Source organism: Trichosurus vulpecula, chromosome 4 (genome assembly GCF_011100635.1).
Source record: "Trichosurus vulpecula isolate mTriVul1 chromosome 4, mTriVul1.pri, whole genome shotgun sequence".
Taxonomy (NCBI): Eukaryota; Metazoa; Chordata; class Mammalia; order Diprotodontia; family Phalangeridae; genus Trichosurus; species Trichosurus vulpecula.
The window spans coordinates 354,214,200-354,286,288 of NC_050576.1; the positions used below are offsets into that span (position 1 = coordinate 354,214,200).

At 36.5% G+C, this 72,089-nt stretch overlaps 1 protein-coding gene and 1 pseudogene across 1 annotated transcript; both read left to right on the forward strand.

The window, feature by feature from the left end:
* Positions 1–15,480: 15,480 nt before the first annotated feature.
* Positions 15,481–38,507, forward strand: LOC118847238 (annotated as a pseudogene).
* Positions 38,508–38,584: 77 nt separating this feature from the next.
* On the forward strand, positions 38,585–59,177 carry LOC118847239 (ribosomal oxygenase 2-like). Its single transcript, XM_036755764.1, is given in 3 exon segments — positions 38,585–38,660; positions 57,638–57,766; positions 57,769–59,177. Coding segments are annotated over 3 exon segments (1,614 nt in total).
* Positions 59,178–72,089: the final 12,912 nt, after the last annotated feature.

Genomic DNA, 72,089 nt, shown 5'->3' on the forward strand with positions numbered 1-72,089 from the left:
TTTTAACTTCTTCCCCAATTCTTTATTTTCATTGTGGGAAAATAGCCAAGTAAAAGGAAAAAAAAGCATGTGTCATAGAGGACTGAATTAAAACTTGGAAGAACACTCATTAGCCTACTTGCATTCCTTCCTTCTTTTTTAATATTTCTTATTCCACCACTTTTTTTTCCCCTCCACTTCAGGTCTCTAATTATCCTGGTGGTATGTTAATTATTTTAAAAAATATAATATTAGAAAAGAAAATTGCTATTTCAGTCTTAAAAGAATTATATCAATGTTAACAAATTAAATCTGCCTAAAACATGTAAGGTATAATTGGAAAAATGTTCCAAATGAGATTTTATAAGATATTTAAGGACACTTTAGTGTTAGTAGTTTAAAATTGTAATCCAGACTTCTGAATTTTTAAGGATATTAAAATCAGAGTGGAAGGACTTTTCTTTTCTTCCCCTTCTCCCCCTTCATTAATAGTCTCTGGAGGAACAGAGTGGTAGTGAACAGAAAAATTCATTTTTGCATTCAGGAAAACCTGGCTCCAGGCCTGCCCTGGAACATATAAGCTATGTAAACTTGGGCAAGTCACTTAACCTCTAATTACCTTTGCGGAATACTTTAAAGTAATAAATTTGTGAGGAAAGTTGTGAATTTGCATTTATGGAGGGGGTTTCCACATTAATTTCCTACATGTATTGAAAAGGTTCAAATCAAAACTATATATAATATACATAGATACATATGTATATATATACATACACACACACACACACACACACACACACACACACACATATATATATATATATATATATATATATATATATATATATATATATATATATACATATTTCTGGAATGCTGAGGTTATATTAAAGAGTAGAATTTGCTATATCCACTTTTTTTGAATGAATCAAATAATTAGCATGAATGAAATTCACTTATCTACTTTCTAAATATTTAGTGATCATACTGAACATTCTTTAGTCAAATATAAAAAATTGAATCTGAGAAGCTACATAACAGTCTACTAATCTAGTAAATGAAATAAATACATCTTTCTCCTCTCAGATCTATTCAACATATGAAGCTCTGAGGTGAGATTTTGCTTTGGGGGCTCATTCATTGGAAGAATGTATGATTTGGCTAGACAAGACTGTGGGTAGCTATTAAGGAGCCTTCATCTCCCTTTGAAAACCCAGATGTTGGTGCTTCTCTCTCTGGTAACTATGTATGTATTGCTGTAGTCAGACAGTTAGAAGCCCTGTCTGTTGATCTGCGCTATTTTCTCTGCTTCTAATTTCAGCTTGTAATCTCTGTTTGTATTTTCTTTGAAGTTCAGAGTGCTGACTTTTCCCTGAACTAAGTGAATTTTATATATGTGTATATGTGTGTATGTACGTGTGTGTGTGTGTGCTTAATTAAAGTAAGATTGTTGACCCCCTTAAAGTTGCTTTCATTTAGAAAAGCAGATCAAAGAACTCATGCTAACAGGCATCCCAGATGTGCCAGTGTAGTGGCTGTTACAGTTGTAATGTAATTATGCGTGTATATAGTTAGAAACCTATACTTTTTTCCCCTAATGTTTGCATCAAATAAGTGATAAACATCAGAGAACTAAGATACACTGTGTATATGTAAAATATAAACAGAGATCAGAAGCTCTTGTTCCCACATAATTTTCAATGGAGTAAGACTGATTTACTTCCACAAAGATTATGGTTGAAATAGTTTTCTTCATTTCATTTGTCACCTAAAGAAACAGTTTCACCATGCTGAAAAATTTTCAATATTGATTTACTGTTTACTTATTATTTGCTTATAAATCAATTCATTTATTTGTTAATTAATGAATTTAATTTTTACCTTACTTATTATTCATTTGTTTCTGTTGTTACAGGGAGAACCTCCTAATATAAATCAAACATAGAAGAATAAAGTTGCTGACTGGATGAGCTGAGCTTTCTTTTTTGGTCTGGACCTATGATTTCCTTGGTGTAGGAAATTTCTGGAGATGATGAGGCAATTTTCTAAATCAATTCAGATGAATAAAAATTCTTCAACTTATATTTTTAGAGATTCGCCTGGAGGCCTAAGGGGTTAAATGACTTTCCTCACTCTAAAGTGCTTCGCCAACTGTCGTTCTTTTTTTTAAATTTTTTAAAACTATATTATTATTTTGGCAGTATAGGTAGTTTAGGTAAGGTACTTCCTCTACTAATGTGGATTTATACCTCATCTTCAAATTATAGTCTTAAAGTTGCTTAGAGTTACCTGCAATCTCTCAGTTACCAAATCTACAGGCCTTTTTTCTATTCTCATTTGTTTTGACCTCTCTTCAGCTTTTGATACTGTTGATCACTCTCTTCTCTTTGATTTTCAATTCTCTCCAGATTTTCATGACACTGCTTCCATTTCTCCTTCTACCTTTGAGAACACTTGTTATGACTCACCTTTACTAGCTCTTGATCCAGGTTGCATCTCCAAGCCTTGGCTATCCCCCAAAGCTCTGTGCTGGGCCTTCTTCTCTTTACCCTATTTACTGTTTCTTGGTCATCTACTTAGTTCCTATGGATTCAGCACTATCTCTGTAAATGGTTCTAGATTTTTTTTGGTCTATCCCTAACATTTTTCTCCAGATCCTATTGGAAATCTGGAACTTGATGTCCCAAAGACATCTTAAATTCAACACATGTTCAAAACTAATCACATTTTCTGTCCTCTCAACCACTTTCATTCTAAGTTCTCTATTGCTGTTGAGGGTATTAACCCTTCCTACCAATAATGCAGATATCATCCTTGATTCCTAATTCTCTCTCACTACTTCCTATAACCAATCAGTTGCCAAGTTCTGTTATGGCTACCTTCATAACTTGTGTCTCAGATGCCCCCTTATCTCCTCTGACATACTACCGACCTGATATAGGATCTCATCACCTCATTCCTGGACTAACACAGCAGCCTTCTCCTTGGTCTCCTTACCTCATCTCTCCACTCTCCAGGTTTTCCTCCACTGAGCCACCAAAATGATAATCCTAAACTACAGATCTAACCATCTCACCTTCATATTCAATCAACTCCAATGGTTTCCTATGACTTCCAGGATCAAAAGTAAAATCCTCTTCTTGGCTTTCAAAGACTTTTATAATCTTGCCGCCTTTCAATCCTTCCTCTCCTCTGGGGGAGGAGTAATACATTACTCCTACCCATATACTTTTCAAAACAGTGACTCTAGACCCCTTTATATTCCTTTCATAAGCCTCTGTATCCTGACTTAGCATCAATGTTAGTGGAAATTCTAAGTCAGGATAGAAACAAGAATTCTATCCCTTCTCATATTCATCTGAAATCTCTGATTTTTTCAAGTCTCAGGTAAAGTCTCACTTACTGCAAGAAACCTTTCCCATTCTCCCTTGATGTTAGCAGCAAGTAAGTGTTGATTATTTCTAATTTATTCTGCATATATCTTCTTTTTGCATAGTTATTTGCATGCAGTCTCCCTCATTAGACTGTAAGCTGTAAGAAAGCAGAGACTGTGTTGCACTTCTTCAAACCGAAGTGGTTAGCACAATGCTTGGTTGGTGCTTTGAAAGCTTTGAATTGTTTTATTCAAATTTATTTGAATTGTTCACAGTGAAAGTTCCCTGGGGCTTTAAAATGTTAAGTAAATTGCCTTGGGCCACAAGACCAGGATTTATTAGAGGTTGGACTGAAACTCAGGACATCTTGGCGCTAAAGCCAGTACTCTATACACTATGTCAAGCTTCTCTATTTTTTTTCCATAGAATTAAAATAACTCATCTGGTCATCAGCTTAGAAATTGACCTGAATATAGCAGTGGAAGTTGACATTTAAATAGTGTAAATGACTGAAATAAGTACTGAATTTGGGCTTAAAAAGTCCAAGATTTGGGCCACAATTATATTTCCTAGTTTGTAAACTTTGTTCCCTTTCTCAGTCTTCATTTTCTCATTTATAAAAACACAACAAAATATTCTAATAATACCTGCTTGACTCATAGATTTATGTGACAATAGCCATGTGATGTTATACTGATGTAAATAAGATATTGTTATTGTTAGAAATGTATTTTGGTGTAACGAGCTTTTCATTCTCAACTCAAAACTTCTAACACAGTCCAAAATTGTAGTTAATATATTTAAAATTTTCTCTAATTTATGCTTTTGTAAAATCATTCTTTCAGTGGTACCTTGTTGAAACATACATATTTGCAAATGACTGAGATCCTCATTTAAAAAGACCTAATTATTTTTTAGTATTTATCAGCTCCCCAAATGTCAAATTATAAATGCCTTTTAAAAATTAATTCTGAAGCTGACAAGTGGAGAAGCCCAGAAAATGACTCTTTAAGTCTTTATGTAGATATCTCACTCTGATAAATATATCTTTCTTAAACTTTGAAGCATAATCTCAGTTTTTAGGCAATGATAATTACTGTAGTATTGGACACTGCTAGGACTCTAGCAATAATAGATACCTCATTATTATTATGCTAATTATTGGTGGTGTTGAAGAGGCTCTCCTTTATAACAAAAGGATAGAACCAGTACAAGTTGGATTTAAACATGTGTATGTGTAACAGGAGATTTTTATATTGAATACATTTTTAAGACCTATAAATGAAATAAGAATGTTTAGGGAAATGTGTTGTACTGTCATTAAATAATTTTTATTTTTTCAAAGTCTAGTGAATTCTTAAGTCATTATTAATTTTTAAATGTGAACATTATAAATATGTAGAAATAATTCATTCCGTGTGTGTGCCTTTATCGAAAAAATAAAATAAGATGGTGATTACCCAGTTTCTGAAATGATTTCATACTGTCAATACTTGGAATTGGATATAAAGTAGTATGTTTAGCCAAAATTATCAGTAAAGAAAGTCTACTTTGAAAATTTATTATTCAAGTCCTGTGAAATCTGAGCACTATAATAGGGCAAAAAATAGATTTTAAAAGAAAAATGTTATGTTGGTATATTTATTCACCCCGAAGCAAAATGTGTAGATTGAATGAGCAAAAGTGGTTCTAGTTCTAATCATTAGATTTTTTAATAAATACATAAGATCTTTATAATCAGTCATTTTACTTACCTAGAATTATTCTAGAATTATATAATAGGTAAAGTTAATATTTTTTATTTCTGCTACAAGGAATAATTTCATACACATATGTCATGGTCAAAATACATGAATAGCAGAGACTAAGAAGAGTACCATTGTTCTACCATCATTTAGTCAAAGTCATATAAAATACAAATTTCTTTAAGTGGTATTTTCAGAAACAATTATCACAACTTTGACAGTTTGTTTCAACCAAGAAAATATTGTTTGTACAGTCAGTTGGTTAGTCATAATGCATTTATTAAGTACTTACAAAGTGCTAGGCCTATGTCAATAAACATTGGGTATTTAGACAAAAGACAATCCCTGCAGTTAATGAGGTCACACAGGTATATGTAAATTCATATATACATATGCACATATCTATGCATATATATTTGTGTGTAGATATATGTATGCATACATATATTTACATACATATCCATATCATATCTATTACATATTGGAATAAATGAAAAGACAGAAGGCACTAGTAATAAAGTGAATTGGAAATGGCTTCCCATACTAGGTGGAATTTTTAGCTGGGAATTGAAGGAATCCAGAGAAGCCAGGAGGTATGTATGGTAAAGAAGGAAGAGAATACTAGGTGCAGGGAACCGCTAGAGAAAATACTCCCATTGATGATGTAGTTAGTAATTTATGAGAGGAATAGCAAGGAATTCAGTGTCACTGAATTGCAGAGTATGTGGGGAGGAGGTAGATTTGATGGCGTCTCTAAATGTATGATACTAGTACCAAAAAAGGAGGAGTGATTTGAACCCATGTCCTCTTAATTCTAAAGCTAGTGTTCTTGCTATCATGCCATACTGGTGTTCCTTATTGTTTTTGTTTAGATTTCACATTTGTATGCTGGAGCCAGCTTGTACTAGCTCGGTGCCAATCGTTAAATTTTCAGTGTGAGCATTTACACCTCAGAAATTGGAAAACACTATAAATCATGGAATGATATATTATTTTGTCAGTCATCTAGATTTAAGAAAGTGATGAAGAAAATGTTAATAATGAAGAATAATCATAAAAGTATGCTGCGTATGCATTTCTCCCCCTCACATAGTTAATTTTAAATATTTACCAGTACATCCTGGACAGGTAGGAAGGGGTCAGTTTGTGAAGGACTTGAATGCCAAATACAGACAGTTCTTGGCTTTACATAAGTTTGCATTATGCAAGACCTATAAAGGAAATAAGAACATTCAGGGGAATGTGTTATGTTTTCATTAAATACATAAAGAATTTTGAAAGAAATCTGTATTCAAATCTCCCTCCCTCCCTCTCTCCCTCTCTCCCTCCCTCTCTCTTTCTCTCCCTCTCTCACTCTCTCTCTCCCTCTCTCACTCTTTCTCTCCCTCTCCCTCTCTCTCCATCTCTTCTTCCCTCTCCCCATCCCTCCTCCTCCCTCTCCTTTTCCCTCTAGCACCAAGAGAAGAGACCTTTGCTTTTCTCTGCCCACCTGCTGTTGTATCTGGCCCCCATGTGTTTGTTTTCCCTCTGTCCCCACTTGGATCTGTCTAGGTGTGTCTGCCTATGGTCCCATGTGTTGCCTATCCTTTCCCATCTGTGTCTACATCCAGCCCCTATGTGTCTGCCCACTGTGTGATCTTCCTCTCAATTCTGGCCAGGCCCACACATGCTGGCCCTGGCCCCCTTGAGCTTTTCCTCCATCCCAGGCCACCACATGTCTTTGAACCCTGTGCCAGTACTCTCCCTCAACAGGTGTGTGTGTAGCTCCATTCCTACTTGCTTCTCTCCATTAGGCAAATTTGAATTCGTAAAAATCATTTTGGTAGAGAGCTGCTGAACAGTCCACTCATATAAAGGAAAAACTTCATGTGTACAATTTTAGATTTGATCATGGATGTGATAGGGAATAACTGGAGTTAACTGAATGGGGGGTGGGGGGCAGAGTGACATAGTCAGGCTTACACTTTAGATACACTTGAGATTACACTTTGATAGCTGAATCTCCAGAGGATGTATTGTTGTGGGAAGAGATCTGATGCAGGCATATTAGACAGCAGACTATTTTAATAGTCTAGGTGAAAGCTGATGAGGTCCTGTATCAGGACAGAAGCAGTGTCTGTCACTGGAGAGAATTGGGCTATAAATATAAGAGAGATGTCACAAAGGTATAAAGAAGAGGCCCTGGATTAGGATTTGTGATTGTGTGTGTGTGTGTGTGTGTGTGTGTGTGTGTGTGTGTGTATAATAAAGGAGAGATGAATCAAAGATGACCTCTAGGTAATAGGCTTAGGTGACTGGGAAGATGGCAGTGCCATTAATAGACTAGAGGAGATAGAGGGGATATTTAGAGGGAGAATGATTACATGGTCTGTTTTGAACATGTTGAGTTTAAGATGTCTGTAAGATGTCTAGTTCCAAAAGTCTAGAAAGCAGTTGAAAAAGTAAGTCTGCAGATGAGGAAAGAGATTAAGGTTTGAAAAGTAGATTTAGGAGTCATCAACATGTAGATGATAACTGAATCCTTGGGAGCTGATGAGATCAATAAGTGAAACAATATAGAAATAAAAGAGAAGAGGGCCCATGGCAAATCCTTGGGGGACACTAACCTCTAGGATGGGTGATTTGGATAAAAAATCTAGTGAAGGAGACTGGGAAGGAACATTCAGAGAGGGAAAAGAACCAGGGCAGATTAGTATCAAAGGAGCCTGGAGAAAAGAGAATATGAGCAAATGAGGATGATTGATAATGTCAGTTGCTGCAGAGAGATCAAGAAGGATGAGGACTGAGAAAAGGCCATTACATATGGCGACTGAAAGATATGAATGGTGATTTGGAAAAAGCAATTTCAGTTGAATAATGAGGTCAGAAACCAGCCTGTAGAGAGTTATAAGAGAACAAGAAGACAATGAAAGTATCGATTATTGACTTCCTTCTCAAGAACCTCGACCCCAATGGAAATAATGGATCATCACAAAAAATAAAGAATTAAAAATGACTCAAGGATAATGGGTACAACTACTTGTGGGAGTTATAATAGGATTAGACAAAATGAGTTTTTCTTGAAGAATGGGGAAAAAGGTTATACTATTGGAAAGAAAAAAAAAAGGAAGGTGGAGGGGAGTGGGTAAGAAAGAAGAATGGTACCTGCACAGAGGGAGTGTTTTACTGATACATATAAAACACTAATAGTCCTAGGAGAAGACATTTAGTATTCTGGATAGGGTCTATACTAAGTATTTTGGGGGCCATCTCCAGTTGTCCTGATCTATATCTTGTCACCAGACCCAGATGGCTTCAGAGGAGAAAGTGAGATTGGTGACTTTGCACAACCCTCCCTCACTTAAATCCAATTCACCTGCAAATCATGACATCTCCTTCTTGATGTCATGGTCCTCTGTGAGAATGAAGGAGAAATAACAACTTCTGAACAGTAGTAGCTGCCCCACTGGGGATCCAACTGGCCAGTTCCAGTTGGGCAATGCACCCACCTACCTACCTTCCTTCTTCCTTCCTTCCTTCCCTCCCTCCCCCCTTTCCCTCTATCCACATAAGGAATTCTACCCTCACCTATGGGTGCTCTGCTCAAAGGAATACACATTTTGATCACTAAAGCCTAGCAAGATATCTTGGGGTTTACTGGCTAGATTCAATTTTTTTTTAATTTAAATTTATTTATTTAACATATTTGGTTTTCAGCATTGATTTTCACAACAGTTTGAATTACAAATTTTCTCCCCATTTCTACCCTCCCCCCCAATCCAAGATGGCATATATTCTGGTTGCCCTGTTCCCCAGTCAGCCCTCCCCTCTATCACTCCCCTCCCCTCTCATCCCCTTTTCCCTTCCTTTCTTGTAGGGCAAGATAAATTTCTACACCCCATTGCCTGTGTATCTTATTTTTTAGTTGCATGCTAAAACTTCTTTTTTGAACATCTGATTTTAAAACTTTGAGTTCCAAATTCTCTCCCCTCTTCCCTTCCCATCCACCCTCCCTAAGAAGTCGAGCAATTCAACCTAGGCCACACATGTATCATTATGTATAACCCTTCCACAATACTCATGTTGTGAAAGGCTAACTACATTTTGCTCCTTCCCAACCCATCCCGCTTTATTGAATTTTCTCCATTGACCCTGTCCCCTTTCCAAAGTGTTGGTTTTTGATTACCTCCACCCCCATCTGCCCTCCCCTCCATCATCCCCCCCCCCTTTTATTTTTATTTTTTTTATCTTCCTCCCTCTTCTTTCCTGTGGGGTAAGATACCCAACTGAGTGTGTATGGTATTCCCCCTCAGGCCAAATCTGATGAGAGCAAGGTTCACTCATTCCCCCCTCACCTGCCCTCTCCCCTCCTCCCACAGAACTGCTTCCTCTTGCCACCTTTATGCGAGATAATCCACCCCATTCTATCTCTCCCTATCTCCCTCTCTCAGTATGTTGCTCTCTCATCCCTTAATTTCATTTTATTTCTTTTAGATATCTTCCCTTCATCTTAAATTCACCCTGTGTCTGCTCTCTCTCTTTTACATATATATATATACATATATATACATATATATATATACACATACATACACATACATACATATACACATAGATATATACATACATACACATTCACTTATATATACATAAACATATATTATATATATGCATATTCCCTTCAACTACCCTAATTCTGAGGTCTCATGAATCATACACATCATCTTTCCATGTAGGAATGTAAACAAAACCGTTCAACTTTAATAAGTCCCTTGCAATTTCCGTTTCTTGATTACCTTTTCATGCTTCTCTTGATTCTTGTGTTTGAAAGTCAAATTTTCTATTCAGTTCTGGTCTTTTCACTGGGAAAGCTTGAAAGTCCTCTATTTTATTGAAAATCCATATTTTGTCTTGGAACATGATACTCAGTTTTTCTGGGTAGGTGATTCTAGGTTTTAATCCTAGCTCCATTGACCTCCGGAATATCGCATTCCAAGCCCTTCGATCTCTTAATGTAGAAGCTGCCAGATCTTGGGTTATTCTGATTGGGTTTCCACAATACTCAAATTGTTTCTTTCTGGCTGCTTGCAGTATTTTCTCCTTCATCTGGGAGTTCTGGAATTTGGTGACAATATTCCTAGGAGATTTCTTTTTGGGATCTATTTGAGGAGGCGATTGATGGATTCTTTCAAGTTCTATTTTGCCCTGTGGCTCTAGAATATCAGGGCAGTTCTCCTTGATGATTTCTTGAAAGATGGTATCTAGGCTCTTTTTTTGATCATGGCTTTCAGGTAGTCCAATAATTTTTAAATTATCTCTCCTGGATCTATTTTCCAGGTCAGTGGTTTTTCCAAGGAGATATTTCACATTGTCTTCCATTTTTTCATTCCTTTGGTTCTGTTTTATAATATCCTGATTTCTCATAAAGTCACTAGCTTCCACTTGCTCCAATCTAATTTTTAAAGTAGTATTTTCTTCAGTGGTCTTTTGGACCTCCTTTTCCATTTGGCTAACTCTGCCTTTCAAGGCATTCTTCTTCTCATTGGCTTTTGGGAGCTCTTTTGACATTTGAGTTAGTCTGTTTTTTAAGGTGCTGTTTTCTTCAGTGTATTTTTCAGTATTTTTTTGGGTCTCCTTTAGCAAGTCATTGACTTGTTTGTCATGGTTTTCTCGCATCCTTCTCATTTCTCTTCCCAATTTTTCCTCTACTTGCTTTTCCAAATCCTTTTTGAGTTCTTCTATGGCCTGGGGCCAGTTCATGTTTTTCTTGGAGGCTTTGGTTGTAGGCTCTATGACTTTGTTGTCTTCTTTAGGCTGTATGTTTTGGTCTTCTTTGTCACCAAAGAAAGAATCCAAAGTCTAAGACTGAATCTGGGCGTGTTTTCGCTGCCTGACCATATTCCCAACCAACTAACTTGACCCTTGAGTTTTTCAGTGGGGTATGACTGCTTGTAGACTAACAAGCTCTATGTTCCACGTTTGGGGGGGAGGTGCCAGCTCTGTCAGACCCATACTACCCCTTCCCCAAGAACCCCCAGCCCGGGCTGGGCTTAGATCTTCAGCTGGCTTTTGCACTCCTGCTCTGATCCACCACTTAATTCCTCCCACCAGGTGGGCCTGGGGCCAGAAGCAGCAGCAACTGTAGCTGCCCCACCTCCACTGCCCCCGGGGCTGTAAGCTGAACCAGGAACTCCTTCCACTCCCGCAGCTTTTCCCACTAACCTTCTCCACAGTCTTTGGTGTTTGTAGGTCGAGGGGTCTGGTAACTGCCGCAGCTCACATATTCAGGGCGCTAGGGGCCCCATCGGCCCAACTCCAAGTTTGGTTGTTCCTCGCTGCCCAGGCTGGGCTCTGCTCCACTCCGTTCCCAGCTCCCAGCTCCGTGTGGGATAGACCTCACCCAGAGACCATCCAGGCTGTCCTGGGCTGGAGCCCTGCTTCCCTCTGCTGTTCTGTGGGTTCTGCCGTTCTAGAATTGGTTCAGAGCCATTTTTAATAGGTTTTTGGAGGGACTCCGTATGGAGCTCACAGTAGTCCCTGCTTACCAGCTGCCATCTTGGCTCTGCCCCCCGGCTAGATTCAATTTTTTATGGACCATACCTTAAACCCAAATCATTCTGGCTCTCATTGGCCAACAGAAGGCACCATCAAAGCCTCACTTGGTTATTGTTTGTATTCTAATGGCTCACTGAGTGTAAATAGCAATTGTTTCTGTTTTGGACAGAAATCCTGAGGGTCTTCTCTCCAAGATTTATTTTTTTGACTAGCTAAAGTAGGCCATTCTTTGCCTCATTTGTACCTAACCTTAATCACTGAATGAGTATTACCTCAGACAAACAGGGACTGGGTAAGACTTGTCCTGATCTATATCTTGCCACTGGACCTAGAAGGCTTTGCAGGAGAGAGTGAGGCTGGTGACTCTGCACAGCCCTCTCTCACTTGCAAATCATGACATCTCCTTCCTGAAGTCATGGTCTTCTTTGAGAAGAAAACAACAACAACAGCTGCAGCAGTCCAACCAGGGAAAACTGTGTCTTATTGCTACATTGGCAATGACCAAAGTCATATACATGAATGGGCATGATATTACTTTATACACTCAGGTTCATAATAAGAACTGCAATGATTCCTTTAAAAAAGGATGAAAATTCATTTAAATTCTATTCAATACCAAAAGAAAACAAAAACAATTAAAACCTACTGCATGCAAGCAGCATATTTGTTTGAATAATCAAAGTATATGTATACACACAAAGATAATGCAGAAATTAATATTCCAATAGTGCCAGCTGCCCTATTTTGCTTGTGGATTTAGCCATAAACACTCTTACATGCACGATGGTATTTTTTTAAATTCAACTGCATCTATATATACTTAGATATCTTAAAAAGCAATTAAAGGAAGCAAATAATTTACTATGATGTTTCATCCTTTTTAAAAAGATGTTATATGTTGTCTTTGGAACATTAATTGATAATCACTATGATTTTTTTGATGTTTGCAGAAACAGGTGGCATCTTACTCAACAGCTTGAATTTATTTTTAAAGCTCTCTTTCGTGACAATACAAAATGTTTTTCAGGTGATTTAATTTAAATCTGAGGGAGATTGCTCCTTGATAAATTCAGTTCTATTGGATACAACCATTAATAGTAAATTCCTATCAATAAAAGCAGTAACATGTAATTTTACAAAGACAATATGGGTAAACGATTGCTTTCTTACTAATTCTACCAGTGCATATTTAGAACAAAAGACAAGATAGTATCTATATCATATTTTGAAGTTCTATATTCATAGACAATTCACACTCATCCAGAGCCTGTTTTATTTTTAACATTTAACAGTATTTTATTTTTTCCAATTATATATCAAGATACTTTTCAACATTCATTTTTGTAAGTTTTTTGAATCCCAAATTTTCCCCTCTCCCTCCTTTCCTTCCGCCCCCCTCAGTTTTCTTGTTTGTAAAATAAGGTTAATATTTGCATCACCAATATCAGAAGGTAGTTCTAAGAAAAATGCTTTATAAAACTTCAAGTGTTATTAAAAGGGGACATATTATTACTGTTATCATTGTTTCTGTGATTATAACCAGTGACCCAAAATCAAAGTTATGGATTCATTTAACTGAGTTCCAACTTGAGACCATCTCACAGAAATGTTCCTTTGGCTCATGCTCCCACCCTGTGGACTCCCTAGGAACATCAGAATTCCACCTGGGTCAAAGTTTCAAAAGCAGAGGTTCTTAACCTTGTGTTTGTGAACTTAAAAAAGAATATAGACTTTGATACCTATATTCCAATATATAGCTGTCATGATTAATGCAAGTTTGAATAATGTGAAATATGATTTAGTTCAAATTTTAAGATACCAGGTTGCATTTAATTCAAGCTAAAATTTAAAGTATGAGCTAGGTGAGGTTTTTTAACACACCACTAGTTATTGATCTCCGCTTTCTATAATCAATGCATAGATCGCATGTACTTCCACGTATGATACTATCAACATTTGTGCTACCTTTTCAAAAAATATCCTTTTATAAACTGAACAAAATGAAGAGTATTTCAGGTAGAAAGACGCTAATGGGGGAAAAAGACTTCTGTTATTACATTAAAACAAAAAAAAATGATGCGACTGAATGGCTTTAAATTGGTCATACATCAGAAATAGTATGGGATCTTAGAATGCCTCCTTCTGTGGAATGAATTTTTTATAAAATATACAGGATTTCTTTTTAAATGGCAAAGAAAGTTACATCAGCTTTTCTTGGCTTGAAAACAACTACAAGAAATAGAAGTGTTACAGTGATAGAAATGGAGTCCCTTTTAGCTGTATGAGTTGAAGATTACAACGAAAAATGCCTTCTTCATAGAGAAGTCAATCAGGCAAAACTGTCAAGTATAAGACAGTGAAAGAAAATGAAAATGAAGTGGATAGTGAAGTGCTGGTTCATTTGATAGCTTTAAAAACTTAATTCAGGTGCACAGTATTAAAATTATTGGAAAGCTTGTGCAGATGAAGACAAACCAACTAAACATTCTGATGTTTTGAAGAAAATAATCAAAGGTGCATACACTGATCAACAAATTTTTAATGTGAAATGGGATTACTCTTGAAAAGGATAACTTCCAGAACATATATGTCAAAGAAAAAAAAATCTCTATTTAAAGTGTTTATGAATCTCCTAACACTTTCACTGCAGAAAAGATTTTTAAATTAAGTCAGTGCTTGTTTATCCAACTCAAAACTCTCACTCTGAGAAACTGCAACCATTAATTGTTTTCAGTGCTTTTGCAGTGAAAAAAGAAAGCACGGGTGATTAAAGCTGTTTTAGAAGACTGGCTTCCAAATCATTTTAGCCCAGCTGTTTAAAAGGGTTGCAAGAACAACAATAACATGTGCAAATTGTTACTGATTTTAAATAATGCCCTAAGTCCCTAAAGTATCTTGATTCATTGCATAAAAAATGTGAAGATGGAAATTCATTATGTAAATTTGTATTTGTATGTAGAGAGATTTAAACAAAGAGATGACATTTCAATCTATATTTTAAACTATAATAGTGATGATTTCATCAAATCATCAGTGTATGCTTACCTTTAGGTATGACAGTCAAGATTTTTTAAAATTTCACTTTCTATAATTATTCTATTGCAACAAATTCTTTAGTAACACTTGAATCAGCAATATATTTTATCTTTTGCCATTATATTACATTAATAAATAAAAACTTATTTTAAAATTTTTCATTGCATGTTTCCATTGGGCTGGAAATAATTGTCGTATTCTATACAGAATTGTAACTCAAATAATGCAAATTCAACTGATGTGACCCTTATGAGGATTTACCTGTGCTTTGCTACTTGAGGATACTAGTGATCAAGGGTGGCTATAGAACAGGTGAGTGAAAAATGGAATAAGAAATGTTAGATGCTAAATGCTTGTAGATGACATATACTCCTCAATAAGCATCAGGAGTATCATTTTTATATGAGACTTATGAGCTAGGAGACAGGATAAGCACTAAGTAATAATATAAAAATGAACTTAATTTTATACTGTTAAAGAATGAATATATTTTATATTTTAAATGTTTCTATTATGAAATCTGTTCCCTAAAGAGTCACATTTCTGGGGGAAGGATGGGTTATCTGAAGATTATTGAATATTGTCCTAAGTGGTTATAGATTGACAAGAAGCTTTGAGGAGCTAGAGTTAAGAGCAAGGAACAAAAAAAAAATGTTCACAATTCATTGGATCCATTATGTATTATCTCAGTTCTGGCTACAAAACTAAAAAACTGGGCATTGCTGATACAGGAGTATGAATTTGATAAGTAGGAAGTTGAGAGGAAATAGTATGTGGTCTTTGAAGCCTATTTCAGTTGGGCCCTGGGCCACATGGACTCTAAAGAATTGGAGACTCGGGTTTCAGTCTACAGTAACGTAGCTGGGATGATAAATGGACCATAATTGGTTAGATCAAGCCGTACCCCTACCACACCCCAGCGACCCCGCCCCAAGTCCAGCTGTCTGCTAGACTAAGTCCCAGGCTTCACTTCAGATTCCTACCCTCCTCTTCAGGTCCATGGGCCCCATAGGCACAGGCTGGCTCCCGTGTGCGCTGGGCTTTGCCTTGGGCCTGAGCTCCCCGAAGGGGTGCCCGGGCCCAGGATGCTGTGGCACCGGCCCAGCTGCCCAGGCTGTTGCCCCTGCTTGTGGCGCTACTGCAAGAAGCGACTGCGTCGGCTCTGCGCTCACTCGCGGGCGCCCCCTGCAGTACCTGCTGGAGCTGTACCAGCAGGGCGCCAACCCGCACGGGCGCCAGAGGAAGAAATTCATCCCCACTGTGAGGTTGGTGAGGCTGGCGGGTGCCGACGCGCCCGTCCCTACCCCACCCCTCCTCCGTCGTCCCAGTTTCTTGTATGTGCAAACTCTAGACTTCTCTCTTCAGCCAAACCAGGAGTGGACCAGCTAGTGAGGGTTACCGTTGCTTGCTTACTGCCTTCGCCTTCGCCTGTCTCACTCCCATCTCTCCTACCACCTGCAGTTCAGGGCCCACAACGATCGCCTGCGTTCAGGGAGGAGGCTCCTCGGCTTTGCTGTGCCCGAGGCTGGGGCAGGGATGGCTCTCACCAATTACATTCAGCAGCAAGTCTGACCTCAAAAAGGGGTCAAATCCAAGTCCGGTGTCAGCATCAAGAAAGGACAGAGATTGGACTTGGGTGGAAGCAGGCATTTGCTCCTGACACTGCTTTCCTAGTTCTGTATTTCAACAATATCTTTAAGAGTGCCACGAAGTGGGTTGCAAGAACTTCTGGTCAGGGACCTTGGGGGAGCCGTTCCCTTTTCCCTGGCCGTGGGAATCCATCCAGTGGGACCCATGAAATCTGAGGCACCTGGCCATTCACCCTAGCAGACCCAGAGTTCTCTCCACCCTTTGCAGGTTAGCTTCCGGCTGGACTGGGAGAACAGGGACATCACTTTCCGCCAGTACAGCTCCAACTTATGTAAGGGAGTCTGTCCACGGGTGCTACACTCCGGCCTCTGCTCATGAGCTTTTGGATGGAAGCATTTGCCGACCCTAGTGAGCCCCTTTCAAGTACACACCCATTAGTAGCCTGCTGATTGAGGACAGTGACAGCACCCTGTACAAAGAATATGAGGACATGATTGCCCATTCCCGTTACCTGCAGGTAAGCATGGAGGCCAGGGGGCTCCTACTTGCTGGATATTATTCCTCTCAAGGTGCAGCACACCTTTCCACCAGTCCCCAGATGCTTTACCTACCCCCATACCCCCACCTGACCAGGCATAGTTATTCTTTTTCTGATGCTCACCTCACTTTGTTCCCACAATTGTTTGGGCTAAAAAATTTTCTTCATAGAAACCACTCATAACAAAGAAGGTGGATCCAGAGTGAGAATGAATTTCTCAGGGCCAGAAACATTTCTTTTTCAACATTAATCAGGATTCTCCTATTGATTAACAAAAAAAAAAAAATGATTAACCACTTGCTGTGTGCCAGGCATTGAACTAAGTGATGGAGATAAAGAAAAAAAAAACCAGGCAAATCACAACTAGAAATTGGGAACTTGACCTAACACTTTCTTTTCCCTCCCCCTCTAGGGAGCAATATGATGATTCATAAGACATGGTTGGGACTTAGAAACGAAAATGGAGAAGTCAGAAAGATTGCTGTCCAGTTCCTTTTTCTACTTTATTTGAACATAGGACCAGGATTAACCGGTAATTTGTGAATGCACTCTTTTGTTAGGTCATTGACTTTGGTTTTTGGTCATTTTAGATGCCTGTATTTCTCCTGAGATGCAACATACTAGAAAGGTGACTTTGAAGTTAGGAAGTTCTGAGTTCAAGTACCACCTTTGATACAAGCTGACTGAAAATGGCTTAGTCATTTAACATTTCAGTTACCCAGGAAACTCTTTTAAGACTATAAATTATAATGAATGGTCAGTTCTGCATTTATAGTTACCTATAAGTAGCTCCATTCATTGATAAAATCACTGATTAGATTTAAAAAAAAAAGCTTTCCTGTAGTTTTGAGTAATAATACCTCCATCTGACACCTACATGAAGTAGAAACATCAAGTAGAAGGTGGAGGGAGAAAGAAAATGAAGAAACAGTGCATAAATACAAGTCTGTGCCCCCTCCTTCAGGGAGAATCAAAACCAGTTCAGAATGGAGAAGCAGGAAAAAAAAAACCAAGAAGTTGTCCTAGAATACAGTCCTGATATTTACTAGTATAAGCAAAATGAGGGTGACCTGATACAGCACGGCCCAGTCTGTATTAAAGTATCTTGGATTTTCTCCTATCTTTGTATTTTTCTGTCTTCTTATGCTTTATAGCTCTAAAGCCAGTTTTTGCTGCGTGTATAGATATTTGTGGAATCACATATGGATCAAAAGTATTCTCAGGTTGAACTGTGAGGTACCGTGCCACATGTCTTCTTGCCACATCAAAGTGAAATTGGCAAAAATGACAGGTTGCTATATAAGATAGAATGTTCAGTGATTTGCTTTCCCTCTACCAGGAGTCATAAAAACAGGTAGTCTTCATTCCTTCCAAACTCCCAACAGCTTTGCATGGGGAAGCATTTCCATCTAAATAAAACTCCCAGAGGTAGAATTTATTTTTAATAACTACCTTTCTAGGTTCATCATTACTTGACAACTTCAGAATCAGTAGCTTCCATGGAAAAGAATATTGATTCCCCTTGGTCCAGAGTCTTCAACCAGTTCCATTGCCATGAATATAAACTATCAGGAATTTGGTCATTGTGTTTCTGCCTTGCCCAGCTCAACCATCTTCATATCCTCTTTTAGGTCAAGCATCACAACTGAGTTTAAAAACATTCTTTGCCATCATGTGTGTACATGAATGTCTATATCTGTGCATACACATTGGTCTAGATCTGTGATTCATCTGCTTAGGGAATTCTCAATAGGAAAACTCTCTCATCAATGTAAATCAATAATTGTTAACCAATTTAGTCCTAGAGAATTTCTTGAATCATTAAGAGGTTGTGACATTGCCCTTATGTGTCAAAAGAAGAACTTGAACCCAGGACTTATGTACTCCTCACAGACATAGATACATATATACCCATATATATGTATATATGTGTATTTATACATATATGCATATGTGTGCATATATGTACATGGTTAAACATGGGTGTATATATGTCTATGTGAAGATATAATGTTGTAGCAACAATCTGGCTAGCAGCTTTTGTGGGGTGCAAGACCCAACAAGACCAACAACAAGAGCTGCTAACACAGGCTCTTTGATCTGCTTTACTAAGGAAAGTAACTTTAAGTGGTTAACAATCTCACTTTAATCAAACATACAAATATCATTCACTTAGTTCAGGACAAAAGCCAGCAACTTGAACTTCAGAGCAAATGCAAACAAATTATAAACATACATTATAAACAGACTAAATACAAACCCACATCTGGTTTAGCAAAGTGGGAGGGCAGTTAGAATGGCTTGTTCAGTCATGTATCACTCCTGCAGTGAGTGAGAGTCCCAAAGGAAAAATGTCAACCTCCAGGTTTATATATCTTGTTCAGGGTCAAAGGGCATCACAATATTCGATGCAAACAAATGGGACCTAAAAGCTTCTGGAGTCAGAAACATGTGACTCAAACCCATGTAAACTAGGCTTTTCCTTGAGGCAAGCAAGTCATCAAAGACTACTGATCCAATCAAAGAAACAAAGGCCAGACTCTTCAAGGGCCCTTGATTAAATAAGTGCTAAAAGAGAAAACAGTAAAAGAAAGTCCCACCTTAATTACCAATACAAATGTTAATAGAAAAGAAATATCTTCCCAGTCCAATAATAGGCCTATATGGCCATGTATGTCCCCTTTTTACCTAGAACCGGGGCCATGTTGCCAGGTTTAAAGGTACACGGGTATTTCAGTCTCGGATGTCTCTGGCTGAGTTCACAGCTATGATACATCTGGAGTCACATACAGCCTACTGGGGGAGGAGCTTGCCTAGGGGGAGGCTTGCTTGTAGGAATGCTTTTACACTTTTTGCTACTAAGCTAATTAGGCAAGCTAATTAGTCAAGAGGGTTGTGATGCCTTCTATCTCTGAGCCTATTAGTTAAAGTGATAATATATATTCTGAAGTTGGTATTTTGCTTTGGGGACTTGCTCCTGAGAAGGACCTTTTGATTCCCTGGGTGGGACTCTGAGTAGCCTTTTTCCCCGTCCCCCCATCCCCCAGGAGGCTATAGTATAATTTAGATATTTCTTGATATATACATACACATACAGATATATACATACACTCATACACATATACATGCGTGTATAGACATATGCTTTCCCAAACATAATCTACTCCTGATCTTTGTTTTTTATATTTGTAAATATCTTTTTTTCCTATCCTTCCTGCCTCTTCTACTTGACTTCTACCAGCTACATTGCCTTCCTATTACTTGTCTACCCCCTTCCTCCACCAACCACCCTGCCCTCTTATTACTTACCTTCCCCCCCTAAGGATCCCTCCCCTATTCCCCCATTACCATTAATCTAAACTTCCTTTACCTGTTCCCTCATTCTCTCCTCTAAAAATCCTTCCCTTGTCCTAATCCCTCCCTTGTCCTCTCCCCCCTCACTATGCTGCTACTATTTTATTTCTTCTAAATTTAGAAGACTTTTATACTCTTCTAAATATATATGTATTGTTCCCTCTTAAACACATTCCCAATGAAAGTAGGTTACCAGAACTACCAGCCCTCCTCCCCATCTAAATCCTCTGTATCCTTTCTTCTTCTTGCACCTCTCTTGTATAAAATAGTTCCTCTTTTTAGTTGTTTCTAAATGGTTTTACTTTTTAAATTCATATCATAGGTTTATCCCCCTCTTTCTTATAAGCTAGGCTATTTATAAGAAGATTGTTAGACATACATTTTATGTTATATGAAAGGTAAGCAGTCTGTTCTTTCAAATCCCTTATAGTCAGTCTTTGGTACATACACTATGTGTCTCTTAGTTCTTGTATGTCGAATATTCTATTAAGTTGAGGATTTTTTTTAACAAAGTCTTGAAAGTCTGGGGGTTTGTCAAATGTCCATTTTTTTTCATTTCAGATAATACTGAAATTTAAAGGGTATGATATTTTTGGTGGGAGCCTCAAGTCTTTTGCTCTTCGATATATTGTGTTCCAAGACCTGCAGTCCTTTAAGGTATCTGCTGCTAGGTCTTGTGTAATTCTAATTGTGGCACCATCATATTTAAATTGTTTCAATCTTGATGCTTTTAATATTTTTTCCTTGATCTGGGGATTTCAGAATTTGAGTGTGATATTCCTATGAGTTTTTCTCATAGGATCTCTTTTAAGTGGTGTTCAATGGATTTTTTTCTATTTCTACTTCCTTGCCTTGTTCTAATGCTTCAGGGCAATTTTCATTAATTATTTCTTATGTTATTGTATCAAGATTCTTTTTTTGATCATAAATTTCAGTTACTCTGATTATTTTTATGTTTACTATTCTTGATCTATTCTCCAAATCTGGTGTTTTTTTATGTTTCACTTTCTCTTCTATTTTTTTCATTATTCATGTTTTGTTTAATTATTTCTTGATCTCTTATAATTTCAGTGGCTTCACTTTGCCCAATTCTAATTTTCAAGATGTCATTTTCCTCCTTGAGATTCTGGATCTCCTTTTCTAATTGGTTGACTTTCCTTTCATAACCTTCTTGTTTTTCTTGGATTAATTTTTTTTTTTACTTTTTCCTCCATCTCTATCATTTGATTTTTAAAGTCTTTTTTAAGATCTTCTGTAACTTCTTTTTGTGCAAGTGACCATTTAGCGTTGCTGTTTGGGGATTTCTTTACTTCAATGTCCTCTGCTGAAGATGAACCCCAGTTATCTCTATTCCCATAATAGGTTTCTATGGTTGGATTCTTTCTCTTTTGCCTATGCATTTTTTTGTGGTAATAACTTGACTTTTATAATCACCTCTAGCCCTGGGGTATAGGAAATGATGCTTCTTGCCCCAGATCTTCAGTTCCCTCTAGCCTGGAGCCAATGCCAAACCTCTAACCTCCTGTAAGTGCCCACAGCCAGGGGCTTTCTGCCCGACTGCTTCTGCACTCACCGGGCATGTGTTGGTTCCTTCTCGCCCCCACTGCTCTTCACAGCATACCTGGGATTGGCATTCCTTGTCAGGAGAGGTTCCCCCAATCTTCCTGAGCTCAAACACATGACTCCCCTGACTATCCTGGGGTAAAAAGTTCCAGTGGCTGGGACTGAGGCAGCCTCTCAAACCAACTAACCCCAGGGTTCGCTGCTTGTTGTTAAACCAGAACCTAGCCTGGAGGTGGTTACTCCTTCTCGGGACCAAACACAGTCCTGGGGTTCTTCTTCAGATCTTCTCAGACTGTCCCTGGAAGATCCTGGTTGTGCCCCTATTCTTCTTTGCACCCCACTTTATTCACCCTAAGGTGTTATTTTAACTCTTTTGTGGGGGAAAATCTTGAGAGCTAGGAATTTTCTGACCTACTCTGCCATCTTCCCAGAATCCTCCCCCTGAGTAGCTGTGTGTTAGGAGGCAACCCCCCCCCCACCGCCCACTACTCAGACGTTGGTGCTCCCCTGATCCAGTGGTGTATGTAGGTGGTTGCCTTCCATTGTTCAGACAGTGGGAGCCCTGTCTGTTGAATCTCTGTGGTAATTTTTCTGCTTGTATTTTCTCCATGTTCATGCTGACCTTTCCCCTGAACTAATGAATGATTTATATATGTTTGATTAAAGTAAGATTTTTGACTTCCTTAAAGTTGTCTTTCCTTTAAGAAAAGCAGATCAAAGAACCTGCACTAGCAGGCCATCGTGAGTGTGCCAGGGTTCTTGCTGCTATAGAAGAGTACATATTCTTATATTCTCCTTGTCACATTCATCAAAAGTCAACTCAGTTGGCACTTCTTACTTGAAGTTCTACCTCATCTCCCCAGTGTCTAATGCCATATCCTTCCCCCTCCCCCAAATTACCTTGTACTTAGAAACAAGGATAGAGAGCAGACCTCTAATTTTATTGGTACAGAGAACTCCCAAATGAGGAAAATTCCTTTATCCATGCAGGTTGGCACTTCCTTACATTTAGTCCTAAGGTTTGCCAAGAGCACGGATAGGGAAGTGACTTGACTAGTATCACACAATCACTATGTATTAGAAACAGGAACTGAAATAAGATCTTCCTGATTTCAAGACTACTGCCATGTGGTTCTGTATATTTGGTATACATTTAGATATGCACATTTTTTTACCTATACTATATAAGTGACTTGTCCACAGGGATTGTTTCATTTTTGTGTTTTTATCTCCAATACCTGTCACAGTGCCATGGAACACAATAAATGCTTAATAAATGCTTGTCAATTTACTGCTTTGTGGAAGAAAATAATAGATTTGAGCAGTCACTTGGAAACAGAGTGGGTTTTTTTGTTTTGTTTTGTTGGTTTGTTTCCACATAATCTCAGAAGCATCGTGAAATCTTGTAAGTGAGTCTAACTTTGAGCCTGTGTAAATGGACTGTATTAGCTGCAACAGAGTAGATATTTATTCTTACTTGCAAAATAATCAATGGGCATTGCTATAAACTCAGTTTGGTTTCAGAGGTAGGTACCTATCTGGCATATGATTACAGTAAATAACTGAATTATACCACATTTTGATATCCCTACCATACACTGACATAATCACTGCTGCAAAAAGATTTCTCTGCTCTGTGTGTTCAGATGGAAACACTGTGCTTCCAAACTGACATCATGAATTAAATTCCATTTTTCCTATCACGTCCATATTTTTCTTTTTCAATTTTTTCGCTTTTTTCTTATTGTCATTTTGTAATTTTTTTCTTCTATCACTTCTACTTTTTATTATACCTCTAGTCTATTCATTCAGCCTCTAACTGTAAAGAGAAATATTGAAGAAATTGGAGTGATGAAATCTTGTGTCTTTTTCAATCCTTGCTTATTTGCACAGGGAGAATACAACAATCAGGATCTAAATAAAGTTAGAAAGTGTTCCATTTATAATAAACTATAACTCCTCAGGGAAACATTAAAACCTAATCTGTTTCCTTTTACAGTTTAGTAGAAGTTAATAATATTCCTTGGAAGGAGAAATAATGGCTTACTCTACTCCTCAACATCTCTAGCTCATGAAAAGCTGTTTGCAGATGAGAAATTTGAGGCCAGAGGGCCTTGGAGACATGAAGAACCTCGTTTATGCCCAGGTTTTAACATAAAAGGTCAGTTTGACTCTGGGATATAAAAGTAAGGAATTTTTTTTAACTACACATCAGATCCAACCATTCTGTAGAGCAATTTGGAACTATGCCGAAAAGGTTGTAAAAATGTGCATAACTTTTGACCCGGCAATACCACTTCTAGGGCTATATTCCAAAGAGATCATACAAATGGTAAAAGGAACCACATGGACAAACATATTTATAGAACCTCTTTTTGTGGTGTCAAAGAATTGGAAATTCAAGGAATGCCCATCAGTTGGGGAATGGCTGAACAAGTTGTGGTAAATGAATGTAAAGGAACATATTGTGCTATGAGAAATGAGGAGCAACTGGACATCAGAAAAACTTGGAAAGACTTATATGGACTGATGCTGAGTGAAGTGAGTAGATCCATGAGAATGTTGTACATATAACAGCCACATTGTTTGAGGACTGACTTTGATAGACTTAGCTCTTCTCAGAAATGCAAAGATCTAAGTCAACTCCAAAAGACTCATGATGGAAAATGCTGTCCACATCCAGAAAAAAAATATGGATTCTGAATGTAGATCAAAGCATGTTGTTTGTTCTCTCTCTCTCTCTCTCTCTCTCTCTCTCTCTCTCTCTTTTTTGTTTCTTCTTTCTCGTGGTTGCTCCCATTGGTTCTAATTCCTCTTTACATATTACTAGCCATCTTGGGGTAGGGGGAGGGGAGAGATAGGGAGAAAATTTGGAACTCAAAACCTTATGGAAGTGAATGTTGAAAGCTAAAAATAAATAATTTTTTTAAAAATTCTAGATTAGTGAGATCTGAATTCTGGTCCTTCAACACTCAACCACCTGTATGATGCTAGGCAAGTCATTCGAGCTCTTTGTTCCTCAATTTCCTCATCTATAAAAAAGGGGATAATAATAGAGCTTGCCTGCTAGGCTTGTTGTGTTGATAAAATGAGATAATATTTATAAATATCTTGCAAATATAAAATCTCTTGGCAAACTTTAAAAAAAAACTCCACATCAGAGACTGGCAAGGTGGCCAAGATCAGTACACCGATAGTTCCTTATATGATGATTCCCCGCCCCCAAAATATCTAGAGGTAAAGTATGGTGATTACTTAAATTCTAAGCTCTTCCCAGAATAATTTCAAAATTAGTTTGTTTCCCTCTAATTATTATACAAATACATATATATGCAATTATATATTCCCATGTGACAATGAAATAATTATATGCAACTGTACAAAGTATTGGGGATATAAAAAAGGGGAAAAGATGGTCCTTGCTCTCAAGGAACTCGCAGTCTAGTGGAAGAGATAATCAACAAAAGGAAAGAATTAGAAATAAGGGGGAATGGAGAAATGTTTCCTATAGAAATTGGGACTTTATTGGGACTTTGAAGAAAGCTAGGGAAGTAAGGAAATAGAAATGAGAAGGGTGAATTTTCCAGGCATGAAAGAAACCAATGAAAATATCATGGAGAAATTAAAAATGTCAGGACATGGAGTATCTTGTAGAGTGACAATAATTGCTAACAATTTCATGAAACCTATAATGTGACAGGCAATGAACTAAATGGTTTACAAATACTATCTTACTTTATCCTCAGAACAACCCTGGGTGGTAGGAGCCATTATTATCCCTATTTTGCAAATGAGAAAACTGAGGAAACAGAGATTAAGTGAGTTAACTCAGGGTTATCTTAGTAGTTAAGTATCTGAGGCACTAGTGTAAGGAACAACCAAGAGGCCAGTGTTACCGGATCATAGATTCCATGAATTGTAAAGACTGGAAATGAGGGACAGGGATGGTTATGAAGGGCTTTGAACACTACAGTATTTTATATTTGATCCTAGAGGGAGCAACTACGTTTGAATGGTAAGAGAGATGAGGGTATTTCAATAATCTAGGTCCGAAATGATAAGGACCTATGCCAGAGTGGTAGTAGTATCAGAAAGAAGGAGGCATTTGAGAAATATAGTACACAAGTAAAATCAGATATATATGTTATATTTTCCAAAACAAATGATGTTGAAATTTTTAAACATATTTTGATTTGGTTTCTGGAAACATTTTATGATTTCTTGTAATCCAAATCATATATTTATCTTTTGTGTTTCTCCCTAACTCCTTCTCAAGAACATGTTACGTTGAGTCATAGCTTTAAAAGGTATCTATACTTATTCTCTTTTTTATTTTTTAAATTATTAATATTCAGGTAGCATATCCAGTTTAAGTTTATAAGATGTAAAATATTGATTTAAAAATAATTCATGAAGTGAATTTCAAATCAGTACCTCAATTATATAGCCAAACACCACTGATAATGTTTTGTTTAATATTCTTGGGTAAAATGTGATTAAATGAAAAGATTCATAAAGTGTTTCACTGTATTTTCAAAAATATTTATAGTACATTTAATGTATATTAACATTTTAGAAATCAGATATAGGATCCACAGCATAATAGTCGTACTCCATAAACTTTCCAAGACAGTTATCTCATTCTATACTTTGAGAAATGAAGCTGGAGATACCGTAAATTGAAACAAAACAAGAATGCTTTAAACTGCACACTACTCCTTCATGCTAAGGCCTTGGAGTAATGAAAGGTCAAGACCGGTGATCATCTATCTCCATAATTTCACTAACAATTGGCAAACACAATTTAGAAACTGCCAAGAAGTGAAATTGATCTTGTTCTTTGAGAAAATTGTATCTATCTGTTTAGATTTCTCTACTCTTGTACAACAACAACACGATAAGGAATTCACTCACATCCATCACTGGTTCTATGAAACTACCACAGCTTACACATGACTGAACACCATTTGATTCATGATCAATTCAAAAATGACATTTAAATTATGTTATTTTGCTGGGAAAATGAGAATATAGCATCATATCCTGGCATTTACTAATACTGATACAGATATTTTAAAGAAAACTTAAATCTAAGTAAGAGTTGTATGACTCAGATCAGAATTAGATAACTTTAATTCCAATGGCAAAGTTTAGTTTCTATATAAATGAACATTACAAATTTCAGGAAGTAGGAACTGACTGCTTATTGCTTTCTAGGGGAATGTTTGGCTTTTTGATTCTAGAATCCTCATGTTTAATTCTTCACAGTAAATTAGTTGAAAAGAAAAATAGATGTGCATTTAAAATAACACTGAAGATGAAAAATTATGATATATTAACTCAGCTTATTGCCCTCCCCCCCAAAGATGGACCTACTCCTTATTCTGTTAATCCATACATGAATTAGAAAGTACAAAGGAACCTCAAAGGTAAACATTTATTACATCATCATCTATTTGACTTGGCAGATTATTGGTGGCAATTCCTGGAACATATTTAGAATTCATATTATAGATTACTAAACTAAGATTTTAATCCAGAAGAAAGGCACACATATAGTTGTCAAAACCAGTTTAAACAGATTTGCTTGACAATTGAATTCTGAGATAATAGGCCAAGATTGAAACACATTTACAAACTAAAACATCCCTTATCTAGAACAGTCAGGGAATGATTATTTTTGGTTACTAGAATTTTCTAGGATTTACCTTTTTAAGAATAAGTGGAGAGGTATTTAGGAGACTGGACAAGGAGTCCAATCCTTATGAGCTTGGACTGCATGCCATTCTGATGTAATGGTGACTTCAAACCTGTGGTGAAGAAGCAGACATCACTGATGGCTGTGCTGGAGCTAGAAGTGTGTTCAAAAAACACTAACCAGCCAAAGGTTTTCTTTTTCCAACATACCTGTCATTTAAACAAGGAGGATAAGCCACTGAAGACATCCAGGGGAGAGGCCTTGTATGTTCTCTTCCATGGAGATGACTTAAATCATAAAAGACAGAGGTGCGTAGATTCTTTGAGGTGTAGTAGAAGTTGTAGCCCCAGCCTCCTGATGACATCTTGCTATGTTTCTACTTGGGCCATAAGGTAGTTTGTGAATCTAGACCTCTCTCAGGGGAGCAAAGGTTCAGGCTGTTGATATAATTTCTTTGTTACCTCAGAATAAAATAGCCATAAGGAGTTCCAGGAATTCTTTGATGTTTTGCTGGCAGACCAAGGTGCACAAATCAGTCAGGGGAGATTTGCTGAGGCCGGTAAACTAGGGGTGCTCTCACTGAATACCCTTTTCCTACTATGCCTACATAGATATATTTTTGTTAATTATTGGATGACCTACAAGTGTTTCACATTGTTCCAGTATTAAACAGAAACTACCAGGGGACTGATCTGGGTCAGGCACAACACAGAATAGCATAATTCTCCAGCATTTTATTAAAAACAATTGGGCAAAATGTAATTTTTTTGAAGACTCAGTTTCATTATTATGAACTTCAATTGTAAATGTAGCTGTTGAATTTTCATGGAAAAGGACAGTCAAAAATTACTGAGTTTTATAACCTGGTTTGGCAGAATTTTGTGTGTGTGTGTGTGTGTGTGTGTGTGTGTGTGTGTGTGTGTGTCTGTTTGTGTATGTTGGTGTTTTTTTTTTGTTTGTTTTGTTTTGTTTTATTCCATACTGTTTTTTTACTAGGTTTTATTTCTTTCATCCTTTTCTGTGATGTTGGCACTAATTATTCTTACTAATTTACTGATTTGAGTGTGCCTTGAAAAAAATTCTCTTTCATTTTATCTAACTTGATGCTTTAATTTCTGGGTGGACTTAGGAAACAGTTTACCATATTTACTGGAATTAGGTTTAGGAAATTTCCTTTTAGTCATTTGCTTCCTCACTTTTTCAATCTCTACCATAACTTGGGATGGAAGGTAATAGAAGTGGCTATTGGTAGCTGCACAGATGCCTACCCTGATGTCCCCTGCCTGGTTAGTTGCCTTTTCTTTCCTCATTCCCATCTATCAAAGAGCATCTAAGAAATAATAGACTTCATCCCTGCAATTGCAGCCTTTCCTCTGCAGCACTCTGGGAAATGGGAGAATGGGAGCACCTAGCACATAGATGCTTGTAACTTCTTGTTGAATTTTCCGTAAAATTATTGTGGTTGAGTTATTTCAGTCATGTCCCACTCTTTGTGACTGCATTTGGAGTTTCTTGGCAAAGATACTGGAATAGCTTGCCATTTCCTTCTCCAGCTCATTTTATAGATGAGGAAACTGAGGCAAAGAGGGTTAAGTGACTTCCCAGGGTCACACAGCTAATAAGTATCTGAGACCAGATTTGAACTCACAAGGATGAGTCTTGCTGATTCCAAGCCCAGTGGACTATCCACTGTGATACCTAGATGCCCTTGACTATAAAATAAAAGTAAAAAATTTATGAGTGAGTACCCAAGCTGTACTCTATTATATTATAAAGTATATGAATTGTAATGGATATACTTTGTGACATTTATTTTGGATGCTCAAATTCCTTTGATTCTTTTTTCTCAGCTTATTTTCAGCTAGATCAGGAATTATGTATCTTATATACTTGCACACCCACCATAAATATTCATCTTAAGGTGTGTTTTCTGAATGTCAGAATTTTATTGAACTTTTTTTAAAGAGCTATAACCTAATGATACAAGCACATACATTGTTGTATAGGAAGGAATTTGGCTTACTCACTGTTTGTACCTCCAGACATAAGCACACATGCATATGTTGTGAGATTGTTAGATGAGATTATGCTGAGGTGTACAGGAAGTGCCCTGAGCACAAGATTTGACATCCCTGCTCTAAGCATCACTAGTGTAAGAAGCAGATGATGTAGTTACTAGGAAAATTGAATATAGATGCGGAAAAAGCTGCAAGCACAGCCACAAGTAGCAGACATGTCTGCATTTCACTTTAGCAATCAGTCACTGAAAAATCAAACAAACAAAACTAAAAACAAAGAAACAAACTAAAATTCTATAGTCAATAAAGCATGGTCATTTGGGAGAATAATGCTTTGATTGCAAGCTCCTCAAGGGCAATGACTGCCATTTACCTTTATTTCCCCAGAACTTAGAATAATGCCTGGCAAATAGTAGGCAAAATAGATGCTTATTGACTGCCTGATTTTTTTTTTTTGGTGGAAAGAGCAATGACAGAAAAATAGATATTTTTACATGCCGGTATTAGCTAGAAAATGGCAAGAAAGGATTACATCTAGGATCACAGATATAAAGCTAGAAGGTACAACACTCATTTTACAGATGAATAAACAGGCACAGTAAGGTTCAGTGACTTACCCAGAACCACACTAATTACAAGTGTCTGAGGTTTTATTTGAACTTAGGTGTTTCTGACTCAAAATCCAGTGACTCACCTATTAACAATGCTACTTTTCATATTTTAGTTTTATGACCCTATGAAATTTCTAGTGTCATAGGGAATCCAAACTTTTCCTCAGCTATGATGAGACAGAGTAAGTACCCTGATTATTCCAGACACAATGCTTTGGAGAATCCTATACTGCAATAAAGACAAATAGCTAGGAAGCAACTCAGGGAGGGAGTCAAACAATTTTTATTTTTATTTGTTGTTCATCTTTTAGGCTAAGTCTCTTATGTCTAATTATCTTCATTCTCTGCTCCCTTCAATCCACACTTTACATACCTGTGAGATTAATCTATCTTATGTATTATCTCATGTTGTTGGTCATTCATCTCTTTAAAAAAATAGTCTATCTTCCTCAAAGTAAAATGCAAACTTTTTAATTTACTTTCAAGATTCTCCACAATTTTCCAACCTTATCTCATACTACTATCCTCTACTTGTTCTACCAGAAAAAAACTGGATTGATTGCCTCCCTAGTACCTGCCAAGCACTTTTCCACTTACAACTTCCCTTTACATTGACAAAATGCACTATCCTCCCCTCCTCCTCCCCTCTTCTACCTCTGAAGAATCAGCTCAATTGACACCTCCTTCAGAAATCTCCTCAGTTCCCTCAACTGGAAGTGATCTTTCCTTTCTCTAATCTGATAGAACATTTTGTTCCTCTCTTCTCGTGTTATTTTCTGCACTAGAGTTAATGGAAATTCATGGGCTCGTGTTTGACCCTTTGTGGAGTATTTGCAGAAGAATATGAAGAAGAGGAACAAAGGATGAAAATGGCATGGATAGAATTTTACCTGAGTCATTTGAAGAAGTATTTACATCAATGAGATCATAGTGCCTTTAAAGTCTGGAATTATTTCATAATTTTATAAGCATTCTTTCCAGTCTGCTAAATTGTATAAGAGAGAATGTCTTGATTATCTTTGTATCTCTTCCATCATCTAGCACCATATTTTACTTATTGTAGATGCTAAAATAAATGGTCGTTGAATGAACTAAAGAAAGAATAATCCCTATCATCAATAAATCACAATCAATCCGTATATGTCAATCTGTAAAATACCTCATTATCACCCAGGTATAATTAGTAGAATGACTCCTTATCCTTTCCATATACAAGTCTCAGTCTGTACATTAAATTTTCATGGTTTCTTTTTTCCCCTTGAAAACCTTCTTTCAGCATCCATTTTAAACTGCATTCACCTGTTTAAAAGTAAAAATTAAAAACAAAACAAACAAGCATGGTTAGAACCTATTGTAATTTGTTTTGCACATTCTTTTGGATGGTCATCTAGCATTAGTACTTTTACTAAAGAACTATGCAATTAATACTCATGGGAGTAATTTTAAGTTTAGGTAGGTTTATTAGTGTGTATGAATATGATCAAAAATCATTAACAATCTTACCTTACTGTTTTGACTATATACTCTCAAAAGACATCTGTTTCATATTCTCCTGATTCACTACAAGAATTTCCCTGTGTTTACTCATTTCAGCAGGTTTACTTACCTCATCCATTTTTTTTTTCTCCTCAATGGGTGCACATATGGTGTTCTTCATTTTGGCAGTTGGATTATTTGATTCATACTGCAGATGCTTTTTCTGCTTCTTATTTATTTTCCACTTCTGCCAAAGGCAGAGTACTATCTTATTTCTTGTGAAAACACTTCATGTAGTGTCGTATACAACATTTCAATATAACTGAGTAATAGTTACAGAACTTGCTGTTTCAGATAGGAATAACTTTCTAATTTACACAAAATGGAAAGTATTTTTTCAGTGTATTTAAAAGGTTGGTTTTCCGATATGAAAGCTTTTAAAAAATGGGTATCAAGGATGCAAAATGTAGGTTTTCAGAGAAGAGTTATAAGCAATAACAACTCCTTAATAAGTCACTATCAACATATGGAAAAATACAAATTCTCTCTGCTTAGACTTCCATTGAATTTCAAATTACCTACCTGCAGTGTTGTATATTGCCTCCATTTAGATGCAAGAGGCTCCATTAACAACTGCTTGTCAACTTGGACAATTTAATACTGTATTTTCACATCTCAAATCTGTTTATTATATTGTAAGCCAAGATTTTAGCATTTCTTGTTCCACATAAGGTACCTTATTCTCCTAGGGAATGTGCATGTACCATGTTCTGAGGGAAAAGATCGCTGCTCTGCACTAATTCTTCCATTCATTCCTGGAGTTGACACTCAGTTTAGCCCTAAGGGAGAATTTTTCCTGCAACAGACAGCCTGTAGATTGTCACATATTTTAATACACAATTAGGTTGTCACTGGTAATCACATTGAATTTACTTGTATATATAGTTTGGGGGGAGAAGGGGGAGGAGGATTGGATTAGCCTGCAGAAGTGTCAAACTGGGGGACTACTGGTCTACAAGTGGCCAAAACAACTCCAGAGTGCAACCAACCAAAGCCGATTGTAATTTGGAAATGTTTATAAAAATAAATAAAAATTCAATGCAACATAGATAATGTCAATTACTTGTTTTCTAATTCAATATGTGGAGAGTAGAGTTCCATTTGTATTTGCTCTTGATATCACTGGATTAGAGAATGCTTGGGGATTAATCTGAAGGGACCACCAACTGGAGTATGCATTAAGCTCCCTGGCTCCTTCAGGCCAAAGAACTATGGTTCAATACTAATGGGCTAATCATTTTGTGATCATCTTATTGAGCTCTTGGTCCCTTGATGGCAACAAGGAATTTCTATATCAAGAGGCTTGGCCAAGAAAAGCTATCCAATCCATAGAAACTAAAAGGGTAGACAGCTTTTGTTCTCTAGTTCTTCCTTGTTATTTCTGGAACATGTGTGGAATGAAGCTTTCTCCATGGACTTCTCATGAAAGACCGGGAAGGAGTGCCTCACCACTCTGGCAGAAAAGGCAAATTATACCAGGAAGCTAATATGGGGGTTCGGCAAGATGGATTGGGTCTAAGCCAGAGGTAGGGAACCTGCAGCCTGAAGGTTTCATGTAGCCCTTTAGTTCCTCAAGTGTGGCCCTTTGACTGAATCCAAATTTCACAGAATAAATCCTTATTTTGTTGAACTTATGTAACATAAATTTATACTGACCTTTTTTTAAAAAAAATGATTTGCTCTGTGAAGTTTGGATTCAGTCAAAGGGACCTGCTTGAGGACCTAGAGGGCCACATGTGGTCTCCAGGATGCAGGTTCCCCATCCCTGATCTAAGCCATGGGTCCCTATCAGCATTTTCCACTTTGCAATTCTTTTGTTAGTGTTAGAGACTAAAGGTTGATCCTGGGATGGACAATTTCCACTCTTTAATGCTTCTTTGTGAACTCTGGCTCCTGGACTCTCCCTCACTCGAAGTTGACTGACAGCAGAATGATTTTTCATATCAGGGAGGGTGACTGTCAGCAAGAGAATGAGCTCAAGCGCTAACCTACCTTGCCAGAAATCATAGACCTCATCGCAGTTTTTTCAGATAGAAGAGATCCCATGTGAAAGTGAAACACTAATATAGCAGTGTCACAAAATGCTTTGTATTTGTTTGTTTTAAGCATCAATCTCTCAAATAAATATAAAAGAATTTCTAAGTTACTGTTGCTGAATTTTTATGCATTTTAATATGCTAAGAAGTTAGGAAACAGTTGTTTCCCAAGGACACTAGAACTGCTTCTAGATTAGTCCTTTCAGTGAGTCACTGAAGAGAGCAATACTTATAGAAAGAAAGCCTGCCATCCCTGCCACAACCAACACCAGCTGCTAATTAATTGCCATCAATGCACAAGTCAGAACATTAGTTGTGAGTAAAGCAGCATCCCCAGACTGCCAGCCCTTCTAACCTGGCTCTTCTTGCCATATTGCAGGGAAACAACTCTTGTGAAGATGTAACTTTACAACTTCCTTCCCAAATGCTACAGACCCTGCTTCCTTATCCGCCTTAGTCACTGAAGACTTGGTAAAAATAAATAAATTTAAGAAATTTTAAAAATGGTACCAAATTCCTTGTTAATATAAAATGGTTCAATATCATAAATTAATAATGGTTTTTTATTAATAAAATGGCATTATGGAAGAAATGTTATCTATTTTGCTTCTGTACCCTAGGCTTTTACCTATGATTTGCAAATGAAACTCTACATACACACACACACACAAAATCACATGTGTTTGTGTGTATATATATGTATGTATGTATGTATGTGTGGAGAGACAGACAGAGAGAGAGAGAGAGAGAGAGAGAGAGAGAGAGAGAGAGAGAGAGGTCTCCGATCCATTTACGATAGCAGTTCCTTAAAAGCAGGGGCAGACTTGGTTTTGGGGCATTTTTTTTGGTATCACTAGTGTTCTGCACATAGTAAGCACATAATACATAGGTTTTTCATTCATTTATCCAGATTAATATAAAGAAGTATAACCTTGTGATTAAATTAGTAGATGCAGAAAAAAAGGCAATCTGGTATAATTGATAAGAGAAGTGGCCTTGGAGGAACACCTATGCTCAAGATTTATTTCAAAATATACTGTCTGTGTGACTCTAAGTCATTTAATGTCTAAGTGTTACAATAATATCTCTCAAACTATAAATTTCAGAGAAGGTGTTGACCTGTACTGTTAAGGGAAGTGAATCACCTAAAATTTTCTGTGCCAAAGAAATAGCAGCCCTAATGAATACCATAGTTTTCTAATCTATGCAACACTCTGCTGAACTGGGACTCTTCCAGTTCTAAATTTGGATTATTTCTTTTTACAGGTATACCCTGTATTTCAATGCTGTTGCTTTTTTTTTAAATTTTGTCTTATTTAATCTATCTAATCATGCCAAAACATTTCTAATTAATAAGTAGAAGATAGAAATTGGGTTGGGTAATATTAAATTGGAGAGGAAGGCAGTGTATTTTTTTCATTTTCTAAAATATCTGTAGGATCTCATCTTATTACACATGATTACTCCAATGTTATTTTATGTTTTGCTCTTTCTCCCAGTAACTGTTAAAGTATCAGGTTTAATTTTTTGTTGAATATTGAGTTAATGTTTTGAGACAATTATAGCATAAGTTTTAGAGTCTCTGAGACATACATAAAAGAAATAATAAGTGCCACATTATCTCTTACTATAACCTACAAAATTAGAGTAAAGCATAAGACCTCCAAAAAATATATCAATTGGACACAATAGCCACAGAATAAGCCATATCACATGATAACAATTAACTAACTATACCCTAAGTGGAAATTAATATACTTAAGCTTTGCTTTCAATGAATAGGAAAGAAAAAAATAGAACTTGATAGGTCTACCCAAGTAATCCCAAACTTTCATTTTATATATCTTGGGGCTTTACTTTGCATATTCCCAGATCACCTAACACAAAGGCATCCACTTGGGAGAAACCAGGGACTAGATTCCCAGGGAAGATGTTTGCATTCATTCCAATGCCGTTTGGGTGGGAGTTGCCTCTTTTCATAGTTTGTGTAGCCAGAACAAATTGTGTCTCAAAATACTACCCATGTGGAACAGTCTCTCTCACTATGCATGTCCAACTGCATCCAGAGGGACTAATGGTCCTACTCATTTACAGCATGGGCACCATGAACTAACCCCAAGTGATAGGGAGGACTACCTTTCCCCTCTTTAGACTCCTTGACCCCAAGCAAAGGACTTGGGGGTTTATTCAATTCTGTTTTATTTTTCCTTCTCAGTTCTAGATGTAGCTGGTGGAATCCCCGCCAAACCTGGACTCAAGCTTTGGAGACTTTGGAGGCAGCATTCCAGGTCAGATGTGGAAATTAGTCCAGTAGGGAAGCTCTGAGAAGCCAGCATGCCTGGGCCTTAAGCCCATAAAGGACTTTGGACTTTGGAATTTGGTGGAACACTTACAAAGGAACTGTGTTAAGTTGGGAAAACAATACCCCTTTATCTCCCTAGATATTGGGTTGGGAGAGGGGGGAATTATGTTACCAGGTATTGGGAGGAGGGGGAGTGGAATATTTAAATGTTCATTTTTCCTGTACCTTTGAAGTAAGTGTCCCACAGTAAAAGCTAATCTGACTGTAAAATGACTACATGAAACTGAGGTACAAGGGACTTTTACAAATAGGGGAACAACATTAGCAGAATCTGAAGCCAATGGCAGAGACACTGGACACCCTCCAAATCCCCTTAAGGGAACTAGAGAATCCTGGGGAAAAGGTGAAAACACACCTGGCCTTCAAGTAGTGTGGGCCAAAGTAGTCACTGTTACATATGTGAGGAAACTGAAGCCCAGAGAAATGAAGTGATTTTACCAAAGATCATAGTGAGGTAATGGCAGAGCAAAGAAAATGCCCCAAGTCTTTTTACTTATAGCATCCTAGTCTATGTGTCCATCTGACACTGTGGACTAAGCCCAAATTTGGCCTAGTCTAGTATGTTCAAAGTTTAACTTGTTTAACATAGTCACTTACTAACTTTAAAATCCTATTAAAATTACTTTAATATTTAATATTTTAAAACCATATATTACAGAATAAAAATATACTCACCCTCTGAAATCAGTAACTGGAGTACAGAATTTGGAGAAAGTTCAAGCTGGGAGTGGGGTGGGAGGGGAAGGACTTGTTTTCAGCCCAGTCATTTTATAATTTAAACTGCCAGGTGTACCAGGTGCCAGTTGGGCAGAAGTCCAAAAATAGGACAGAAGATAGGCCAGAATAGCCCCAGGAGCCAACTCAAACTCTTGCTGCAATTGGAAACAAATATTTTGGTAAAGAATAAGTCCATAGTTAATTGTGAATACCAAAGTCAATCACCAGATCAACAGTTTTGTGATAAATAGAAGTCAGAGTAGGCAACTGTGATAATGATTAGTTTCAGGTCACTGTTCTATATCAGCTTTATGATGACTGAAATAATTAGACCTGACATGCTGCAGTCATTATCTTGTGAATATCAGACATTCCAGTATTTTAACTAGGGAATAATGTCTACCCCTGATTTCACCTTTGTTTTACTTTAGTTTAAAGATATTTGTCTGAGCAACTCCAGCAGACTGAAGTCTTCAGAGTGATTGTCAGTGGGTCAGATTTCTGCTTCCTCAAGTTACTTGTAGAAGAACAGCATGTCCACAAGATTTCTTTACTCCATATCTTTTGAAGACCAAACCTCTTGGCATCTTCTGAGGCACTGGCTGCCAATGAATCTGGCAATTCTTACCCTAAAGATATGAGACATAAAAGTGTATCTGAAAAGAGGATGGGAATGTGTTATCACTGAATATCTGTATGACACAAAGCTTTAAATGGAGCCAATAGACATGAACAGATGAGAAAAGTCCAACATTCCTGTTCTACCCATTTTTGTTGTTATTCGGTCATTTTAAGTCCAGCCTTTCAGGACCCCATTTGGGGTTTTCTTGGCAAAGATACTAGAGTGCTTTGTCATATCCTTTCTCAGCTAACGTTACAAATGAGGAAACTGAGACAAACAGGGTTAAATGACTTGCCCAGGGTCACATAGCTACTAAGTGCGTGAAGCCGAAATTTGAACTCAGGAAGATAAATCTTCCTGACTCCAAGCCCAGCACTCTATCCACTATGCCACCTAGCTGCCTGTTCCAACCATTAGAAAACAAGGAACAAAATGGAGCTTCTTATCTCTCAGGAGAGAGAGATAAATTATATTCTATGTGGTCTTCTTTTCTCCTTTGCCTGTATGACTACTGTGACTCATTTCATGATTCAACTATTATAACCCCACTTCATGGTTCAAGATGTTACTTATTTGTTCATTTCTTTCAACATAGATAAGACTAAGTAATATGAAAAGCTTTGCAGCTAATCCATTTATTCATTGAAATTGCAAGTTTAAATACGATTTTGGGAGACTCCTTTCCTAAGGTGAAGAAATATTTACATTAAGTATAGGTAGTTGTAATTCTTTTTGCTTGCAAGTTCAATTTACAGTTTTCTTTGGATTTGAGTGTTTCATTACTTCAATTTTTGCATGCTAAAAATCCTTGTTTTGTTTTTTGTAATTTTATTTTTCAAGATGCTGAGTGTCTTAACTTCCTAATTCAGATGATGACACCTTCCAAGATTGTTCTCAGGATAATTATTATTAGCTGAATATGATAGTTCTCCAGCATTGAGAAATCAATTGCACACAAATATTTCTAAAGGTGTATCATCCTTAAACTAATCCTGAGAAACTGCCAATTATAATCCTTTCCTCCATATATAACATCTATTTCAGGTTAGTGAGGCTCTCAAATGTGTGCCAAAGATAAATTGTCAGAAAGACCAACTGCCATTTTGGAAAAGTCTTCAAGAGGGCCTAGCCATGTGCATCCTGCCTGATGAGTGTTCCCAAACCACTGAGACTAATGAAGCAAAACATGGTTGATAAGTAAGTGTAAGAGATGGCCCATTCTTCTATAAATGAGCCAGAGCAACTTAGCTTCAAATTATAATCTGTCAAAGATGCACCTGCTGCTGAAAAGCTATCTGTCAAAAGAAGTCCTGAAGAGAACTCTGTTGTCTTCCTTCCACAGTGATGGTAATTGATATGCCATGAGGATAAACCAAGACTTCAAAAGAATGTCATAGGCAATCAGATTCCAACACATTCATCTTAAAACTTTGCAAACTATGCTATATTCTTTAGTAAACTGTACTTTGATACATAAGTTATATGTTAGCCTATCCATACCCCACCCACCCCCCAAGAATTACGAGATATAACCATCCATTTAGATAGCATTAAGAAGAAAGATTGATCATCTCTCCAACCCCTGAAAGTATTTCCTTGAATCTAGGCCAGAGTGAAAGGAAAGAGTCTCCTATTTTGTTGTCCAGGAAGAATGAGAAAGCAGAGCAGGGCCCCAAAGCTTCTGCTTTCCTAATTAATTACAAAGAAAAACATCAAGGTAGAGAACAAGAGAACTCAGAAGATTTGTGGTTTTAAGTCCACTCAACAATTTGTTTTCATTAAGTCACATGCACAGATTTAGCATGAGGTTAGTTCTGCCCACTTGAGAATTAGGCAACATCTGTGTTATACATTCTAATCTCTGCTAGATCTGAAGGTCAGTGAAAATGTCCCTTCTTTTCCTTGAACAAGTCAGTTTTTAATGAAAGAAGCTGAGTCCCATTAAAAAATAGAAATCTGCCTTCTCAATCTAGTTGACATGATTTGTTGAGTCTCACTTTCCTGCCTACTGCCAAGTGGGTGAAGGATGATATATTATGTCCCCCATTTCAAATGACTAGAAGGTTAATGGATGTTAGTTGAAAAATATTCTATTGACAAGAATGGCTAAGCAAGATATATTCTAATGAATTGAAATGAGAAAAAATATTTTGGGCTAATCAAAATTTTGTAGTTCTAAAATAACTTTTGTTTAGGCTGAGAATTATTATGCACAAAGGGCTGTCGCACACCTAGTGGGACCTGACCTATTGTACAAATGTCATTTAATAAGATGAAATATAAATGATATCCCAGTTTTAATCTTCTATTAGTAGGTGGTCAATATTTATGGGACCAAGCATCCAGACACCAAATACAGATTCTTATACATATATGTGTGTATGTATGTATGTCTTTAAAGTTTTTTCCAAGATAGTTTAAAAACTAGTAAAGAAAATTATTAAGTAGCAAATTTGTTCCTAAAGAAGGGCACAGTGGAGTCTCATTTGGAGCAGGAAAAGAAAAAACAAGAGCAGGGTTATCTGATCCTATTAAATATGTAAGCCAGTAGAAACAGAACAATGAAACTAATAATGCCTTGCCTGATAATAAGGGAGCAAGCTGAACGATGAATCAGATAGTATGGTGGATAGTAATCCTGAAAATGTTGGGACTGATAACAAATAAAAAAAGAGCAAAGAGCCTACAGGCTGAAAGGCAAACAAATGAAAAGAGTAGAAAATAATAATAGGGACAAGGATGGGGAATTAGGTAATGTAGACAAGCTTATCTTTAAGAGAAATGAAGGAATAATGAATTAGCTAAGTTTATTCAGAGGGAACATGCACTGAATTAGAAAAAGACATTAGCCCAAGCTTGTTGATACATTAAAAATCACAATCTGAAAGTTTTTGTTAACCAGTCTTAACAGAAAAACCAGTATTGAATGATTAATATTTTAGTACATGATATACACAATACATATATATATATATATACATATGTGTGTGTGTGTCTTTATATTCATATCTTTTCTATATGTGTATACATAAACATTTATAGAATCAGAAGTAGCCCTTGAGTTGATCATCTAGCCACCTCTCCTCTTTGTTGAATAGTCAAGGGTCAGTTATATATTACTTGTAGTCATTTAGGAGGAGAGGAAATTTCTATACCTGGGTTTAAAAAAAAGATTCAGAAGCTATCTAAACCAAAAATGAACACTAGAAAGCCATCTAATTATAGATAATTATTGCTAGCTATTCATGTATCAATATCACATTAGTTAATTTTTCTCAGTTAGATTTTAAGTATTCTTTTAAATGAATTTTGAAGCCTCAAAAATAACATTATGCTTACATAAAGTGGATTGACTCCCACCCAACTCTATTGGGGCCAGGTCTGTTACAATTCCATATGCTATAATTTGAGTGTGGTTGTGAATGTCTCTCCTCTGCCAATTAATTTGAGCCCCTACAGATTATATTCCCCCATTTTATGGGTCCAGTGATTAGTGATACAGTTCTACTTAACTACTTAACATTGGATTATCTTTTACAAAGGCACATTTCCTTCAAAGATATAGCCTGAATAAATATTTGAATATTTCTTCTAACACACTAGGGACATAAACACTAATTCCTCTACCTACCCTGCCACCATCCCTTCCTCAGTCTCTGGAAATGGGAGTGGGATTTGTATAACAGTTTAGCTTATTTCCTATAGATCATTAGTCCTACCAATTTCATGTTCAAAACCTTCTGGATTAGTGTCCTAGAGATCTAGACCTTTGGTACTCAAGGCTTAAATCCTGGGCTGGATACCTTGATTCTAGGACTCTCAGCTCCCTGTGGTTTGAACTCCCTGAAGACTCTACTCCCTGTACCTGCAATAAGAAATAATGAAGGTAAAGACCAAAACCCTGTTTCTATGAGACACATAGTATAAAGGAGAGATAAGGAGGCTATCCTTAGGCTCTCCCCCTCTTACCACCTGGAGTGAAGTGAAATAGCCCTTTACCTTCAGATAGAATGCATGAAAATCTCTCAACCCCCCCTTCGTTTTTTATGGCTAGGCAGATTTGAAGGTGCAGACAGTTTTGGATATGTATTCAAATGAAAAAGGCTGCAATCAACCACACTGCATACCAACACAGAATGTCTGTATATGCACCAGTCCTCCAATCTCCCAGAAGCATGGCCCTAAGTCACTTCCATATGGGTGACACCATCTTATATGATATAGCCATTTGTCAAACCCCCAGTTCAAATAAATTCAGAGACTTAATTACTATAATGAGTTCTTTATTTCTCTTTGTTGCATTATTTTTTATTTCTTTGCTTCTCCTTCCTTTCTTTCCTCTCTCCCTCTCTCCCTCCCTCCCTCCCTCCTTTCCTCCCCTTCTTCCTGCCTCCCTTCCTTTCTTCCTTTCTTCCTTCTCTCCATATCTCAGCCTGGAAATGAAGTGGCCACACACAAACCTGAACCCAATACTTTCTGATCAAAATGGCAGCTTTATCCTGCATTGTTTTTTTTTTTTTCATCCTGGGCCATTCCCACACCACTTCCTTCGTCTGGTGTTCCACTCCAAGGACCTCAGCATATAGGGTTCCAGACAATGAACACACCCCATCAACTGTAGCCTTATTATATCTCAGTACTTCTGAATCCTAGTTAGCCACCAACCTCAGACCCCCTAACTGCAGAGTCTGTAGGTATATACTACCATTCTCAGTGATTCATACCATTTTTCAAATCCTTGGGGATAAATTTGGATACTGTTTCTTTACTCCACTGAATTAACTGTCTTTCCTAGCTTGTGTTACCTGCCAATTTGATAAGTCTGTAATTTATGTCTTCATCCAACTCACTGATAAAAATATTGAACAGGACAGGATCTAGCTCTCAGCTCTAGGCAAACTACCAGAGACTTCTTTTTAAGCTGACATCAATCCATTAATCAAATGTGTAATTAACATCATTTCTCAAAATCCTGAAAATACCCTTTATTCCCCTGAGAATTATCATATGAAATTCACTTTTACACATTAGGACTTCAGTATATGTAGCTTTAATATTGTGCCTCCTAAAAAGATAAATATTATCTCTGTGATTCTGGAAACAAATAGAAAACAACCAGTCCAATTAATTAAAAAAACATACATTAGTTAATATTTCATGAGTAGTGAAGAATAAATGTTTATAAATTCCCAATTAAAAGAACTAAAATGATGCTATTTCTTTAATAAAAATTTATTTATTAATGTGTCAGTGACAGGTGATAATGCTTTGATAAATTGCATAGAGGTAAGAAAACTAATAAACCATTTACTCATAATACAGCATGAGTATCCCAAGAATCCCATGGTTCACCATTGCCATCTTTCCTAATCATTTGGCTTAATCTCTTGCTACTAACCGGAGCTGTTGAACTACTTAGCCTAGCCCAGTCTAGGTGTTCCTTACTATTGCTTGTCTACAGATTGCTGTCTGGACAAGACTGGTGTTTGGAACTTGACTCCAAACTACCTTATCCTTCCGTTCTTTGATTAGAATAGCCAGTAACACAAGGCACTCAGCTGGCTCTTGTGTGAATCAAAACTGAATAACATATAGTCAGTGTTCTCAAATGTCTGAGATTTAATAACACCTCTATTGTAAGCTGCTTGTGTCTGTACCATCTGTTTTATTGATGTGAAAACATACTCAAACACTTTATAAAAATTCACATCCATTAAAAGAGGCATAAGAATATATTTTTTCTATACTTATTGCAAATATGCTTTAAATTTTGTCTTTTACCGCTGTTTTCATGGAAACTTTTACCTCAACGTGGGAAGTTTTACCTCGCCTAAAATATAACTACAGATGATTTCTTTTTGTATTTTGCCTATGAAACATTTCTTCATAATGTCCAACAATAGTTAACATATTTTGACCCTATTTGCCCTGATATTATTTTTCTATGGTGGAGGTGAATATATGTAGATCACTGGTAGCACCTTAATTTTCTAGAATGAATCCTAATATGAATCCAATAGAGAGGTCTTTAGTGACATATTATATCCCACAAATATAAAGGTTTTGAGAAGATCACTTACAGGCGTGTAGACAAAAGAATGAGGCAAAAAAAAAAAAAAACAAACAATAAAAAAATACTTGTGGGAAGAGGCAAGTAGCCTTAGAGACATCATTTTGAAAATTTCCCAAATGACAACTCCCACAAAATGATATTAACTGGGATACAACTATACCTGAAGCAGTGTCTAGAATTTGTTGTTAAAATAAATTTTAGGAAATGAGGTGCTTTCTCCTCTGATCAATAAAAACCTTCTCTTTGCTTATATTGTTCCTGGAACCTGCCACAAACTGCTTTACAAACCCTCCCCCTCCCTTTTTTTCTGGATAGAAAGGCATGGATGTCAAGCTTGAAATTGCCAGTAGATAAAATTTTGTGTCATGTTTACCTGATTTCTGCATTATTTTTTTTACAGGTAAAATGAATTAAAGGTTAAATTAGTCCTATTTTCTTTGAGAGTGTTCATTTTGAGCTGAATTTAAAAGCTGAGATTCCCCAGAATTAATTCACTACTTTATACTGCATACTTTATATTAAATTTCATATATTACAGTAGATGATGGAGAAATTCCATTTGGATTTTTGAATTAAGTATTAAAATACATAAGAAATTAAGAACATTCTGTAAGTCACAACTATATTTTTATATTTCATAATTAAAATACTAAAATCTATATAGAAATGTTTTATTAAATAATTAAAAAGAATATATGCTGCAAAAAGAAAAAAATATAGTGAAATGTACATAGACATACAAATATAGTCAGTTCTGCTATAAAGTATTATGTATTTCTATTAAATCACTACTCTGCAAAGTCAATCAATAAAAACCACAGAGATTATGTGAAAAATGGAGTTAAGGGTACAACACTCAAAAACTTTGTCAGTGAAATAAAAATAAGATAGGAATCTAACAGCAATGGTAGTACATCTTTATACATCTTTAATGGGTTAAAAATACATAAATGCAACACAATAAAGGCAGTGTCAGGGGCTTAAACTTTTTCTGAGGCTGTCCCCCTGTTCCTATGAGGTCCTAGGCTGTCAAAGTTGATGGCTATGTAGAGAGAAGGTAGCCTTTGAGTGGCTATTCTGGGAAGAGGTGGGATTGATGGCTCAGAAGATGACACTTCACTTTGCAAAGGCCAGAACTGTGATTTATAGGAAAGTGGTATTGTCCAACCATGGACAATAAATAACATGGGCCATGAACTAAGTAAGGTAGCTGGTAGATGTTTGAAGGATCTCTCTCTCTCTCTCTCTCTCTCTCTCTCTTTCTCTCTCTTTCTCTCTTTTCATTTTGTTGACAGTTCAGCTGAGTGCAGTATGATGTTTCTTGTTAATAAAATCATACATAAGGAAATGGGAAATACATATTGTATTCATATTTTTTCCCCTAACATATCAATCACTTTTTAACATTCACATTTTCAGAACAAGCAGATTAACAGAAATAACTGTACACATTTTATAGAACTACATAATGTACCTAAATCTATCTTTCTTTTCTCTGTCTCTATCTGTATCTATGGTTCAAACTACATCTCTCTTTCCTCTAGCTCTAACTTTACATCCATTCCTATATTAATATGGATATTATATGAATAGAAATATATGTAAATTATATGTTTTATATGTAAATTATATGTGCATACGATATACATTTATATATGTACAGATTTTTATATGTGTATATATACATATACTTATCTATATCTACCTTATCAGATACTGAGGTTCAAAGTCATGTATGTGTATAATCCTTGTATATCAGAAGCTTTGTACATAGAAGGATCTTTTATGTTTTACAAGAACTCTCGTTTATTTAACTCAGGGCTGTCCAACCTTAGGTTTTTATTGAAATAATAAACAATATATTTTGACTTGCTATTTTAGTGAGAGCTCTGGGGCAGCTCAGCTTCCTTTACTAAAGCATTTATGTAAATTTCTATGCTTGTAGGCAGGCCGCATAAATCGCACTTGGGACTGCGGTTTGGACAGCCCTCCTCTCACCTGTTTCTCCCATCTAGATGATCTGGACACTTTAATATTTGACATAACACCTTCTCTGGGGGTAGTTATCAATTTCCCTCATGAGCATACACCCATTTAAGGCTTAATATTTCAGCAAACATTTATTAAGTACTTATTGTGAGTACATGGTAGGTGCTGAGGCTACAAAGATAAACAAAACAAAACGAACATTTTCTGCCATCTAGATAGTTATATTCTACCCATGGTTGTGTCAGAGCCAGTTTCTACCCCCTCCAAAGAACCACTCATTAAATTTTCAGTATGTACACTTACTGGCAAACCTACAAATCAAAGCTTTATCTATCTATCTATCTATCTATCTATCTATCTATCTATCTATCTAGAATTATTGATGATGTGGACTTTAAGGAGGTAGATCACCAATGTGATACCCACAGTGGCTGCTATGAATATGCAGGCATATTCCCAGGTTTGAATTGCAAAATATAACACACTCTCTTGCTGAAAATGAAACCAAGCCATTTGTTGAAACACTAGAAAACCAAATCCATCATAGTAACGAAGAAGTCTATACACATTACCAATGCAGGGAGCACCTCCATCGCCAAGCCTTTCCTCCATCAGGCCTCCCCACAAACAAGATCCCTCAAGCAAAATCACTCCCTCTCTCACTCATGCTAGCTGCTCTGTCTCTGTCTATGTTTGTCTCTGTCTCTGTCTCTCCCAGTTTTGACTGCTGTGTCTCGCCCACTCACTTCTGGCTCCACCCCTTCCTGCCATCTATTCAGCAATCTCCTCCTACCACAGACTCATGTGACTCAGGCTTCCATGTGACTCAAGGGGTTAAAGCAGGTCACATAGGCCTATTAATGAATGGGCAAGATCTTCCCATTGCTTTAACATTTCAGGGAGGTATGGACAAAGTGTTAAAAAACATATTAAACATAAAAGTTTGTTCTGAATACATTTTTCCTCATGGGAGTGCCCACTGTTATATATTACATCAGACTGCTGATTCTACTAAAACTGGAAACCTGAACAGATTTTTTTGTTTGTTTGTTTAAGGGATATATAGACACTGGCAAGATTATTGTTCTTGACTATAGAAAATAACATTATATATGAGTGAGCAAATCTGCCTTTAGAGGCCTGCATACTGTTAGCTATAATCCAGACCTTATTAGGATTCCACCAGAGCCTACAGGAGAATTGTTTGGCTTCTTTTATGGGCTTGAATCATTATGTCATTTCACTTCTTACTGACACCCTCAGATCCCAACAACTGGTGGTTGCTCATTACTAGTACTTTAATCTGTCTTCCATTGATTCACTGTTCTTTTCTCTGCCATTTCCTCCCCAGCACTTCTCAGATTCCAATAGAGGGTGCTTATTTGCTGAGCCATCACTAGCAATTTGGATATCCTGAACAACCAACACAGAATATACACTAAAATTAAAATTATTGATTAAAATAATACAAGAAATAATAAAAACACATTCAACTTAGCAGAAGTAATTACTATAATTGTTTATAGATGTAAGTTCTTGAAAATTACATTATGCTGGTTGTCCTACTTTATTCTTACTAACTAGGCAGTAAGTTCAGTTTTTTCGGATTAGTGCTTGTCTTCCTCCCTTCCTTTCTTCCTCCCTTCCTTTCTTCCTTCCTTCCTTCCTTCCTTCTTTTTCTTCTTCCTTCCTTCCTTCCTTCCTTCCTTCCTTGTTATGCACAAACCAATAGTGCTAGACCTGTCCAAACTTAGCGAGTTCGAACCTGAGATAACAAAAATACATGTTACCACTAAACTCTTGAAGTGTTTCCATTTTGAAATGACATGGTTGTTTGAGTTTAATGGCATAGCCTTTAACAAACCATGATTATTTCCATGTGATAAGGAGATGTATGAATAACAGTTTATTGTTAATCTTCTCTAAAGAATAATCTTAGAAAGATTCAAATGGACTTTTGGCAAGTAAAGATTATAAAATTATAAGGGAAAACCATATCACTCCATAATTATAGTAACTGGCATTTAAATTCATAGCACTTTAATGTTTACAAAGTACTTAACAAATATTATCTCATTTCACCCTCATAATAAGTAGTTAATATTATTATCCCCATTTTAAAGATGTAGAAATTGAAGTATATAGATGTAAGTTCATGTGTCCATGGTCACACAGCTTATAAGTATCTGAGTCACAATTTGAACTCAGATCTTTCTGATTCAATATCTAGCTTTCTAATTTTCTATGATAACTAGGTATTATCCTTCTAAGAATATTTCAACCATTTTTATACATTTTGATATAATAATGGATCCAATATTTCATCAGGGTATGTGTTATTTCTCTTGATAAAGATTGAAATTCATCATCACTTCCAAATTCATGATTTCAGTGGTAGTGATGGTAGTAAATCCTCCATAGATTTTCTATATATAGCCAAAGCAAGCCATATACCACATAGCTCTGCTGGATTCTTCATCTGTTTTCACATTTGTTCAGCATGTTGGTAGTTTGGTCTCATTGGTTCTATGGAAGTAAACTATCATTATACACAGACATGCATACATACATATATATATCTCACACATATATACACATATACATATGTGTGTTTGTGTGTGTATGTGTGTGCATATATATATATATATATATTATCAGGTTTCACACAGCCCTTTGCCATGGGATGGATTAATGTCTACTTGACTCATCCAGATTATTACAAAAAAATGTTTCAAATAATAAATGTTAAAAGTGAATATATATATATATATATATCACTTAATGTGTTAGATCTTTTCATAGCATAATAAAACACAAATGTTCAAGTTAAAAGATGTTCACCTTTTAAATAATACATATATTTGATTTGCCTGGGTTGATGAATCTCTAATGAATAACCATATACATTGATAAAAAGAACCCTACACCCCCAAAAGAATGCACTATGATCATCTTCTGTACAGAGTCAACATAGAAATGGCTCCAGGTAATTCATTACTGTAAGAGTAAATTATGTTATCTTTAGCATTACAGATGTCCTGCACATTTAAAAATGAAAAGCCTTTGCAATTTAAAAAAATGTTATTTTCTCAATGCAGTAAATGAATAGGTTCTTTTATTCAATCAATTGTCTCTTGAGCCTGATGGAGATGGACATGTCATAAAATCATCTCTCTAGACTATTGGGCTCCTGCTGTTGTTCTTTATTGGAAATAATAAACCACTTTCAAAATCTTAAAATAACATTAAGAAGTACTGGATGAAGTTGTATAATTCTAATTAGCTAGTATTTTACTCACATTAATTGTTACCCAAAATACTTTATAGATCTAAAATCTGAACTAATCTAAATCAGTAATTTAGAATGACCTAAAATTGGGAAAATTGAGAAGAAACAAAGGAAAAAAAAAAGAATTACACCTAAGGTCAATTACCCATATCCTTAATGAATATGGAATGACTAGAATTTAAGTATGTGTTTAAGATAGTTTATTTAAGTTGAACAATATAGTTTCATTCATTTGAATTTACTTCAGCTGTTTGTTTCCACGTGGTTGATATATCAATATAACAACAACAACAACTAAGATTTATATGGTACTATGTGCCAGGAATTGTGCTAAGGGCTTTACAATTATTATCTCATTTAAGCCTCACAACAATCCTGTATTGTCCTTATTTTATAAACGAGGAAACTGAGGCAAACAAAGGTTAAGTGGCTTGTCCAGGGTCATGCCCTAGTGTCTGAGACTGAATTTGAACTCAGGTCTTCCTGACTCCATCTGCAACATTCTATTAGCACTTTAGACAATTTAAAAACAATATAACAAATAAAATCGGCATTTTCTTGAAGAAAAAAATCAAATATAAAAAATGTAATTTATTACTAAATGAAGAAAAAGATCTATTTGTGCTAGTAAGATTTTCAACAAAACTCAATAATTTTAGGAACTAAAAGAAAGAACATCAAATTGCTATTAGCTTCTAATTGACATAACTAGTTTTGCAGGTCCAAATATTTTATAAAAATATGAGTGCAATCTTAAGTATTAAGAAATTATCTCTCCTCTTACCCTGGACAATTTTTCAGTGTTAATAGTGAGTTTTTTTGTTTGGTGTTTGGTTTGACTCTTTTTTCTTAGATAGGCAACATATTATAGTGGATAGGGAAGTGGTCTTGGGGCCAAGAAAACATGAGATAAAGCCATACTTCTGACAGTAGATATGTGATCGTGGGCAAGTTATTTGATCTTTCAGTGCCATATTCAAGAAAATGTTTGAGTTCGAATTGTCCACATTAAGGTTCAAACCCAAATAAACAAATCTATGAAAACAATAACAGTATTTTTTACTAGATACTTTTCTGGCCCTTCATTGGAAATACACATGTACATACACAAGAAACAGTGTTGCATGATGGATAGAGAACTGACCTCAGAGCCAGGAGAGTCATCAATTCCAGTCTGTTTCCTTAAATGGTTATAGAGTTTTCTCACAGCATAATTCCCTATTTGAATGACATCACAGATTTGGCCCCTAACCCTATCAATGCATATACCTTACTTTCCAATCTATAATTTTTTTTCCTATAAAGAGTCCTGACAATATCACTGCACTGTTCAAACTCTGGTGAATTCATAATATCTCTAAGATAAAATGTAAATATCTCTGTTTAGTATTTAAAGCCCATTACAACCTAGCTACAATGCCTCATTCTAGTTTTGTTATATATTATTTACATACACTCTGTGGTACATTCCAATTTATCTTCTTGCTGTTTACTGATATACTGTATTCCATATCCTCTCTCCACACTTTTACATCCATCCTCCATATCTTACATGCACCTGGCTTTCACCATTAAGGACCCTCAGTTTCATTTAAAGCTTTACTCAAGCAAACCTTCTAAAAAAGGCCATTCCTGATTCCCCTATAGCTTCCAGTGCTTTTCCCCTCACCAAATTATTTCACATTTATTTTGAGTATTTTTTAACTTATTTATAGTTTACATGTTGTTTGTCCTCATAGAACACAAACTCCTTCAAGATCATGGGTTCATTTTGTGTTTTCATCTTTGATCAGTAAAGGCTTAATAAGTACTCGGGAATGTATGGATTGATTGATAAGTCTGAATGTATTTTCTAAGTTGCGTTGGATTAATAAACATTCAACATGAAGTTTTAATTCTTGTGAATTCTTTCATGTTCAAAACAGGCAAGAACTGAGAAGCAAAGTAATTTCTGTCCTAAATAATGCCTCACTTTTCAAACTTAGAAATGTAGGAAAGTAATTCCCAATTGTAGACATTGTTGAGAACTGTTGACAATGGTCCTGAAATATATTCAGTTAATTATTTATTATACATATGCACTAAAGCCTTTTTTTTTGTTTCTAAATATGAGTTGCTATGAGAGATAGTCATTTTTTTTTCCTCTCTTCCTGTATCTTCTGTTAAAGTCCTGCTGTGATCTCTCATCGTGATAATTGGCTCCTTGAAGGCAAGCTCTGGTAGGACATTTTCCAAAAAGGAAAAGCACTGAATGTGGGTACAGAGCAGACTAGCTAAGTGGAAAGACAACAATTACCAGAAGTTTGGCATCCAAGTGCTAAATTTATATAGTCACAGCAAGTCTCCAAGACTGTCTAATAAAGTAAAGAGGCATTTCAATTTTTATCTATGAAGGTGAAAAGAGTACTTGTCCCAGTGAAATCACAGATCCTAGAAGAAATACAAAGACAAAGTTATGAGGGTAATAATTGTGAAAGACAACAATATTCTATAGTATATGGTATTCTAAAGTATAGAATATACTTTAAATCTGAATTTTGTACTATTGTGCTACCCTGTCATGTATGTTATTTCATCAGAAATTCACTTTAACTATTCTATTTTAAGTTAATATGGTTCATACTTGCATATCTTAAGTAATTGAATCTCTTTTCTAAAACTATGAAAGTAAATGTTATTTTTTCTCTACTTAACCTTTCTGAATTTAGCATGTGCAAAAACCATAAAAGTGAGAGAAATGTCAACAGCAACATTAAATGGAATAGAAGCAAAATACAGAATATTAGAAAGAACTTTGGTCAGCTGAGACCAGTTGAGCATTATAGACTTGAGAATTAATTTTAAGAACAGTATTTTTGGAAATAGCATAATGAAATTTTTCTGATGGGGGATTTTTAGAAAAAAAAAGACAACTACTTTCAGGCTTTTGAGATCTAATCCACTTGCTAATTCGTTAACATTCAACCTTAAAGTTAAATTAAGCAGGACAGAACACTCTTCTAAGATCATTTTGAGTAATTCAATTTAGTTCAACAAGAGTCTGTTGAATTCCTGGGTTTTATAGGAAGACATTAAGTGTCATGATGCTGAACATGTTTCATTCATTCATTTACTCATGCATTCATTAATTCATTCATTAAAGAATATGTATTACCTAAATGCCTCCAGTGCTGAAGAAAGTGCTCTGGACACAATACATTCTTAATGTACACATACTCAATTCAATCCACTCATTCATTCCACAAATCTTTATCCAGTACTTGTTATATATGTGAGGCACTCCATGAGGCATTTTAACAATGAAAAGCTATAAAATGGTCCCTGGTTTCAAGTGGTTTAAGTACCATGTGCATGATTCACAGAACCAGCTCTGCTTGGTTATTATCAAGCTTATGAGTAAAATGCTAAGCAGTTGATTTCTCTGTGTAGTTATGTGATGTATTGTTGGATGACAGGCCATCATTAGGGAAGGATACTGTGTATAAACTGGGAAAGGCATTTTAGGGTAGTATCTTTAGATCTCAGTTTTCATCTATAAAGGAAAATGAAAGAAAACAAAAGTAGAAATTATTTATTTTAAAGAGAGACAAGTGACATTGATACTCAAGATGAGAACAAGCACATCATAGCAAGGTGCTGTCTTGCCCTCAATAACCTACAATTTTTTTTCTTAAAATTAAGGCAAAGCAACATCAGTGAAAACATCTACATCATAGGAATACAATTTTTTATTTAATCGTGTGAAGACTTTTAACTCCATATGAGTGCAGGGAATGTTGCTTCTGAGACCTTAGGGAGGGCACAGTTTTAGTGGTGAATAGTTGAATGCACTGGTATATTATTTCACTATAGTGAAATAAGTGTGAAGAAATGTTCATAATATGAGAATCATTCTGAAAGCTCCTGGGCAGGGAATTAGGGCTTCCTGTGGTATTGTGTTCAAAGATTGGAAGATTACTAAGTTTGGAAAGAGATGATGAAATCTCCATGGTAATGATAACAGTTGAAATTCTCTGACATAATAGAAATGGAGTTCAGCTATTATTTACAAAGAATAATTAGTTGAAAAAGGAAGCTAGCAGAAGGCATACTTCTCCACTAAGTTGTCTTATTCCATTTTCTACCTCTTCTTGAATATTTTTAAATCATTTATTCTGGATGTCTGAATTTCTAGTTATTACGATTGCTTGGAATCTCATTCAAAAGAAAATAAACTACACCATAAAATATTTACAAAAATAATGATAATAGACATGCATTTAGCTTTTTCAGGTTTGCAAAATATGTTACATATTAAACCATTTGATCCTTACAGATTCCTGTGAGGTAGGTGATATTATTGTTCCTATTTTACAGATGAAAAAACTGATGCTGAAAGAGTTTGAGACTTTTCCAGGGTCACACAGATAATAAGTATCTAAGGAAGGAATTGAGGTCAGGTCTTTCCCAATCCAAGCTGAAGGCTCTGTCTCCCTATTGGGTTCTTCATCTATCTGTAATAGGAGTTAGAAAAGACCTCCTGAGATGAAAAGGATCATTAAATCTCTTTCTACCTGTATTTTTAGTTTTATATTTTTTGTTTTTGTGAATAAGATTTTTTCCGACACTAGTTTAATGGAAAACATAATGTAACTGAAAAGCACTAGAATCTTTTTGTTTCCAATTGTAATGATTATTTCTTTCTTCCCCCAAAGCCAAGAGTCACTTTCCTGCGTTAGCCATTACTTGATCATGAATGTAAGTATACCATTATTTGTTTGGATCTTGTAACCCTCAGAGTGATCACAAAACACAGTAGAGATATGTCTATAACAATCTAAGAGGTGTTTTAAAGTTATTGATTAAAATCTCTGGTATGAACATTATTTTCTGGTAATTTTTTTCAATTGTTCTAATAGTCAATGAAGGATTCATAGAATGAAGTTGATCGCGAAGGTGTTTTCAAAAACGAGAAGGGAAAATCTGAGTTCTTGGCTTCATGAATTTTTCATGAGTCCTAACATAGCATAGGAGAAAGGTTTGGAATAGAGATATACTGCTTTGGTAAGCATTTGAACATTAATGCTGCTATTTCAGGGAAACTCTGACATGACCCTCTCTGTTGTACTGAGATAAATGCTTCCTATTTTATCTGGAAAAAAGGGTGAAGAGATCAAGCTCCCTTTAGGAGCTACAAAGAATTATTAGTAACAAGACATAAAATTAAATTACAGAACTCATCCAAATTCTTATTTAGTACCAAGGAAGATGAACAAAATATCATTTATAAGGACATTTATAATAAAAACAAAAGTCACCAAATATCTTGGAATTAGTTCAACTAGAAATACACATGATCTGTATAATACCAACTTGGGAAATGATAGTGCCTTTTATAAATAGAGACCAAATAATTGCAGAATCATTCAATATTCTTTGATTGGTAAGATTAAAGTAGTAAAAATTTAAATAATCCCCAAATAATTTTACATATTTAATGAAATACCAATAAAATAACAATGAATTTCTTTAAATTTAGGGTTGAGAAAATGTATAATGACTTCTTTTTTAAAGTGGAAAAAAGTTTTCTCATAGACTATAAATAATATTGTTCAATAGTTATCCTTCAAACAATCAGATGCTGAGCAAAATATAGAGAAACTGATAAATAGATGATAATAGAGAAATCAGACATCTCAAATATGTTCCAAAGATTAGGGTTTGATGGGCGGAGGTGGAGCCAAGATGGCCGCATGAAGGCAGCTTCTTACTGGAGCTCTCTCACAAGGTCTGTCAGATTCCCACAAAAAAGTGAATTTGAGCAGATTTGAGAGAGTCAGAAACCGCGAGCAGTCTGTATGGGGCAAATTTGAGAGCCAGGAGAGTCTGAAAGGCCGAAGGCACGAATCTGTACACTCGGAGAGTGCTCAGCGCGGAGCTGCTGCAGACCAAAGCAGAATCGGCTGGCCGGGAAATCCACGTGGGAGACACGCTGGGAGAAAGCTGGGTGCCCAAAACCGGTGGAGATCCCCAGGCATCCCAACACAGGACGGCAGTCTGTGGAAGCCACGAGAGGCAGCACAACGCCAGTGGCCAGGAAATACCAACTTCTGACGCTTACAGCCCAGAAACTTGGCTTCTTGAACTTCCGTGAGACATAATGGCCAGGTAAATGGCTCTAATCCCTCCCCCCCTCACCCAGAGAATTCCTCAGGGGGGAAAAAATGGAACAGAGGAGAAATAAGTGGGGCTTCAGTGGACAAATAGTAGAAGTTCATTAGTCCCAGAAGGGCAGAGTTGGCAGGGGTCAACACCAGGATCCCAGATTTAATCTTGCTCGCCCAGGGGAAGAGCCAGAGATCAGCTCAATCAACAAACAGCTGATACCATTGCTGAAGAGAAAGTGCTGGAGAGCAACCATAGGGAGTGAGACTGAGACGCCAGGGAGCCAGAACCCTCCCCCACACCTCAGGAAACTGAAGGCTATAATTCTAGACTCACAATCCCCAGAATAAGAAATCTGGGACAGAGAGCCCTGAGCCCCATAGGCAGTTATTTGTTCTAAAGCCAGGAAAAGGCAAAACAACAAACATGAAGAAGAACACAAAAAGACTGAGGAAAATAGATTCTTTTTATGGAGACAGGCAGGATCAAAATACCAATATGGAAGAGGACAGTAATGACACGATAGACGTGTCTGATACCTCAAAAGATAATGTGAACTGGTCTCCAGCCCAAAAAGCATTGCTGGAAGAGCTAAAAGAGGATTTTAAAAACCAAATTAGGGAGCTAAAAGAAGATGAAATCAAGTCCCTAAAGAACAAGATTGGTGAAATGGCTATGGAGATTCAGAATCTAAAGAGAGAAAATGACACCCTGAGAGGTAAAATCAACCAATTGGAAAAGGAGACTCAAAAGCAAAATGAAAACACTAACTCATTAAAAATTAGAGTTGAGCAAGTGGAAGCTAATGAATCTATGAGGCACCAAGAAGTAGTAAAGCAAAACATTAAGAATGAAAAAAATAGAAAAAAAATGTGAAATACCTGATTGGGAAAACAACTGACCTGGAAAATAGATCCAGGAGAGACAATTTAAGAGTTATTGGTCTACCGGAAATCCACGATGAAAAAAGGAGCCTTGACAGTGTCTTCGAAGAAGTTATCAAAGACAACTGCCCAGAGGTCCTAGAACCAGAGGGCAAAATAGTCATTGAATGAATTCACCGATCACCCCCTGAAAGAGATCCCAAACTGAAAACACCAAGAAATATTATAGCCAAATTTCAGAACTATAAACTCAAGGAGAAAATACTGCAAGCAGCCAAAAAGAAGAAATTCACATATTGTGGAACTACAGTAAGGATCATGCAGGATATCTCAGCTTCCACATTAAAAGACAGGAGAAATTGGAATATGATATTCCGAAGGGCAAAGGAGCTGGGACTACAACCAAGGATCAACTACCCAGCAAAACTGAACATAATTTTTTCAGGCAAGGAGGTGGACATTCAATGAAATAAGGGAATTCCAGACCTTCCTGATGAAAAGGCCAGAACTCAATGGAAAATTTGATCTCCAAATACAAAACTCAAGAGAGACATAAAAAGGTAACCAGGGGGAAAACCCCACAAACCTTATTAACCAATAAGGGCACGTTGTTTGCATCTTTATGTGGGATTATATCATCTTATGTATGTTTTATATACATACATATACATATATATGTATGTATATGTGTATATATATATATACACATATATATATATGTCAGTCTTGAGAATGGTACTCGTATTTTGACAATTGAAAGGGATATACATAGGTTGTGAATGCCTGTGTAAATTAACTGATGTAAAGATAAAAAAAATATAAGTAAGAGATATAAAGGGAGGGCTATGAGAGAAGAGGTAAGGAGGTAGTAGAAAAGGGTAAATTACACCAAATGAAGTAGCACAAAAACATATTATAGTAGAGGAGAAGAAGGGAGGGAGAAGAGCAGTATTTGAGCTTTACTGTCATCTGATCTAGTTCAAGAAGGGAATAACCTACCCCGATAAGTTTAGAAATCTAACTTGTTCTACAGGAAGTAGGAGGGGAAGGGTGGAAAAGGTAGGGGGGTGGTCAGAAGGGAGGGGAGAAGTAGCAAGTGGGAAATGGTAAGATAAGGGAGGGGAATAAAGAGGGAGGGTAAACTGAGGAAGGCCATGGTCAAAAGCAAAATTTTGTTGAGGAGTAGAAGGGGAAAGGGAGAAATAAAAGCATAAACAGGGGGAACTAGGATGGAGAAAAAGACACAGATAGAAATTATAACTTCAAACGTGAAGGGGATGAACACTCTCATAAAACAGAAGCGGATAGCAGAATGGATTATAAACCATAATCCTACAATATGCTGTCTACAAGAAACGCATTTGAAACAGGGGGATACATGTAGGATCAAGGTAAAAGGCTGGAGTAAAATATATTGTGCCTCAGCTAAAGTAAAAAAAGGCAGGTGTAGCAATCCTCATCTCAGACAAAGCAAAAGTAAATATAGATTTAATTAAAAGAGATAAGGAAGGACATTATATCCTGCTAAAAGGCACCATAAACAATGAAGCAATATCATTGCTTAACATATATGCACCAAGTGGTAACACATACAAATTCTTAGAGGAGAGGTTAAGGGAGTTGCAGGAAGAAATAGACAGCAAAACTATAATATTGGGAGACCTCAACCTCCCCCTTTCTGAACTTGATACATCTAACCTCAAAATAAATAAGAAAAAAGTTAAGGAGGTAAACAGGATTTTAGAAAAGGCAGATATGATAGACCTCTGGAGAAAACTGAATGGGGATAAAAAGGAATATACTTTCTTCTCAGCGGTAGATGGCACATACTCAAAAATTGACCATGTACTAGGGCATAAAAACCTCACAATCCAGTGCAGAAAAGCAGAAGTAGTCAATGCATCCTTTTCAGATCATGATGCAATAAGAATCATTTTTAATAAAGAATCATGGAAAAAGGCCGCAGCACGCCACCCCCGAGCATGGCCACGCCATCTCCGCCCCGGGCCAGCGGCTGCTTCCGCCGCCTCTTCCTTCTGCACGTGGCATTTGGGGCCACATGCAATAGGCCCCGCCAGACCATGTCCAGGGATGGGACAAATGCAGATGTGGCCATGGAAGGAGGGCCTAGTCCTTGTAAGCATGTGAAGGTGGAGGCAGTTGTTCCTGCTTCACCTTTGAACTTTGACAGCCCTGATGCTCTCTTTGAGAGCTTGATATTTCCCATCAAGATAGAGACTTTTTTCAAGGAATACTGGGAGCAGAAGCCCCTTCTAATTCAGAGAGATGACCCTTTACTGGCTGCTTACTTTCAGTCCCTTTTCCAGTTAACAGATTTGAAGAATCTATGCAGACTGGGGATGTACTATGGAAGAGATATAAATGTGTGCCGATGTGTGAATGGCTGGAAGAAGGTGTTAAATAGGGGTAGCAAAGTACACTACCTCCAACTGAGAAAAGATTTTGATCAGAGAAGGGCAACTATCCAGTTCCACCAGCCTCAGAGATTTAAGGATGAGCTGTGGAAAATCCAGGAGAAGGTAGAATGTTTTTTTGGATCTCTGATTGGATCTAATGTTTACTTAACTCCCTCAGAGTCCCAGGGCTCGCCTCCTCATTATGATGATATTGAGGTGTTCATCTTGCAACTGGAAGGAAAGAAATGCTGGCGCCTGTACCAACCCACTGTGCCCCTTGCTCATGAGTACAATGTGGAGGCAGAAGACAGGATTGGGGCACCAACACATGAGTTCACATTAAAGCCAGGGGATTTGCTATATTTCGCCCGAGGGACCATCCATCAAGCTGACACTCCTCCTGGACTAGCCCATTCTACTCATGTGACCATCAGCACCTACCAGAACAATTCATGGGGAGATTTTCTTCTGGATGTGATTCCTGGGCTTCTCTTTGATACTGCAAAGAAAGAAGTAAAATTTCGGACTAGCATACCACGGCAACTACTTATGCAGGTGGATGACATAACTATTGCAACAAAGAGATTAAGTGGCTTTCTGAGGACTCTTGCAGACCAGTTGGAGGGTACCAGAGACCTGAGATCATCTGAAATGAAGAAGGATTTCATTAGGAGCAGATTGCCACCATACTATTTGGGTGATGGTTCCAATCTCTCCACCCCAGGTGGAAAGTTCCCAAGATTAAATGGCCAAGTAAGACTGCAATTTAAAGACCACATTGTTATGACAGTGGAGGCAGACAAGGATGTTTATGATGAGACTCAAGAACAAATGGTTTACATCTATCATTCTTTGAGGAATAAGCGGGAGACACACATGATGTTTGGAAATGACAAAGAAACAGCAGAGGCTCTTGGACTTCACTTCCCTTTATCTCATAAGTATGCCCTGAAACAACTTTGGAGTTCTGAAATTATTTCTGTTAAGGAACTGAAACGTAATACAGATGAAGAGAAAGAAAACTTGGTGTTAGCACTCTGGACTGAATGCCTAGTGGAAGTAATCTAGTGCCTTTGTCAAGTCAGCACTTCCTATAAAAGGGTAAAACAATTTTTCCACTTACTTAATAAAGAATCATTTGCTATCTTTGCTTAGGCCACAGGGGGGAAAAAAAAACAAAAAAAACCGAAACAAAGAAACAAAAAAAAAAGGACCATGGAAAAATAAGCTAAAAACTAATTGGAAACTAATCTAATTCTAAAGAATGAGTGGGCAAAAGAACAAATCAGAGAAACAATTAATAACTTCATTCAAGAGAATGACAATAATGAAACAAGAAACCAAAACTTATGGGATGCAGCAAAGGCACTTCTTAGGGGAAGTTGTATATCCCTAAATGCTTACATGAATAAAACAGGGGAAAAGGAGATCAATGATCTGGGCATACAGCTGAAAAAGCTAGAAAAGGAGCAAATTGAAAACTCCCAATTAAATACCAAATTAGAAATACTGAAAATCAAAGGAGAGATTAATAAAATTGAAACCAAGAAAACTATTGAATTAATAAATAAAACAAAGAGCCGGTTTTATGAAAAAACCAATAAAATTGATAAACCTTTGGCAAATTTGATTAAAAAAAAAGAAAGAAGAAAATCAAATTACCAGTATGAAAAATGAAAAGGGTGAGTTCACCTCTAATGAAGAGGAAATCAAAACAATAATTAGGAATTATTTTGCCCAACTGTATGCCCATAAATTTGACAACCTTAGACATATGGATGAATATCTACAAAAAAATAAACTGCCCAGGTTAACAGAAAAGGAAATAAAATTTCTAAATAGCCCCATCTCAGAAAAAGAAATTGAGCATGTCATCATTGAACTCCTTAGGAAAAAATCTCCAGGGCCAGATGGTTTTACATGTGAGTTCTATCAAACATTTAAAGAACAACTAATTCCAATTCCTGGTAGACTATTTGAGATAATAGGTGAAGAAGGAGTCCTACCAAATTCTTTTTATGACACATATATGGTTCTAATACCCAAACCAGGTAGAGTCAAAACAGAGAAAGAAAATTATAGACCAATTTCCCTAATGAATATTGACGCAAAAATTTTAAATAAAATAGTAGCAAAAAGATTGCAGCAAATCAGCACGAGAATAATACACTATGACCAGGTAGGATTTATTCCAGGAATGCAAGGCTGGTTCAATGTTAGGAAAACTATTAGCATAATTGACCATATCAACAACAAAACTAGCAGAAACCATATTATCATCTCAATAGACGCAGAAAAAGCCTTTGACAAAATACAACACCCATTCCTACTAAAAACAGTAGAAAGCATAGGAATAAATGGAACCTTCCTTAAAATTATAAATAGCATCTACCTAAAACCATCAACAAGCATTATTTGTAATGGGGATAAGCTAGATGCATTCCCAATAAGATCAGGGGTGAAACAAGGATGTCCATTATCACCCCTATTATTCAATTTGGTACTAGAAACCTTACCTGTAGCAATAAGAGAAGAAAAAGAAATTAGAGGAATTAGAATAGGAAAAGAAGAAACTAAATTATCACTTTTTGCAGATGATATGATGATTTATTTAGAGAGTCCTAGTGAATCAAGTAAAAAACTACTTGAAATAATAAACAACTTTAGCAAAGCTGCAGGATATAAAGTAAATCCACATAAATCTTTGGCATTTCTGTAGATTACTAACAAAGCCCAACAGCAAGAGATAGAAAAAGAAATTCCATTCAAAGTTACTGTAGACACTATAAAATATTTGGGAGTCAATTTGCCAAGACAAACCCAGTGCCTATATGAACATAACTATGACACACTTTTCACGCGAATAAAGGGAGATCTAAATAAATGGAAAAATATCAGTTGCTCATGGTGAGGCTGAGCTAATATAATAAAAATGTCAACTTTACCTAAATTAATCTATCTATTCAGTGCCATACCAATCGAACTACCAAAAAATTATTTTACTGAGCTGGACAAAATAATAACAAAATTCATCTGGAAAAACAAGAAGTCTAGCATATCTAGGGTATTAATGAAAAGAAATGCTAGAGAAGGTGGCCTAGCCATACCAGATATTAAACTGTACTACAGAGCAGCAGTCAGCAAAACTACCTGGTACTGGCTCAGAAACAGAGGTGTGGATCCGTGGAATAGGATAGGTACACAAGATGGAGAAGCAACAACAATAGCAATCTACTCTTTGATAAACCCAAAGAGGCCAGCTTCTGGTCTAAGAATTCACTATTTCACAAAAACTGCTGGGAAAATTGGAAAATGGTAGGGGAGAAAATGGGCATAGACCGATATCTTACACCATATACCAGAATAAAGTCAAAATGGGTTCATGATCTAGGAGTAAAAGCTGATACTATAAGTAATATGGGAGAGCAAGGAATGGTTTACTTATCAGATTTATGGAAAAGAAATGAATTCATAACCCAACAAGAGAGAGAGAGCATTACAAAATGCAAATTTTGACTATGTTAAATTGAAATGTTTTTGTACCAAAAAAGCCAATGCAACAAAAATTAGGAGAGAAGCAGAAAATTGGCAGAAAATCTTTGCAAATAGTACCTCTGATAAAGAACTCATTTCTAAAATATACAGGGAACTGAGCCAAATATGTAGGAATACAAGCCATTCCCCACTTGAGAAATGGTCAAAGGATATGAAAAAATGCTCGAAGTCACTATTGATTACAGAAATGCAAATCAAAATAACTCTTAGTTACCACAGATCTCCTGTCAGATTGGCTAAAATGACAAAACAAGAAAATGATAAATGCTGAAGAAGTTGTGGGGAAATTGGAACATTAATACATTGTTGGTGGAGTTGTAAACACATCCAGCCATTTTGGAGAGCAATTTGGAACTATGCCCAAAGGGCTGTAAAAATGTGTATGCCCTTTGACCCAGCCATACCACTCCTAGGGCTATATCCCAAAGACATCACACAAGTGGGAAAGGGAACTGTATGTACAAAAACATTTATAGCTGCTCTTTTTGTGGTGTTAAAGAAATGGAAATCAAGGGGATGCCCATCAATTGGGGAATGGCTGAACAAGTTGTGGTATATGAATGTAATGGAATACTATTGATCTATAAGAAATGGGGAAGATATGGACTTCGTAATAACCTGGAAAGACCTACATGATCTGATGCTGAGTGAGAGGAGAAGAACCATAACTGCCGTCATATTGCCTCTGTAATGACTTACTTTGATAGACTTGCCTCTCCTCAGCAACACAAGGCTCAAAGACAACTCCAAAGGACTCATGATGGAAAAAGCTAGCTACATCTAGAGAAAGAACTGTGGAATCTGATTGCAGATGGAAGCAAAATATTTTTTTTTCTTCTCATTTTTTGGTTTTGTTTCTTCTCTCTCATGATTCATTCCAATGGCCATAAATCTTTGCAACTTGACTATTGTGTAAACAAGTTAAATGTGAAGGTTTATGTAGAATGCATAGTGGACTGAATGCCATTTTGGGAGGAAGGGGGAGGGGAGGGAAGGGAAGAAAATTTGAAACTAGAGAACATGTAATACTAAGTGTTGTAAACTAAAAATAAAAAAGAATCTAATTAAAGAAATAGGAATGAAATGACAAAAAAGTGATGTATACTTGAAAGAAAGGACCAGAAAAGTGACATTTGGGGAGGTTGAAAAGTTGGATTTATTCATTCATTCATTCATTCATTCATTCATCCATTTATTTATTTATTTATTTAGTTATTTATTCATTTAGTAGATTACAGTTTTGAAGTGAATTACTTGCTTGTATTGATGTTTAGCATTATTCATAACATATCATTCTTCTTCTGCCTCCTTTTAAAAGAACTTCAGACACAGTGTCATAGAAGACATATTTGGCAGAAGAAAAATCAGACATAAAAGATATCACCAATTGGGAGACGTAGAGAAGGGTAAGAGGCGTGAAAGACTTCCTCACACTGTGAAGCATAAGATGCAAAGCCTGCTGGCAGATCTTACTTGTGAATGACCATAAGGCATTGAGGCTATTAATCTCTAAAGAAGGAGTTCTCATTGATGGATACTGATATTTTCCATTAGTTTCTTTAAAAAAATTGTTTCCTTTGATTTAAAATTAAACTTTTTTTCTTAGTTGAATGCTGTGAACTCTGAATTTTGCAAAGGAAATTGATGGCAAGTCCCTGGGGGGCAGTATGCAGTCAAATTCTCAGGTCTTCCAAGTTTGGCCATTGAATCAAGTAAGTGAAACTTGCCCTAAAATGTATTTGGGCTTTCACTCCACACATGGGCCTCTCATATAAGAGTTACACAAATGTTAGCTATAACTACTAAGGGGATTAAGTACACGAAAGCACAAATAGAAAATGCAATTATGTCTTGCAAAAAAAATTCTAGGTGTAAGATTTTGTTATGTCACCATGTCTAAAAAACAGATATTCCTCCTTTCAGATATTCCTCCTCCTGCAATACTGCAGAATGGAGAGAGAATTGGACTTGGAGCCAAAAATCCTTGGTCTGAATTTCAGTTCTGCTGTTCACTAGTTATGTGACCTTATTCAGGACTTCTCTCCTTTTCTGGGCTTCAATTTCCTTATCATAAAAAAGAGATATCAAAGGATTTGTCCAAGGGAACAAAGGAAGTATTAATAAACAACAGTATTTGAACTCATATCCTTGGGAATCTAGAGCCATGGTTCTTTCCATCATATCATGCTGGCTCCCTTTAAGAACATTTTTCCTCCTCAACTTCATGTAATATTGAATCCTTCAGAGCATATGCCAAGACATTAGTAAAATAGATTTAAATTGATAGACACATTAGCGATTGTGATGTTCTCCATAACAATCTAAAAACTGTATTTCTAGTAAAATTCTCTGGCACATCTTTTCTTTATGTTCATAAAAATGTAAAAATAAGCCAAATGTAAACCTCTAGACAGAAATCAGAATGTTTTGATATTATAAAACATCTAAGGAACCTGTTAGACATTTTTAAAAAGTACTTTGAATTTTTTTTTTCAATCTGTGAATCAATTAACCTTTTGTTGCCAGAAAAAAACATTTCAAATGAAGAAGGACAAAAAGCAAAAAATCTAGAGCCACATATGTAAGTATAAGCAAAGTTTGGTTTTCCATGATCCATGGCTATAACCACCTCTTGTTCCCAGGTGTTAGATATGAGTCCTATGCTTCAAAGGATCACCTGAGACTCATGTAGATTTGTAAGGGCCAGGTGTTGCCTGTTTAGATTGTAAAGCTCAGGACCCTGGAGGGGTGCAATGTAAGTGGGTGGGCACTGGTCAGTAAGTGGTGAACCTGTAGGGTTGAAATGCACAAGCTAGGATGATGTGCGTTCCTTGATTGGGCCCTCAAAAGGCTTAAGGGGAATCTATGTTGGCCTCAATTGGCCCTCATTGAGGCTTTTTAAAATTTTTTTAATTTTTTTTTAAATTTTTAGTTAACAACACTTGATTCTACACAATTTTGAGTTCCAGATTTTCTTCCCTCCCTGCCCCCATGCCTCCCCAAGACAGCATGGAATCCAATATATCCTCTATGTATAACTTCACATTGAACTGATTTACACAGTAGTCAAGTTGCAAAGAAGTCTTATGAGCAATGGAATGAATCATGGGAAAGAAGAAACATAACCAAAAAAAAAACCAAAACAAAACAAAAACAAAAACACAGGAGAGAAAAAAAAAGGGAAAAAAGGTGAGCATAAAGTGTGCCTCAATCTGCATTCATACTTCATAGTTCTTTCTCTGGATGTAGATCCCATTCTCCACCATGAGTCCCTTGGAGTTGTCTTTTCACCTTGTGTTGCTGAGAAGAACAAAGTCTATCAGGGTTACTCCTCACAGAATCCATATGTCTGTCGTTGTGTAAAATGGTCTCCTGGTTCTGCTCTGCTCACTCAGCATTATATCGTGTAGGTTTTTCCAGGTTGTTATGAAGTCCATATCATCCCCATTTCTTATAGCACAATAGTATTCCATTACCTACATTACCTACCTACAACAACTTGTTCAGCCATTCGTCAATTGATGGGCATCCCTTGATTTCCCATTCTTAGCTACTATAAAAAGAGCTGCTGTAAATATTTTTGTATGTATGGGTCCTTTTCCCACTTGTGTGATGTCTTTGGGATACAACCCTAGAAGTCGTATCGCTGGGTATGAACATTTGGGCATAGTTCCAAATTGCTCTCCAGAATGGGTGGATCTGTTCACAACTCCATCAGCAATGTAACAATGTTCCAATTCTCCCACATCCTCTCCAGCATTTATCATTTTCATTTTTTGCCATTTTAGCCAATCTGACAGGAGAGATGTTGCACCTAAGAGTTGTTTTGATTTGCATTTCTCTAATCAGTAGTGATTTCAAGCACTTTTTCATATGCCTATAGATATCTTTAATTTCTTCCTCTGAAAACTGCCTGTTCATATCCTTTGACTATTTCTTAACTGGGGAATGAATTGTGTTCCTATATATTTGGCTCAGTTCCCTGTATATTTTAGAAATGAGGCATTTATTAGAGACACTGTTGTAAAGATTTTCTCCCAATTTTCTGTTTCCCTCCTAATATTTGTTGCACTGACTTTCTTTATACAAAAACATTTTAATTTAATGTAATCAAAATTATTCATTTTGTATTTTGTAATGCTCTCTATCTCTTGTGGTGTCATGAATTATTTTCTTTTCCATAAATCTGATAGGTAAAAACTATTCCTTGCTCTCCCAAATTGCTTTTAGTATCAGCCTTTATTCCTAAATCATGAACCCATTTTGACTTTATTTTGGTATATGGTGTAAGATATTGGTCTATGCCCAATGTCTGCACTACCATTTTCCAATTTTCCCAGCAGTTTCTGTGAAATAGTGAATTCTTATCCCAGAAGCTGGATTCTTTGGGTTTATCAAAGAGTAGATTGCTAGTCATTAACTTCTCCATCTTGTGTACCCATCCTATTCCACTGATCCACAGCTCTTTTTCTTAGCCAGTACCAGGTAACTTTGATGACTGGTGCTTTGTAGTACAGTTTAATATCTGGTATGGGTAGGCCACCTTTCCTAGCATTTCTTTTCATTAATATTCTAGATATGCTAGACCTCTTTTTCTTCCAAATTAATTTTGTTATTATTTTAAGCAGTTCTGTAAAATACTTTTTTGGTAGTTCAACTGGTATGGCACTGAATAGATAGATTCATTTAGGTAAAATTGTCATTTTTATTACGTTAGCTTGGCCTAACCATGAGCACTGATATTTTTCCATGTATTTAGATCAGACTTTTTTCGCCATGAAAACTGTTTCATAATTATGTTCATATAGTCCCTGGGTTTGTCTTGACAGATAGACTCCAAAATATTTTATAGTGTCTGCAGTAACTTTGAATGGAATTTATCTTTCTATCTCTTGCTGTTGGGCTTTGTTAGTAATCTATAGAAATACCAAGGGTTTATGTGGGTTTATTTTATATCCTGCTAATTTGCTAAAGTTGTTTATAATTTCAAGTAGTTTTTTACTTGATTCTCTAGGATTCTCTAAGTAAGTCATCGTATCATCTGCAAAAAGTGATAATTTAGTTTCTTCTTTGCCTATTCTAATTCCTTCAATTTCTTTTTATTCTGTTATTGCTACAGCTAACATTTCTAGTACCAAATTGAATATTGGGGGTGATATGGGAATCTTTGTTTCACCCCAGATCTTATTAGGAATGCATCTAGCTTTTTCCCATTACACATAATGTGTGCTGATGGTTTTAGGTAGATGCTATTTATAATTTTAAGGAAGGCTCCATTTATTCCTATACTTTCTACTATTTTTAATAGGAATGGGTATTGCATTTTGTCAAAGCCTTTTTCTGCATCTATTGAGATAATCATATGGCTTCTGCAAGTTTTGTTGTTGATGTGGTCAATTATGCTAATGGTTTTCCTAATATTGAACCAGCCTTGCTTTCCTGGAATAAATCCTACCTGGTCACATTGTATTATTCTCGTGATAATTTGCTGAAATATTTTTGCTAATATTTTATTTAAAATTTTTGCATCAATATTCATTAGGGAAATTGGTGTATAATTTTATTTTTCTGTTTTGACTCTACCTGGTTTGGGTATTAATATTATATTTGTGTCATAAAAAAGAGTTTGGTAGGAGTCCTTTTTCTCCTATTTTACCAAATCGTCTACAAATTATAGGAATAATTATTCTTTAAATGTTTGATAAAATTCACACGTAAAACCATCTGGCCCTGGAGATTTTTTCCTTAAGGAATTCATTGATGGCTTGCTAAATTTCTTTTTCTGAGATGGAGTTATTTAAAATTTTACTTCCTCTTCTGTTAACCTAGGCAATTCATGTTTTTGTGTATATTCATCCATATCCCTCAGGTTGTCAAATTTATGGGCATACAATTGGGCAAAATAATTCCTAATTATTGCATTGATTTCCTCTTCATTAAAGGTGAATTCGCCCTTTTCATTTTTGATTTTCTTCTTTCTTTTTTTACTCAAATTGACCAAAGGCTTATCAATTTTATTGTTTTTTTCATAAAACCAGCTGCTTGTTTTATTCATTGATTCAATAGTTTTCTTGATTTCAATTGTATTAATCTATCCTTTGATTTTCAGTATTTCCAGTTTGGTATTTAATTGGGGATTTTCAATTTGCTCTTTTTCTAGGTTTTTCAGTTTCATGCCTAATTCATTGATCTCCTTTTTCTCTATTTGATTCATGTAAGCATTTAGAGATATCAAACTTCCCCTAAGAACTACTTTTACTACATCCCATAAGTTTTGGCATGTTTTCTCATTACTGTCATTCTCTCGAATGTAGTTATTAGTTGTTTCTCTGATTTGTTCCTTGGCCCACTCTTTCTTTTGAATTAGATTATTTAGTTTGCAATTAATTTTTAGCCTATTTTTCCATGGTTCTTTGTTACAAATAATTTTTATTACATCATGATCTGAAGAGGATATTTTGACTACTTCTGCCTTTCTGCACTGGATTGTGATGTTTCTATGCCCTAGTACATGGTCAATTTTTCAGTATGTGCCATGTACCACTGAGAACAAAGTATAATCCTTTTTATCCCCATTCAGTTTTCTCCAGAGGTCTATCATATCTGTGTTCTCTAAAATTCTTTTCACCTCCTTAACTTCTTTCTTATTTATTTTGAGATTAGATTTATCAAATTCAGAGAGAGGGAGGTTGAGGTTTCCCATTATTAAAATTTTCCTGTCTATTTCTTCCTGTAACTCCCTTAACCTCTCCTCTAAAAGTTTGCATGCCATACCACTTGGTGCATATGTGTTAAACAATGATATTGCTTCATTGTTTATGGTGCTTTTTAGCAGGAGATATTGTCCTTCCTTATCTCTTTTAATTAAATCTATCTTTACTTTTGCTTTGTCTGAGATTAGGATTGCTACACTTGCTTTCTTTTACTTTAGCTGAGCCACAATATATTTTACTCCAAGCTTTTACCTTTACCCTGTGGGTATCCCCCTGTTTCAAGTGTGTTTCTTCTAAATAGCATATTGTAGGATTATGCTTTTTAATCCATTCTGCTGTCTGTTTCTGTTTTATGGGAGAGTTCATCCCATTCACATTCAGTGTTATAATTTCTGTCTGTGTCTTTTTCTCCATCCTGTTTCCCCCATTTATGCTTTTATTTCTCCTTTTTCCCTTCCACTCCTCAACAAAGTTTTGTTTTGACTGCCACATTCCTCAGTTTACCCTCCCTCTTGATTACCCACCCTTATCTTACCCTTTTCCCCTTGCTACTTTTTACCTCCGTTCTGACCACCCTCCTCCCTTTCTTTCCCCCTTTCCCCTCCTACTGCCTGTAGGACAAGTTAGATTTCTATACTTATCAGGGTGTCTTATTCCCTTCTTGAACCAGATCTGATGACAGTAAAGCTCAAATACTGCTCTTCTCCCTCCCTTCATTCCCGCTACTATAATGTATATTTGTGCCCCTTCCTTTGATGTAATTTTGCCCTTTTCTACTACCTCTTTACCTCTTTTCCCATAACCCCTCTCTTTACATCTCTTAATTATGTGTTTTATCCTTATATCAGTTATTTTATGCAGATATTCACAATCTATGTGTATCCCTTTCAATTGTCATAATAGCTGTACTATTCTCAAGATTGACATATATATGTATGTGTGTATATATATAAAATCATAAATAAGATGGTATAATCCTATATAAAGAAGTAAATAATTTGCCCTTGTCCATTAACAAGGTTTTGGGGGTTTTCCTCCTGTTTATCTTTTTATGTCTCTCTTGAGTTTTGTATTTGAAGATCAAATTTTCCATTGCATTTTGGCCTTTTCATGAGGAAGGTCTGGAATTCCCTTATTTTGTTGAATGGCCATCTCTTACCTGAAAAAAAATTATGCTTTATTTTGTTGGGTAGTTGATCCTTGGTTGTAACCCCCCTCCTTTGCCCTTCAGAATATCATATTCCAATTTCTCCTGTCATTTAATGTAGAACCTGAGATATCCTACATGATCCTGACTGTAGTTGTACAATATTTGAATTGTTTCTTTTTGGCTGCTTACAGTATTTTCTCCTCGAGTTTGTAATTCTGAAATTTGGCTATAATATTTCTTGGTGTTTTCAATTTGCAATCTCTTTCATGGGTTGATTGGTGGATTCTTTCAAGGATTATTTTGCCCTCTGCTTCTAGGACCTCTGGGCAGTTATCTTTGATAATTTCTTTGAGGATACTGTCAAGGCTCTTTTTTTCATCGTAGATTTCTGGTAGACCAATAATTCTTAAATTGTCTCTCCTGGATCTATTTTCCAGGTCAGTTGTTTTTCCAATCAGATATTTCACATTTTTTTCTATTTTTTCATTCTTTACATTTTGTTTGACTGCTTCTTGATGCCTAATAGAGTCATTAGCTTCCACTTGCTCAATTCTAATTTTTAATGAGTTGGTGTCTTCATTTTGCTTTTGAGTCTCCTTTTTCAATTGGTTGATTTTACCTCTCAGAGTGTCATTTTCACTATTTAGATTATGAATCTCCTTAGCCATTTTGCCAGTCTTATTTTTTAAGGACTTGATTTTGTCCGTGTATTTTTTTTCGATTTTTTCTTTAACCTCCCTAATTTGGTTTCTAAAATCCTCCTTTAGCTCTTCCAGTAATGCTTTTAGGGCTTGAATCCAGCTCACATTCCCTTTTGAGGTACGAGATGTGGGTATAATGTCATTGCTAGCCTCTTCTAAATTGGTATTTTGATCATGCCTTTTTCCATAAAAGAATCAATGGTCCTTGCTTTTTTGTGTTCTTCTTCATGTTGGTTAGCCTTTTCCTGGCATTACAATGAATATCTGCTTATGGGGCTCAGGGTTCTCTCTCCCTGGTTTCTTATTCTGGGGATTGTGAGTCTAGTTACTGCCTTAGCGAATTATAGCCTTCAGTTTCCTGAGGTGTGGGGGAGGGGTCTGGCTGCCTGAAGTCTCTTCCCCTGGGGTTGCTCTCCAGCACTGTTGCTCTTCAGCAATGGTCTCAGCTCTTTGTTGTTTGAGCTGGTGTCTGGCACTTCCCCTGAGGGAGCAAGGGTATGTCTGGGCTCCTGGTGTTGACCCCTGCTAGCTCTGCCTTTCTGGGTCTGAGGAACTCCCACTGCTTGGCCACTGAAGCCCCACTTCTGTCTCCTCTACTCCAGCTTTTTTCCCGAGGAATTCTCTGGGTCAGGGTTGGGAGGGATTAGAGCTCTATACCTGGTTATTACGTCTCCCAGAAGTTCAAGAAGACTGTGTTTTATATCTTTGGGCTGCAAGCCTCACGAGTTAATGTCTCACAGCCAGAAGCTTTGCACTACTGCCTCTCCTCACTTCCACAGACTGCCGTCCTGTGTTGGGAGGCCTGAGGATCTCTGCCAGTTTCGGGAACACAGCACCTTGTCCTGCACATTGATTTCCACAGCTGCTTCCACTTTTGTGCTGTCTGGAGCAGTTCCACACACTGAGCACTCTTCCAGCCTATGGATTTGTCCCATTGGCCTTTTGGATTCTCCTGGCTTGGAAATTTGCCTCACTCAGAATGCTCGCGTTTTCTAACTCTCTCAAATCTGCTCAGGGTCCCTTTTTTATAGGAATCTGATAGAAATTGTGAGAGAGCTCTGGTTAGACCTTCATCTCGCTGGCCCCTGAGAGAAGGTTGATGAAGGAATGCTGTAGGAGACGGTGTTCAGCAACCCTTGTGAGAAAGTTAGATAGAATAAATTCTGCATTATTTAATTGTTAACCCCTTTGATGCTATCTTTCCTTTATAAAACCAGATCAAAGAACATGCGCTAGCAGGCCATCTTGGGTTTACTAGGGTGCTTAGTAATACAATATATAACTGAACTCCCTCTACCAAAGTAAATTGCTATATTTTCTGAAACTTAGTTTCCTGGGAGTGCTAAAAAGTTGACTCCACTGACTGCATATGTAGCCATTATGTATTAAAGGTGGGATTTGAACTCATACTGAATCTGGAACTGGATGCTGCCTTACTTCATCCTCAGATACTTTTGGCACAATCTGCCTATAACATGATTCCATGGAGAGTCCTCCATTGGCCCTTTTTTTTCTCCTTAATTTTCATTTTCTCTTTTGGGGCAATGTTGTTCATAATTTGCTCTCTCTTCCTCCATAACAGTTTGCAAATAAGTGTGTATTCTAAAAGTCTGACACTGAGTGTGTATGTGTGTAAAGGCAAGCAAGTACGACTTATTGCTGTTTTTCTTTCTTTTGGAGTGCTTCTCAGCACTAAGGCAACCAAGTGCCTTCCATTGAGCCTTGCCTTTGATTGAGTCAAGAGTCTTTAATGACCTGCTTAAGTCAGAAGAAAGTCTAAGTCACATGAGTTTGAGTCACATGGTTGTGATGCCCTCTGACCCTGAAGAAGTACATATATACTCTGAGGTTAGCATTTTGC